This window comes from Elephas maximus, chromosome 22 (assembly GCF_024166365.1).
Source record: "Elephas maximus indicus isolate mEleMax1 chromosome 22, mEleMax1 primary haplotype, whole genome shotgun sequence".
Taxonomy (NCBI): domain Eukaryota; kingdom Metazoa; phylum Chordata; class Mammalia; order Proboscidea; family Elephantidae; genus Elephas; species Elephas maximus.
In genome coordinates, this window is record NC_064840.1 from 25,704,322 (window position 1) to 25,755,644 (window position 51,323).

At 42.5% G+C, this 51,323-nt stretch overlaps 2 protein-coding genes across 3 annotated transcripts; one reads left to right on the forward strand and one right to left on the reverse strand.

Moving 5' to 3' along the window:
• Nucleotides 1–18,368: 18,368 nt before the first annotated feature.
• C22H5orf52 (chromosome 22 C5orf52 homolog) lies at nucleotides 18,369–23,250 on the reverse strand. Its single transcript, XM_049866983.1, has 3 exons — nucleotides 22,877–23,250; nucleotides 20,479–20,592; nucleotides 18,369–18,562 (listed from the first exon to the last, which is right to left on the reverse strand). The coding sequence occupies exons 1-3, from the start codon at nucleotides 23,155–23,157 to the stop codon at nucleotides 18,409–18,411; spliced, it is 549 nt and encodes a 182-aa protein (XP_049722940.1). The 5' UTR covers nucleotides 23,158–23,250; the 3' UTR covers nucleotides 18,369–18,408.
• A 67-nt stretch (nucleotides 23,251–23,317) lies between these two features.
• Nucleotides 23,318–33,192, forward strand: DUSP18 (dual specificity phosphatase 18). Of its 2 annotated transcripts, XR_007514957.1 has the most exons (3): nucleotides 23,318–23,655; nucleotides 30,456–31,218; nucleotides 33,004–33,192. XR_007514957.1 is itself a non-coding variant. In XM_049866558.1 (2 exons), exon 2 carries the CDS (start codon nucleotides 30,526–30,528, stop codon nucleotides 31,090–31,092), a length of 567 nt encoding a protein of 188 aa, XP_049722515.1. In that variant the 5' UTR covers nucleotides 23,318–23,823; nucleotides 30,456–30,525; the 3' UTR covers nucleotides 31,093–33,192. The 2 variants fall into 2 exon arrangements, 1 of the variants encoding a protein (XP_049722515.1); XM_049866558.1 differs by having other exon boundaries at nucleotides 23,318–23,823; nucleotides 30,456–33,192.
• The last annotated feature ends 18,131 nt before the right edge of the window (nucleotides 33,193–51,323 follow it).

The window sequence follows — 51,323 nt, forward strand, 5'->3', positions numbered from 1 at the left end:
GGGAACCTTGGCGCCAGGCTTTTGACTGGGCGCCGTCACAGCGCAAGCACGGGGCTCAGCCCTACTCCCCTGAACTAACACCGGGAGGGGGCCCAGCCAGTCCGTGGGAGCGGCGCGGCGGCGCGGCTGGCAGGACAAGAAGTCCCCGGGAGGCAGCGACTGATTTTGGAGCCGGGAGTGCAGCGTCCCAGCAAGGGAACCTTGACGCTGGGCTTTGGATTGGCAGCGGAGGATCTGATCGCGGCTTCAGCGGGCCAGACCCTCGGGGGCAATCTCCACACGGCCAGCACACATAGGCGACACGCCCCTCGGGAATCTCAGATAAAATAGTCATTCCAAGCAAGAAAAGCAACTTTAGCTATATTCCGCAGTGCTACTCTCCTATTTCTCTGAACCCTCCCCCACCCCTCCCAGGCCGCTTCATTAACATTGGAATTTCCTGAGCCAGAGGGAGAACGGCTCCGGCTCCGCGGCGGCTTTGCTTTTCCCGCCTTTTTTTTTCTTTTTTTGGTCTTTTCCTAACCCATTCTTCCGGCCTGAGAGAAGGAAACACAAAAAACCCAGGGACCAAAAATCCATGCCTAATTGGACTAAAAACACAGAACCATCTACAGCCAAGCATATATGATCCAAATCTCGGACTTTCATCCTTACAGGGAACAAGGTGGCAGTTATAATCCAAAGGCAGTTCTGATAGGGATCTGACTGCATTTTTTTTTTAGCGGATTTTCTGGAAAAACAAGTTTCCCAGGTCTGATATCTCTGCTTATTCAACAGAGCCCTAACTGACCCACAACAGGGAACTGAGGGCTGAAGCTCCCCCCAGGCCACCTAGCCTCTTGCCTTAGGGGTCTAAGGAGGGTGACATCTACCAATCAGTAGAGGTACTTGCATTGGGGGCCTAATATACACCTGCACTGCCCTCCCACCAAGGTGCTATAGGAATAGAGACACACCTACCTCACTGACACTTGGGGGAAGCCTGTCATCATCCTGCCCGCCCTGGAGGGTGAACCCCAGCTGCTAATAGAATCTGGTGCACACAACTATCACCACTACTTCTCAAGGTGGATAGGTGTTAGGGTGCAGCACACACTTGATGACCCAAAATCAGATTCTACTCAAGAATAGTGAATAGACTCAGGCATATATATCTGGCAACAGCCCAAACCAGCTGGTAATAGCTCATAAGTAAGTCAAGGGCTACAACAAATAAGACAGCACAAACTAGTAGCCCATCCACGTATACTGAAAGAAAACAAAACAAGATAAGACTCAGTGAGCAATTACAGAATAAACCATCTTAGTGGTGGCTCGGAGACAGCAGTCGATATCAAACCACATAAAGAAGCAGACCATGACAGCTTCTACAACCCCCCAAACAAAAGAATCAAAATCTTTCCCAAATGAAGATACGATCCTGGAATTATCAGATACAGAATATAAAAAACTAATTTACAGAATGCTTCAAGACATCAGAAATGAAATAAGGCAAACTGCAGAAAAAGCCAAGGAACACACTGATAAAACAGTTGAAGAACTCAAAAGATTATTCAAGAACATAGTGGAAAAATTAATAAGTTGCAAGAATCCATAGAGAGACAGCATGCAGAAATCCAAAAGATTAACAATAAAATTACAGAATTAGACAACGCAATAGGAAGTCAGAGGAGCAGACTCGAGCAATTAGAATGCAGACTGGGACATCTGGAGGACCAGGGAATTAACACCAACATAGCTGGAAAAAAAGCAGATAAAAGAATTTAAAAAAATGAAGAAACCCTAAGAATCATGTGGGACTCTATCAAGAAGGATAACTTGCGAGTGATTGGAGTCCCAGAACAGAGAGGGAGGACAGAAAACACAGAGAAAATAGTTGAAGATCTGCTGACAGAAAACTTCCCTGACATCATGAAAGACGAAAGGATATCTATCCAAGATGCTCATCGAACCCCATTTAAGATTGATCCAAAAAGAAAAACACCAAGACATATTATCATCAAACTTGCCAAAACCAAAGATAAAGAGAAAATTTTAAAAGCAGCCAGGGAGAAAAGAAAGGTCTCCTTCAAGGGAGAATCAATAAGAATAAATTCAGACTACTCAGCAGAAACCATGCAGGCAAGAAGGCAATGAGATGACATATACAGAGCACTGAAGCAGAAAAACTGCCAGCCAAGGATCATATATCCAGCAAAACTCTCTCTGAAATATGAAGGCGAAATTAAGATATTTACAGATAAACACAAGCTTAGAGAATTTGCAAAACCCAAACCAAAGCTACAAGAAATACTAAAGGATATTGTTTGGTCAGAAAACCAATAATATCAGATACCAGCACAACACAAGGTCACAGAACAGAACATCCTGATATCAACTCAAATAGGGAAATCACAAAAACAAATTAAGATTAATTAAAACAAAATGCTCATAACAGGGAATCATTGAAGTCAACAAAAGATCACAATAATCAAAAAGAGGGACTAAATACAGGTGGCATAGAACTGCCATATGGAGAGAGATACAAGGCGATATAGAACAATACAAGTTAGGTTTTTACTTAGAAAAATAGGGGTAAATATTAAGGTAACCACAAAGAGGTATAACAACTCCATAACTCAAGATAAAACCAAGAAAAACGTAACGACTCAACAAACATAAAGTCAAACACTACGAAAATGAGGATCTCACAATTTACTAAGAAAAACGTCTCAGCACAAAAAAGTAAGTGGAAAAATGAAATTGTCAACAACACACATAAAAAGGCATCAAAATGGCAACACTAAACACTTATTTATCTATAATTATGCTGAATGTAAATGGACTAAATGCACCAATAAAGAGACAGAGAGTCTCACACTGGATAAAGAAACACGATCCGTCTATATGCTGCCTACAAGAGACACACCTTAGACTTAGAGACACAAACAAACTAAAACTCAAAGGATGGGAAAAAATATATCAAGCAAACAATAAACAAAAAAGGAGTAGCAATATGAATTTCTGACAAAATAGACTTTAGACTTAAATCCACCACAAAGGATAAAGAAGGACACTACATAATGATAAAAGGGACAATTGATCAGGAAGACATAACCATATTAAATATTTATGCACCCAATGACAGGGCTGCAAGATACATAAATCAAATTTTAACAGAACTGAAAAGTGAGATAGACACCTCCACAATTATAGTAGGAGACTTCAACACACCACTTTCGGAGAAGGACAGGACATCCAGTAAGAAGCTCAATAGAGACACGGAAGACCTAATTACAACAATCAACCAACTCGACCTCATTGACTTATACAGAACTCTCCACCCAAATGCTGCAAAGTACACTTTTTTTTCTAGCGCACATGGAACATTCTCTAGAATAGACCACATATTAGGTCATAAAACAAACCTTTGCAGAATCCAAAACATCGAAATATTACAAAGCATCTTCTCAGACCACAAGGCAATAAAACTAGAAATCAATAACAGAAAAACTAGGGAAAAGAAATCAAATACTTGGAAAATGAACAATACCCTCCTGAAAAAAGACTGGGTTATAGAAGACATCAAGGAGGGAATAAGGCAATTCATAGAATGCAACGAGAATGAAAATACTTCCTATCAAAACCTCTGGGACACAGCAAAAGCAGTGCTCAGAGGCCAATTTATATCGATAAATGCACACATACAAAAAGAAGAAAGAGCCAAAATCAGAGAACTGTCCCTACAACTTGAACAAATAGAAAGTGAGCAACAAAAGAATCCATCAGGCACCAGAAGAAAACAAATAATAAAAATTAGAGCTGAACTAAATGAGTTAGAGAACAGAAAAACAATTGAAAGAATTAACAAAGCCAAAAGCTGGTTCTTTGAAAAAATTAACAAACTTGATAAACCATTGGCTAGACTGACTAAAGAAATACAGGAAAGGAAACAAATAACCCAAATAAGAAATGAGAAGGGCCACATCACAACAGACCCAACTGAAATTAAAAGAATCATATCAGATTATTATGAAAAATTGTACTCTAACAAATTTGCAAACCTAGAAGAAATGGATGAATTCCTGGAAAAACACTACCTACCTAAACTAACACATTCAGAAGTAGAACAACTAAATAGACCCATAACAAAAAAAGAGATTGAAACGGTAATCAAAAAACTCCCCAAAAAAAAAAGCCCTGGCCCGGACGGCTTCACTTCAGAGTTCTACCAAACTTTCAGAGAAGAGTTAACACCACTACTACTGAAGGTATTTCAAAGCATAGAAAATGACGGAATACTACCTATCTCATTCTAGGAAGCCACCATCTCCCTGATACCAAAACCAGGTAAAGACATTACAAAAAAAGAAAATTACAGACCTATATTCCTCATGAACATAGATGCAAAAATCCTCAACAAAATTCTAGCCAATAGAATTCAACAACATATCAAAAAAGTAATGCACCACGACCAAGTGGGATTTATACCAGGTATGCAAGGCTGATTTAATACTAGAAAAACCATTAATGTAATCCACCACATAAATAAAACAAAAGACAAAAACCACATGATCTTATCAATTGATGCAGAAAAGGCATTTGACAAAGTCCAGCACCCATTTATGATAAAAACTCTCACCAAAATAGGAATTGAAGGAAAATTCCTCAACATAATAAAGGGCATCTATGCAAAGCCAACAGCCAACATCACTCTAAATGGAGAGAACCTGAAAGCATTTCCTTTGAGAACGGGAACCAGACAAGGATGCCCTTTATCACCACTCTTATTCAACATCGTGCTTGAAGTCCTAGCCAGAGCAATTAGGCTAGACAAAGAAATAAAAGGCATCCAGATTGGCACGGAGGAAGTAAAATTATCTCTATTTGCAGATGACATGATCTTATACACAGAAAACCCTAAGGAATCCTCCAGAAAACTACTGAAACTAGTAGAAGAGTTTGGCAGAGTCTCAGGTTATAAGATAAACATACAAAAATCACTTGGATTCCTCTACATCAACAAAAAGAACACCGAAGAGGAAATAACCAAATCAATACCATACACAGTAGCCCCCAAGAAGATAAAATACTTAGGAATAAATCTTACCAAGGATGTAAAAGACCTATACAAAGAAAACTACAAAGCTCTACTACAAGAAATTAAAAAGGACATACTCAAGTGGAAAAACATACCTTGCTCATGGATAGGAAGACTTAACATAGTAAAAATGTCTGTTCTACCAAAAGCCATCTATACATACAATGCACTTCCGATCCAAATTCCAATGTCATTTTTTAAGGTGATAGAGAAACAAATCACCAACTTCATATGGAAGGGTAAGAAGCCTCGGATAAGAAAAGCATTACTGAAAAAGAAGAAGAAAGTGGGAGGCCTCACTCTACCTGATTTCAGAACCTATTATACAGCCACAGTAGTCAAAACAGCCTGGTATTGGTACAATAACAGGCACATAGACCAATGGAACAGAATTGAGAACCCAGATATAAATCCATCCACATATGAGCAGCTGATATATGACAAAGGCCCAGTGTCAGTTAATTGGGGAAAAGATAGTCTTTTTAACAAATGGTGCTGGCATAACTGGATATCCATTTGCAAAAAAATGAAACAGGACCCATACCTCACACCAAGCACAAAAACTAACTCCAAGTGGATCAAAGACCTGAACATAAAGACTAAAACGATAAAGATCATGGAAGAAAAAATAGGGACAACCTTAGGAGCCCTAATACAAGGCATAAACAGAATACAAAACATTACCAAAAATGACGAAGAGAAACCAGATAACTGCAAGCTCCTAAAAATCAAACACCTATGCTCATCTAAAGACTTTACCAAAAAGTAAAAAGACCACCTACAGACTGGGAAAGAATTTTCAGCTATGACATCTCCGACCAGCGCCTGATCTCTAAAATCTATAGGATTCTGTCAAAACTCAACCACAAAAAGACAAACAACCCAATCAAGAAGTGGGCAAAGGATATGAACACACACTTCACTAAAGAAGATATTCAGGCAGCTAACAGATACATGAGAAAATGCTCTCGATCACTAGCCATTAGAGAAATGCAAATTAAAACCACAATGAGATTCCATCTCACTCCAACAAGGCTGGCATTAATCCAAAAAACACAAAATAATAAATGTTGGAGAGGCTGCGGAGAGATTGGAACTCTTATACACTGCTGGTGGGAATGTAAAATGGTACAACCACTTTGGAAATCTATCTGGCGTTATCTTAAACAGTTAGAAATAGAACTACCATACAACCCAGAAATCCCACTCCTCGGAATATACCCTAGAGAAACAAGAGCCTTCACACAAACAGGTATATGCACACCCATGTTTATTGCAGCTCTATTTACAATAGCAAAAAAGCTGGAAGCAACCAAGGTGTCCATCAACGGATGAATGGGTAAATAAATTGTGGTATATTCACACAATGGAATACTACGCATCGATAAAGAACAGTGACGAGTCTGTGAAACATTTCATAACATGGAGGAACCTGGAAGGCATTATGCTGAGCGAAATTAGTCAGAGGCAAAAGGACAAATATTGTATAAGACCACTATTATAAGATCTTGAGAAATAGTATAAACTGAGAAGAACAGATACTTTTGTGGTTACGAAGGGGGGAGGGAGGGAGGGATGGAGAGGGTTTTTTACTGATTAATTAGTAGAAAAGAACTGCTTTAGGTGAAGGGAAGGACAACACTCAATACATGGAAGGTCAGCTCAATTGGACTGGACCAAAAGCAAAGAAGTTTCCAGGATAAAATGAATGCTTCAAAGGTCAGCGGAGCAAGGGCGGGGGTTTGGGGACCATGGTTTAAGGGGACTTCTAAGCCAATTGGCAAAATAATTCTATTATGAAAACATTCTGCATCCCACTTTGAAATGTGGCATCTGGGGTCTTAAAGGCTAACAAGCGGCCATCTAAGATGCATCAGTTGGTCTCAACCCACCTGGAGCAAAGGAGAATGAAGAACACCAAGGTCACATGAAACTAAGAGCCCAAGAGACAGAAAGGGCCACATGAACCAGAGACCTACATCATCCTGAGACCAGAAGAACTAGTTGGTGCCCGGCCACAATCAATGACTGCCCTGACAGGGAGCACAACAGAGAACCCCTGAGGGAGCAGGAGATCAGTGGGATGCAGACCCCAAATTCTCACAAAAAGACCATACTTAATGGTCTGACTGAGACTAGAGGAATCCTGGCGGTCATGGTCCCCAAACCTTCTGTTGGCCCAGGACAGGAACCATCCCCGAAGACAACTCATCAGACATGAAAGGGACTGGACAGTGGGTAGGAGAGAGATGCTGATGAAGAGTGAGCTAATTATATCAGGTGGACACTTGAGACTGTGTTGGCATCTCCTGTCTGGAGCGGGGATGGGAGGATAGAGAGAGTTGGAAGCTGGTAAAATTGTCACGAAAGGAGAGACTGGAAGGGCTGACTCATTAGGGGGAGAGCAAGTGGGAGTATGGAGTAAGATGTATATAAACTTATATGTGACAGTCTGACTTGATTTGTAAACGTTCACTTGAAGCTCAATAAAAGTTAATAAAAAAAAATAATAATAATAAACTAGCAGATTTGAGTCACTTGATAAAATAGGCTGCAGTAATACACCCAAATGAGGGATATATTGCCTCCAAGATCCAAAGAAGCCCACCAGGTGTTGTATTTCCTTTTTAGTTGTAGGAGGGGCCACATGCAGCAACTTATCCTTCACTTTGGAATGAATATATAGATGTGCCCAACACCAGTGAACCCCTAGAAATTTCACTGAGGTGGAAGGCGCTTGAATTTTTGTCAGATTAGTTTCCCACTCTGTAGCATGAAAATCTGTGGAAAGAGACAATGGAAAAGCTCAATATCACCCACTGGAACTAGGCTAGGGGCTGACTGCAGAAAGAGCACCAATTGCTCAGATGCAAGTTTAAACTGATTCTAAAGAAAACTAAAACAAGTCCACTAGAATGAGAATATGACCTTGAGTATACCCATTAAAAAAAAACATTGCTGTTGAGTCGATTCTGATTCACAGTGACCCTATAAGACAGAGTAGAACTACCCCATAGGGTTTCCAAGGAGCAGCTGGTGGATTCAAACTGCTGACCTCTTTGGTGACCAGCCAAACTCTTAACCACTGCACCACCAGGGATCCAACCTTAGGTACATCCCACCTGAGTTTGGAGACATCTCAACAATAGATTTGATGCATTTAATACTAATGACTGAAGACCAGATAAGTTGTGTGATAACAGCAAGGACATCATACATGACAAAAGCAAGAGGTCATTAAAAAGACAGGAAAGAAATAAAGCACCAAAATGGATGTCAGAAGAGACTATGAAGCTTGCTGTTTAACATAGAACAACTAAAGCAAAAGGAAGAACTGATGAAGTAAAAGAGCTGAAGAGAAGATTTCAAAGGGTGGCTCCAGAAGACGAAGTATTATAATGAAATGTGCAAAGACCTGAAGTTAGAAAACCAAAAGGGAAAAACATGTTTGGGATTTCTCAAGCTGAAAGAACTGAAGAAAAAATTCAAACCTCGGGTTGCAATATTGAAGGATTCTACAGGGAAAATATTAAACAACACAGGAAGCATCAAAAGAAGATGGAAGGAATACAGAGTCACTGTACCAAAAAGAATTTCAGGAGGTACCACATGATTGAGAACTGGGGACTAAAGGAAGAAGTCCAAGTTGCATTGACGGCATTGGAGAAAAACAAGGCTTCAGGAATTGGAGGAATATCAACTAAGATGTTTCAACAAATTGATGCACCACCGGAAGTGCTCACTCGTCTACACCAAGAAATTTAGGAGGCAGCTACGTGGCCAATCAGCTGTAAGGGATCCATATTTATGCCCATTCCAAAGAAAGGTGATGCAACAGAATGCGGAAATTATCGAACAGTATCATTAATATCACGTGCATGTAAAATTTTGCTGAAGATCATTCAAAATGCAGCAGTACATCAACAGGGAGCTGCCAGAAATTCAAGCTAAATTCAGAAGAGAACATGGATCGAGGGATACCATTGCTAATGTTAGATGGATTTTGGCTTAAAGCAGAGAATAACACAAAGATGTTTACCTATGTTTTATTAACTGTGCAGAGGCATTGGACTGTGTGGATCATAACAAATTATTGATAACATTGCTAAGAATGGGAATTCCAGAACAGTTAATTGTGCTCATGACGATACACAGACCAAGAGGTTCTAACAGAACAAGGGAATACGACATGGTTTAAAATGAGGAAAGGTGTGTGTCAGGGTTCTATCGTTTCACCATACTCAATCTGCATGCTGACCAAATAATCTGAAAAGCTGGACTATATTAAAAAGAACGTGACTTCAGGACTGGTGGAAGACTCTTTAGGAACCTGCACTAGGCAGATGACACAGCTTTGCTTGCTGAAAATGAAGAGGACTTGAAGCACTTACTGATGAAAATCAAACACTACAGCCTTCAATATGGATTACACCTTAACATAAAGAAAACAAAAGTTCTCACAACTGGACCAATAAGCAAGATCATGATAAACAGAGGAGGGATTGAAAGTTGTCAAGTGTTTCATTTTACTTGGATCCACAATCAACAGCCATGGAAACAGCAGTCAAGAAATCAAGCAACGTATTGCATTGGGCATATCTGCTGCAAAAGAACTCTTTAAAGTGTTAAAGAGGACTAAGGTGGGCCTGACCCAATCTGTGGTATTTTCAATTGCCTCATGTGCATGCAAAAGCTGGACAATGAATAAGGAAGACCAAAGAAGAATTAATGCCTTTGGATTATGGTGTTGGCAAAGAATACTGAATATACCATGGACTTCCAGAAGAATGAACAAGTCTGTTTTGGAAGAAGTATAGCCAGAATGCTCCTTGGAAGCAAGAATGGCACGTACTTTGGACATGCTGTCAGGCAGACCAATCCCTGGAGAAGGACATTATGCTTGGTAGAGTAGAGGGTCAGACAAAAAAGAGGAAGACCTTCAATGAGATGGTTTGACACCGTGGCTGCAACAAAAGGCTCAAACACAGCAGCAACTGTGAGGATGATGCAGCACCAGGCAGCATTTAGTTCTGTCGTACATAGGGTCGTTATGAGTCGAAACTGACTCAAGGGTACCTAACAACAACATGCAAATGTCTTACCAATAAGTCCAGAGTCACTGATACTTCTTCCTTAATAGATCCAGTCAGCATAATGCCACCGATGTAATGGACCAGTGTGACGTTCTGTGGAGGGGAAAGGAGATCAACGTCTTTGCTTATTAAATTATGACACAGGGCTGGAGAATTGATATACCCCTGAGGTAGGACAGTGCAATTGTATTGCTGGCCTTGCCAACTGAAGGTGAAATGCTTCTGGTGGTCTTATGAAACCAGAATCGAGAAAAAGGCATTGGCCAGACCAATAGCTGCATACCAGGTACCAGGAGAAGTATTAATTTGCTCAAGAAATGAAACCACGTCTAGAACACCAGCTGTAATTGAAGTGACCACCTGGTTAAATTTATAATAATCCACTGTCATTCTCCAAGATCCATCTGTTCTTTGCACAGGCCAGATAGATGAGTTGAATGGGGATGTAGTGGAAATCACCATCCTGCATCCTTCAAGTCCTTGATTATGGCACTAATGTATTTTTATGCAAACAAATGTAGAAGGTGCACATTATTTGCATAAAAAGTACAGGAATCTGTAATCCTTCCAGGAATATAGTATTATTTTGGTTTACTATTTTCCTAGGTAAGTCCAGTTCTAATGGCTTGCACTTGGCTTTTCCTACCGTAATAGCCCTAACTACATGTGTCAGGAATCCACTGTGGGGGTTCTTCTAGTTGCTGAGTATGTCTATTCCAATTATGCATTCTGGAACTGGGTAAATCACTACAGGATCAGTTTGGGGACACGCTGGATACGCTGTGAGACAGGCTTGAGCTAAGACTCCAATAATAACCTGACCTCCATATGCCCCTACTCTGACTGGTGGGCCACAGTAACATTTTAGGTCTCCTCAAATTAGTGTTGAACCCTGGCTGCACAGTGGTTAAAGTACTTAGCTGCTAACCAAATGGTCAGGTGGCTCAAACCCACCAGCTGTTCCGCAGGAGAATGATGTGGCAGTCTGCCTTCCATAAAGATTTACACCCTTGGAGATCCTATAGGACAGTTCTATTCTGTCCTATAGCATCACCATAAGTTGGAATGAACTCAATGGAAATAGGTTTGGCTTTGGAATTAGTGTCAGTTCAGAGCCAGTGTCCAGTAATCCCCCCAAAATCTGAATATTTCATTTTCCCCAATGAACGGTCACTCTTATAAAAGGCCATAGAACACTTAGGGGAAGGCTGGGAGAAAGATTAATAGTACAAATTTTTGGTAGTGCAGTGGGGTCCCTGCACTCAAGAAGACCTGGCCTCCCCTTCATTCAAAGGGTTGTGGGTCTGTAAACTAGATCAAGTCTGGGAATTGATTAAGGAGTCATGACTCTCTATCAAAGCAATTTAAGTAAGACTGTGATTCACTTGACCTAGAATTCCACTTATACAGATCAAGTAAATATTTAGTAGATTTCCTATCTATTTCACTCCTAGAGACACCATGACTAAGTAGCCAATGCCACAAGTCCATACGAGTCAGACTATTCTGATTACTGCTTCGACTCTGCTGTCCATTACGGTAACCACATGATCTTGCCTTTGTTGATTAAGTGCCACCACTTGGCCACTAACACCATGGGGTCCAATCAGTCCCACTGTAGTTAGGTGTCTTAATTCATAGGGCAGTTCCCCTTGTCAAATCTGACTTATATAAAATAACAATCACTGAAGTTTTCAAGGATGCGGGGGCTCCCTTCACACCATCATGGTAAAAGAGGACTCCATGGGTGGGTCCGTGGGTCCAACCTGATAAACTCACTCTAACATGCCAATTTCCCTGAGCCTTTGGCTGCCTTCTTCTACCATATACCAAGGCAGGTCTGCCATTTCAACTTCATTTAGTACAGGCCACCACTTAATTCATGCTTCAGTGAACCAACCAAATAACCCATTAGATCCTTTTCTATCCTCTCATGCTGAAACACTGAATTAAGAATCTGCGCTTTGTGGGCCCATATCAATATACTCAGATTGATCCAACTTTATGTTCCTTGCACTATTATCCCACACCTTTAACAGCCATTACCACACATATTTCCCAGGTTTCTGTTTGAATATATTAGAAAAATCAAGCAGATCTATTGGAGTGTAGCATACTTCTCCTGTGTCACATTTTGTACTTCATCTCTTAGGGCTCGCTGGGAGTTGTCTAGTTAAATATCTAGAAGCAAAAATGGGTGGTAGGAGTGGATCCTGGTGACATTTAGCAATGTCTTGTGAGACATCTGCCTCAGAAGATGCCCCAGGCAACACCCAGGTGATATCTCAAACAAAGACTCTTCAGGCACAGCTGGGTTAATCTCATCAGATGGCGGTGGAATGGATAACGGTTTTACTGGGAAGGGTGACTTAGCAGACAAAGATGGAGTATTCTCTCCAGATGGGAGTAAGAAGGCTGGTTCTGTTGGCAGGAGTGATTCAACAGGATTTAGGGGCTCAGTGTCTCCAGTTTCCTGGTTATTTGCTCGTATGTCCCCATCCCAAGTTTCAGGATCCCATTTCTTCCCAATGAATGCTCTCATTTTAACTTCAGATACTATTCAAGGTTGAGAATTTAGTTGGCATTGTAATTCAGCCAATCATATGATAAGACACCTGGGTTTGGTTTTCAGCAATATCAGCTCTGTTACTACAAGAAATAAGGCTTTCTTTCAGGGCACACATGGCAACTTTCAGGTTGTTTATGAGGCACTTGAGCTGTGACTCTAAAGCCCTGAGTTCACGTCTTTCTTTCACCTCTTGGTCTAGCGAAAGCAGGACCAACCAACCAGCATCCCTATACTTCTCATTCTGACAAAATTATGGAAAAGTATCAAATATGCAGTCACCCAGAGCCTTGTTTCTCTCAAATATCTGATCCATTGGTGGTAATATTTTGCATATTTCTATTGCCACCTCACAGCATAAAGTAGCAGTGCCCTCTTTACTACTGGAGGCAGAGTCATCAGTGCTTTTAACACTAACCAGACTTGAGAACTAATTCAGAAAACTCATCCCTAAGATTTTGTTCCTCTAGAACCACTAATCTAGAATCACTAGTATCAAATGTCTTATGCTGGGTTCTCTAGAGAAGTATATATGTGAAGCAAATATGTATATATAGAGAGAGAGAGATTTATTTTAAAGAAATGATTCATGCAGTTGTGGATGCTGGCAAGTCTCAGATCCTTGGGTCAGAGGTCAGACTGGAGGCTTCTGACTTATGTGGTCTCAGGGGCTGACGAACCCTAAATCAGCAGGTCAGATGGCAGGCTGCTGGCTCATGGGGCTGTGGGAACTGGCAAATCCAAAATCTGCAGGTCAGACTGCAGGCTGCTGGCTCACATCCCAAGAGCAAGAGGTCAGAGGACGACAAGTTGGAGGCAGGATCCAAAGAATGCAAGCCTTGCCAGAACATCTATATATATGGGATGCATGCCACACCCCCAAGTAAATTCCCCTTTCAACTGATTGGCTGCTCACATCAGATCACAAAATGGAGGATGATTACATAATATCTGCCTAATTACTGAAAATCCTGGCCTAGCCATGTTGACACATAACCTTAACCATTACAGGGACCAAGGGCCATGGAGGGAAAGCTTAAAACATGACATCCTTCACAGAGCAATTCCTTGGCCAACACTCCAGTCCCATGGCTAAAAATTAGCTTGGTGCCTACAAGGGAGCTGTGGATTCAATGGAAAGAGCATGCCCTATGCGTCTCACACCCTGGTTCAGATCTAGTTACTGAGCAAGTTCCTTAACCTCTCTGTGCCTTGGTTTTCTCACCTGTAACACGGGTGTTGTGAGGACTGAATGAGGTAAAATATAAAACGCCTTGCATGTAATAGGTGCTCAGTAAATGGAAATTCCCTTCCTTTTGTTCCAGATCATAAAAGAATTCTGGAGAGGGAAAGAAAAAGGTCCACTGTGCTCCAGTCAGTTTAAGCTGGGAAGGTTTTCTAAGTTCTGTAAAGGAATGAAATGCATTTTGTGGTAGGGAAGGAGAGTGTGAAATGCATTTTTAAACACACTTGTTGTTGCTGGGTGCCATCGACTCAGTTTTGACTCATAGCCACCCTATGTGATAGAGTAGTAGTGCCCCGTAGGGTTTCCTAGGCTGTAATCTTTATGGAAGCAGATCACCAGGTCTTTCTCTTGTAGAGCTGCTGGGTGAGTTGTGCCACCAGGGCTCCTTAAAAACACAGACACCTGATCTCTTAAAAAAAGAGCATCATTCAGCTGTCTCCCACCAGCTACACAGAACTTCAGGCACAAGCGATATTCCCTAGAGATTTCCCAAGGGAGAAGCTGAGAATCATCTTTTGACAGCTAATGAATGGGCAGTGGTCTAGACTCTTATGTCCTGTCCCTCTACTTCCTGTGTAAGGCTCTCCCTTGTCCACACCTCCTGTTATGGATTAAATTGTGTCCCCCAAAAATATGTGTCAACTTGGCTAGGCCATGACTCCCTGTATTGTGTAATTGTCCACCATTTTGTCATCTGATGTGACTCTTCTAAGTGTTGTAAATCCTACCTCTATGATGTTAAGGAGACAGGATTAGAGGTAGGACTCAATCTTCAAGATTAGGTTGTATCTTGAGTCAATCTCTTTCGAGATATAAAAGTGAGAAGTGAGCAGAGAGACGGGACAGGGTGGGGGGGGCTTCCTATCACCAAGAATGAAGAACCAGGAAGGGAGCACGTTCTTTGGATCTGGGGTCCCAGCACTGGGAAACTCCTAGATGAGAGGAAAATTGATGATAAGGACCTTCCCCTAGAGCCAACAGAGAGAAGAAGCCTTCCCCTGGAGCTGGCATGCTGAATTCAGACTTTCAGCCTCCTAGACTGCGAGAGAATAAACTTCTCTTTGTTAAAGCCATTCACTTGTGGTATTTCTGTTATAGCAGCACTACATAACTAAGACACCTCCCTAACACTGCCTAACTCTCCCTAATAGCCCATCCATCCCAAAATGGGTGACAAGTCCCTAGCTACCCGGTAGGGGGGAGACTTGGGTTGTAGCCCATCTCTGCTGTTAAATAGCTGGCCTCAAGTACCTGATGTTACATCTGAGGCTCCTGCAACACTAGCTGTAAAATCATAGAGCTGGGACCAGCGCGGGGTTTTGATTCATGCTCCAGATGGCGGCAGGTCCCAGGCTTTCCACTACCGACTAGAGTGATAAAGATAGGGAGCTTAGGAGATAGGCTTGGTTATGAGACAGGCTTCGGTTTAGCTTTGTCACTTACTAGCTGCTCAAACTTGGGCAGGATTTTTGCTTTCTCTGAGCCCCAATTTCTCATATATAAAATGGAGCTAATAAAATGACCTATTTTTTGGTTGGAAGGATTCAATGAGGTAATGTTTTAAAAGAGCTAAGCCTTATGCTTGGCACATGAGGGCTCAATAAATGTTAACGGTTTTGATTACGGGAATGGGCTTCCAAATAAGATTTCATTTGAACTAAGATATATATAGTTATGGATTGCATTGTGTCCCCCCCCCCAAAATTATGTTAAAGTCCTAATTCCTGGTACCTGTGAATGTGACTTTGTTCGGAAATAGGATCTTTGGAGATGCTATCAGTTTAAGTTAACATTAAGTCGTACTGGAGTAGGGTGTGTCTTAATCCAATCTGAACAGTGTCCTATAAAAGAGAAAAGCCACATAGAAGGAAGACAGACAACAATGGAGTTACACTACAGCTTCAAGCTAAGGAACATCTGGGGCTACCAGAAGTTGAGAAAGACAAGAACGCATCTTCCCCTTGAGCCTCTGGAGAGAGCATGGCCCTGCTGACACCCTGAATTCAGACTCCCAGCTTCCAGAACTGAGAGGCAGTAAATTTTTGTTCTATAAGCCACTCAATGATGCCTTATAAAATCCCCCACTGACTTCCCTTCCTGTATTACTTCTCCTCTCCCAAAATTAAGTAGCCTTTCCTGAATCTCATCGCTTCTTGTTTCCTACCTAAATACAACATCCTCTGGTTTTAATGCAAAAATGGGAAAACTAAGTATACCCAATCAGAATTGAGTTAATGGCTTATAAAGTGACTCACTAGGTTGACACCCCACCCCCCACCACCAGCAATTCCAAGGCGCCCCCAGTCCCTTGAGTCACTGTATGGGGGAAGCAAAGACCTTCAATGAAGGCCAGTCATCCTGAGGAGAAGGGCCCATCATGGCTGGAGGCTAGACAGGGGTAGGGCTCAGGGAGGCTTCATTAGGTCAGATCTGGAGGTGGAAAGTTCCTGGGGACCATTTGGAGAAAAGGGGGGCTGGGGATGCTCTGTGTACCCCTTGAAAATGCAGGATCCCCAAAGCCTTTTCCCTTTCTAGGTATTTAAAAACAAAGCAAAACACACTGCTTTTGAGTCGATTAGTACCAAGGAAAAAAAGATTGTTATTTAAATAAAACGAATACACCATATAAAAAAAAAAAAAAAAAACACCAAAATGCTAGCAGTGGTTGTGTATTGGGTGATCTAACAGAAGAGCCTTTTGTAAATGTGGTCATATTGCTTGCACGAAATTTAAATATTTGTATATATGTTTAAAATCAATTACTCTAACTGTGCTTAGCCAAAAAACAGACAAGAACCCAAAAAAGTAGCAAGTTCTCAAAGCAAGATCATAAAAGGGGAAAATAAGAATGTCATGAACTTCTGTCTCCCCATGGCCATCCCAGGCCCCTCACTGGACTTGGCGCTCACTGAGATCCAGTTTAGAGGACAGCTCACCACAAAGCACCAGGCAGCAGTGCTGGGCAGGAGGAATGAGGATGAGGATTGGAGGTGGACTTCCTGAGGAGCCCTTCCTGAGGGAGGACTTCCAAAAGCCACCAAGAGGACTAAGGTCCTTACCTAGCAGCTGTGGTGATGCAGAATGACCACTCCATGGAAGTCAGGACATGGTTCAATTTCTCTGCTGCTAACTTGTTGTGTGACCTTGGACAACTCAGGTCACCTCTCTGGGCCTCAGTTTCCTCATGTGTAAAATGAGGGGACTTGGTTAACTTAAACCGCATGCACCAGGCACCATGCTGATGCTGTAACACAAAAATGAATAAGATAGTCATTTGATCATAAAACATCAAGAGACTACTCCATTTACTGGGCATTGTAGTCACAGGGATAAAAAAGTCTGTGTCTTTGCCAACAAGACATCCACAACCTGGTCAGGGAGACAGTGTGTAAGCAAATAACGGCATCAGTGCAGAAACACAGTATGAGCACACAGGGGCACAAAGAAGGGGTGACCTGTTCTGTCTGTAAGGGCCAATTTAGGGGAAGCATCACAGAAGAGGCCTGAGTTCAGGGGTTAGGATAAGTCCCCAAACAGCCACCAAACAAGGCAGAATCCAGCCACCATAGGTAATGCAAGTTCAGAGGGGAGAGGAGATCTATGCTGCTTTGGCCTGTGAAGGAGTGCATGCAGGATGAAGGAGGAGGTCAGAAAAGTTTTGGAGAAATGGACTGAGATAGGCCTTGAAGGATAAAGAGAGTTGCATGAGAGCCCTGGAGGGCTGAAGAGGCACTCTAGGTGGAACGGCTGCAACCGTAAAGGCACAAGGCGGGGATTATCAGCTGTAGTTGGTCACAGCAGGCAGACCAGGGAGTGGATGGCAAGGCTGGAAGTCAATGCAGCCATCATGATGAGGGCCACTGAGGAAAGGACACATTACCTCATTGTGTCAGTTCTTGGAAGCAGGTTCTTTTACTACCTACCTCTTTATTTCAAATGAGGAAACAGAGGTTCAGAGAGGTTACAAGGTCACATAGCTGATGAGTGGCAGTAACAAGACTTGACCCAGGTCTGACTGATGCCCCCACTGACCTCCCGACCACTGGAACGGCAGGCAGTGGTTACCAACCCTTCCCATCTCAGTGCACCTGGCCTGGCATTTCACTTCATAGATGTGGGCACCAAAAGGCCACTCTTTGCCTTAACCACGGAAGCCAGCTTGACTGAGCTGCTTCCGATCCAGCAGTGACGGGACCATCAGGATCTCCTTCACTATTCAGAATAGCTGAGGTGGGGTGGGGCAAGAAATATTAGAATTGCTGCAGGTTTTTCTGTGCTCCGCTGTCCACTGCTCTCAGTTTATTGTTGCTGCTACCATGGTGTAGGCTGGCCAGTTTCTAGTTCTTCTAGTGTTGCTGTTGCCCTGAGGTAGATCATAACGGCTTGACTAGCGTATGTGGCATTTTTTAGGCCCAAGTCTGAACTAGACCTTGTAGAGTCGGATGCTATCCAGGTACCGTTGGAGGTTCAAGGACTCCCGTCTCCAGCGCCCCAGCTTTCTGAGCTGGTCTGTCATGAACTTTTTTTTCAGGTGGTCATACAAGTGGCTCATCTTTTTCTTGGTCTTATCTGAAGCTCTTGTCTTACAAAAAAAAAAAAAGAGATGAGGTTAGGATGAAGAACACAGTTCCACAAAGAAGGCATCTGTGCTGCCAGTTGGGGGAGGGGAGTGATATGCCAGCTGGACCCAACAGTCTATAAATAACTTGACTCATAGGAAGCCTCACCTTTCCCTATTTGTAATATGTGGGCATTGAGCTAGAGAACCTCTATGGTACCTCCTGACAGTCTGCAATCTAGGATCTGACTTCGACCTTACCAGCTCTATTTGAATACTGGTCAGAAACAGGCAGAGTGGGGAGGGGCTAAAAGGTACATCTTGTTCCTTTCCCACCTCCCAACTCCTATCATCCCATCCCTGTTGTTCACTTGGTGCTTCCCATATATTACCTGTGACATCCTCTATGTCACACAGAACTCTACTTGTTTCTTCTATTATATAAATTCTGTCCTGCTTCTATCCTGTCCACAGCAAGACTGTGAACTCTACCAAGGCACATCCTGTGTCTCCCTTGTTCATTTATTTATTCAAATGAGCTAGCTACAGCAGGGGATACTAAGGAAAGTCACCCTTAGGTCTTCACGCAACTACAATTTAGTGAGGAAGGTGAGACGTGTCCAAATATTCTAAGCAAGGCTGACAATGATACCTCTTAAAAGAAGCACAAAATCTAAGATTGGAAACATTAAGAAAAGCTTCGTGGCGGGTTGGCATATAAAGTGGGGCTGGGTTTTGAAAGATGGGGAGATTTTAGGCATGTAGCAATGGAATCTGGTGGGAGTTGAGCCAGGGAATTCTAATAAGCTCTAACACCGTCCCAAGACCTTGCATGTTGAGCAAAGTTCTGCATAAACGTCAGTCAATGTTGATGCGATTATTCTAAGCCTGGCAGAGCATCAGAAACATTTCAGTTACTTAATAAAAATATAGACCCAAGAGAGGGTCCCTAGCTTAATGGGGCTTGAGTGGGAGCCAGGAATCTATAGTTGCATCATGTACCTGAGATGATTCTAATACAGCCAATGAGAAGTAGGCAGATCCTATTTTACAAAAAAGAGAAGAGTCCCCGAGAAAGTGTGATTCACTCAAGGTCCCAGAAAGTGGGCCTACCCATCTCCAAGTCCACACTATTTCCACTATGCCATGTCTCTAAATTTAGCAGAGGGAGAAATACCCAGGCTCCTACTCTTCATTTAGTCTTTGTGGCTCTTAGGACCTGGCACCATCTTTTAAGCCTCCTTCTCACCCCTTTGCTTTCGCTATCAGAGTCCCATGGGCCCATGCAGATTTGGACCTGGAACATGGAGGAAAGCTCAACAGAGCCAAGAAGAGGGCAGTAGCTCAACTCTAGGCTCCTAATCTGCTTAAAGAAATGAATGAGGTCTTGGAGTCCACTTGTTCGAGACTCTCCCTAGTGCCAACACAGTGTCCATCCCAAGCAGGCCCTTAATCAATTAATTATTAAGCAGGGTCTGTGGGAAGCAGTGGGGTGACGGCACTGTGGTTCCCATCCCCTTCTTCTGAAGGTCAAACCTTACTTGTCCACAAGCAAGTTCTCATCTGGAAAATTGGGATAATCTCTGAAGGAAAAGGACTAATCACTGATCAACACGGATAGTGTTGATGCCGCTCCAATCTCTAGAAACCAAGGCTTCTTTAGATGGGAGACAGTAGGAATTCATTCATGGATTCCCTATGCCCAGAGAGGTAATGTGCTCTGGCTCCCTCAGCCCAGGAAAAGCTGTGGGACCATGGGCCAGTCAGTAACTCAGAATCTCAATAACCTCATCTGTAAATGAGGCCTGCATTAGAGTACCCTGATGGGTTCCTATAGCCTCTAAGATCTGTGATCTGCCCCCAGAGTCAGAGGTGAGAGTGAAATGAATATGGGTCAAGCCACTAACACCCTCTAATGGAAAAGCTTGTGACTACTTTACCTCCATCTCAAAGATTCGTTGTGCACCGAGGTTGTCACGAATAATTACCCGAGATAAGTGGCTCTTGGGTAAAAATTTCGTTGTCACTGCTTCACTGGAGTTCATTAAGCTGGAGGGAAGATGGGAAGGCGGTACAGGCTGGAGATGGCTGGGGCCAGGGAAGGGTCTGGTTTCATGGCACACAGCTCTGTCCTAATTTTCAGGGGAGCAAGGGAGCAAGCAGAGATTTCTTCTTGTGGAAAGTGAGTTAAAGCGGTGTTTCTTGGGTGTTGAGTGGAAAAGCTATCTTGAGAGGGATGTAGAATGGCCTAGAACTGGGCGAGAAGGGTTAACAGGGACTCAGAACTGGCTTCAGGGGCAGTCATCTTAAGGAGAAAATGTAGGGTGAGGTAGGGGTGGTGGTGGGGGGGGATGTTAGAGGAGGGATGCCAAAGTTTTAGTGTAGGGTTCGGGGCATGAATTTGAGGAGGGCTGGGGGGGGCACTTGAGCCCTGGTGGTACAGTGGTTAAAGCACTAGGCTGCTAACTGAAAGGGTACCAGTTCAAACCTACCAGCTATTCCGGAGGAGAAAGATGTGGAAGTCTGCTTCTGTAAAGATTCACAGCCTTGGAAACCCTATGGGGTAGTTCTACTATGTCCTATAAAGCCCTTGTGAGTAGGAATCAACTAGATAGCCGTGAGTTTGGGGGGCACTTGCTCCAAAGTTGAGGTCTAAGGGGTATCTGAGTATGGAAGAATCAGGAATGAAGAATTTGGACAAAAGTCGGGTTGGGTTTTTTCCAAATCCTCCCCCATTAGGGAAATTCTAAGGGAGAAGGAAGGTGGGGGAAGAGAGAATGGAGTTAGGTGCTCCAAGTGAAAATAGAGATAACATGAGAAATTGGTCAAAAATATATATTGTCAGGCAGAGTTGTCATTTTTTGATAATTTGGTTATACCATGGAGTGGTTTTGCAAAAAAAAAAAACAAAAAACCAAACCTATTGCCATCAAGTCGATTCCAACTCATGTACTTTTAAATGCTTTTGCTCATTTTTAAATAATTGTTCAGTCTTTCTAAAACTTTGGAAACTAAGTGCACAACAACAGGGAAGGAACTGAACAATTGTAGTTAGGTTGTACAATAAAATACTACACACCTATTAAAACTATTATAACAGACATGTACCTCCATGGCATATTAAGGGGGTGGGGAAGCAGGTTACAAAAGAGTGATCACTTTTTGTATTTTTCCAAAAAAAAAAGTATCAGCATATTGTAACACATACATATGAATGGACCTGGAAGGATATACACCAAAATGTTAACAGCGATGGTCTCTGGCTAAGTAGGGTGATGTGTGTTTTTTAAGGCTTTAAGCTTGCTTGTTTGTCTTGTCTGATTTTCCTATAATGAATGTATATTACTTTTACAGTGAGGACCCAAAATGACAATTTTAAAGGATTTATAAAATTGTTTCCTAATTCATTTTCAGTCAATTTGGAACTACAGGTTCATGAATGTTTTATAGTTACAAACTGCTAAAAACGTCCCAATCTCTCATTTACAGGTTTTCTGACTTCCATGCATGGCAACATGGCATAGGCATAAGGTGATGAAAAAAGCTGAAGTTTAGCAACCAAAATGCTCACACACAAGTCCCAAAAATCTGTTTAAAAAAAGACCTAAAATATTTAAATACATTAAACACTTCATCCACTCAGTGGTGCACCAAATTTACCAATTTCATAAAGAAAAGAAAAAAATTGGAAGAAAGTTACCAATTTGGAAGGAAGGAAAAAAAAAAAAAAAAAGGCAATGCCTGGGAATATTCTCTTTCAGATAACTTTGAGCCAAAGCGCTTCTCCCTGAAAGGCCTCTGTGGGAGCTTGGAGGATGCCGCCAGGGGGTCCTGCAATGGAAGGTGTGGGGGGCAGTTGAGGTTTGTGGGGATTGGGGCCAAGCTGAGGGAAAAGCGGACTTGCCAGCATCACTGAAGGAAGTGGACGCTGAGGAGGAGGTGGGTGTCGGGCAGGTTCAGGCCTGAGGGGACCTAGGCCTCGTCAGACTTTGAGAGGATTCAGGGCTCGCCTCAAAGGGCGCTGGGGACCTCCTGGCCGAAACCCTCTCAGAGGAAACGTAGGCTTGCTGTGTGATTTCGGCTTCTCCCGGGAGTCCGGGCTAAGGGAATTGGGGCTCCTGGGGGTCTCAAGAATTGGACTAGGACGGAGCTGGGACCCATGTCTGCGAGAAATACGGTCTCCCAAGAAAAGGCCTGGCTCTGAGAGTAACCGCTGTCGGAGAGCCTTGGCCAGGAGCCTGAGGGTCCCGTTGATGGACCCCAGGGTCTGAGGGAGTTCGGGCTCCCCCATGGACCCCGAGGTCTGACGAACGCTCTGGCACTTGGGCCACACCTGTACAGCACCGGCGTCTGTGCGGTCCGCGGCCGCAGGAAGCAGATCTGCGGCCGGGCGCCCACGCAGACTCCTTTGCGACTGCTCTGCGAATCGAGCCCGAAGACGGCCGAGGGTCGGGCGCTCCAGGAACCGGTGGCCGCCTGGGCGGCAGTCGCATAAGCCACAGGCGAGTTCAGGTTCCATGTGACCGAGGGCCTGGACGACTGTCCATGAGAGTTTTCCGCGGTCGAATATTCCTGGATGGGAGCTAGGTGGTTTTGGGGAACAGCGAGAGACATGGTCTCTGACGGCGCGCGGACGGGGAGTGAGCTCACAGGCTGAATGCATGATCTGAGAGCAGCGCGTTACCCGGGAAACGCGCGAGGGGTCAGGATGTGAGCACTGAGTTCCGGAAGAAGCGGGCGCGGCAGGATTGTCCCTTGGCGGCCGCCGTGGCGCGGCTCGGGCGGTTGCCGTGGAGACGGTCTGGTCAGGCTGGATAGCGCTGGGGCTGCGGAGCCCACTTGATCGGGATTGTCGTAGCACAGCGTTTTCGTGGGGCAAATAACAGGATGAGCCAGGGCTGGGCTTTCTTCGAAGACCTAGCACGACTGATTCGTCGACGATGATCCATTCCCATGAAAACGAAAGAGCTTGGCTGTTCGGAATTGTGGCTCCGAGATCGTGACCCGTCTCCTCTCCCCTAAACTCTCGCCCGAGACTTAGCGGTGCGGCTGCTTCCTGAGCGAGCCCGCCCACCCGTCCGTGGGAGTGTTACCCCGAACCGGCCCAGAGAGGTAAGGTCGTCAGGGTCCCGGACTGGCAGCGGGTGCTTATAGCCTGGAGCCGAGCTCACACAACTTGACGAAGAAGGCCACTCTGGTGTCACCTCTAGGAAGCCTAGCAGACTCGCCCCGTGAAATGGCGCCTCGCGCTCGTCAACCAGTGGATTTTGTTACACGTTTGTAAGCCAGTATTTTATAAACGCCCGCGGTGTTTGTCGAGTTTTCTTACACGTAATGAGACCAGAAAGACCCGCTTTGGGGCCCTGTTTTGTCGCTTTGCGCAAGGCCCTTTCTCCTCCCTGCCTCACTTTCACTCTATGTAAAATAGAGCTATTAACGCTAGGCTCAGGCCCGGGTAGGTTACTTTGAAGATGGAAACAGAGGAGGGAAGTCAAGACTATAAGTGGTGAAACTGCTGTTTCTCTACTTTCTTGTCCTGCTGCTAAATGTTCAAGTCTCTGTGTCACTTCTTCAGACCATCTTTTCAATACCTTAACCCCAACCTGGAATAACCATTTATTTTCCACTCCTGCAATGCCCTGCGTTTTAACTACCCTAACAATAGCAAGAATACTGCTGTTGTGTGTCGCCCAGGCCATGCCAACTCATAGCGACCTATAGGACAGAATAGAACTGCCCCTGTAAAATTTTCTAGGTTGTAATCTGTACTGGAGCAGATCACCAGGTCTTTTCTCTCACAGAGTGGCTGGTGGGTTCAAACCACTGACTTTTCCATTAGCAGCCCAGCACTTAGCCAATGGACTGCCAGGGCTCCTAACAAGAATAGTTATCATTTATAGAGGGCACACTCTGTGCCAGACCATGTGTTATCACATCACTGGATTATCTTATTTAATCATCACAGCATCCTTGTGAGGTAGGCACTATTATTCCTATTTTCCAGCTCTGTCACAACTGTAGTTGCTTGTTTAATGCCTGTCTCCCCGGACTAGACTTTGAGCTATGTGAAAAGAATGATCATAACTTTCTTGTGCATTTCAGCATCCCCACAACCTCATACAGCACCTGATAGATATTTCTTTACTAGCATGGAAATAACCACCACTCATATGTCAGATTTTGTACTGTGGTGGCTTGTGTGCTGCTGTGATACTGGAAGCTATACCACTGGTATTTCAAATACCAGCAGGGCCCCCAATGGCAGTCAGGTTTCAGCTGAGCTTCCTGACTAAGACAAGACTAGAAAAATGATCTGGTGGTCTCCTTCTGAAAAGAATTAGCCAGTGAAAACCTTATGAATAGCAGTGGAACATTATCTGATATAATGTCAGAAAATGAGCTTTTCCTCAGGTTGGAAGGCATTCAGAAGATGACTGGGGAAGAGCTGCTTCCTCAAAGTAGAGTCAGTCTTAATGATATGGATGAATTGAGGCTTTCAGGACCTTCATTTGCTGATGTGACATGACTCCAAATGAGAAAAAACAGCTGCAAACATCCATTAATAATAGGAACATAGAATGTATGAGATATGAATCTAGGAAAATCGTAAATTGTCAAAAATGAAATGCATAAGCATCGATATCCCAGGTATTAAGTGAGCTGAAATGTACTGGTATTGGCCATTTTGAATCAGACAATCATATGGTCTACTATGTAGGGAATGACAAATTGAAGAGGAATTGATGTTGCATTCATCATCAAAAAGAACATTTCTAGATCTTTCCTGAAGTTCAGCTCTGTCACCGATAGGATAATATCCATACATCTACAAGAAAGACCAGCTAATATGACTATTATTCAAATTTGTGCAACAACCACTAAGGCCAAAGATGAAGAAATGGAAGATTTTTACCAACTCCTGCAGTGTGAAATTGATCAAACATGAAATCAAGATGCATTAATAATTACTAGTGTTTGGAATAGGAAAGTTGGAAACAAAGAAGGCTAAGTTGTGGGAAAATATGGCCTTGGTGTTAGAAATGATGCCAGAGATCCCATGATAGAATTTTTTGACACCAACGACTTCTTCAGTGCAGATACCTTTCTTCGTAACATAAACAACAACTGTACATGTGGACCTGGCCACATGGAATACACGGAGATCAAATCAACTACACCTGTGGAAAGAGACAATGGAAAAGCTGAATATCATCGGTCAGGACAAGGCCAGGAGACGACTGCAGAACACACCATCAATTGCTTATATGCAAGTTCAAATTGAAGCTGAAGAAAATTAAAGCAAGTCCACAAGAGCCAAAATATGACCTTGAGTATATCCTACCTAAATTTAGAGACCATCTCAAGAATAGGTTTGATGCATTGAACACTAATGGCCAAAGACCAGGCAAGTTGTGGAATGGCATCAAAGACATCATACATGAAGAAAGCAAAAGGTCATTAAAAAGACAGGAAAGAAAGAAAAGACCAAAATGGATGTCAGAAGAGACTCTGAAACTTGCTCTTGAACATCAAGTAGCTAAAGCAAAACGAAGAAATGATGAAGTAAAAGAGCGAAACAGAAGTTTTCAAAGAATGACTCAAGAAGACAAAGTATTATAATGAAATCTGCAAAGACCTGAAGTTAGAAAACCAAAAGAGAAAGGCACACTTAAGATTTCTCAAGCTGAAAGAACTGAAGAAAAAAAAAAAATCAAGCCTGAGGTTGCAATATTGAAGTATTCTATGGGGAAAATATTAAACAACGCAGGAAGCATCTAAAGAAGATAGAAGGAATACACAGAGTCACTGTACCAAGAAGAAGTGATCCATGTTCAGCCATTTCAGAAGGTAGCATATGATCAACTACCAATGGTACTGAAGGAAGAAGTTCGAGCCACACTGAAGGCATTGGCTAAAAACAAGGCTCCAGGAATTGACAGAATGTCGGCTGAGATGTTTCAGCAAATGGATACAGCGCTGGAAGTGCTCACTTGTCTATGCCAAGAAATTTGGAAGACAGCTTCCTGGCCAACTGACTGGAAGAGATCCATATTTGTGCCCATTCCAAAGAAAGGTGATCTCACAGAATGTGGAAATTATCGAGCAATGTCATTAATACCACATGAAAGTAAAATTTTGCTGAAGATCATTCAAAACTGGTTGCAGCAGTACACCCACAGGGAACTGCCAGAAGTTCAAGCCAGATTCAGAAGAGGACATGGAACGAGGGATGTCTTTGCTGACGTGAGATGGCTGAAAGCAGAGAATACCAGAAAGATGTTTACCTGTGTTTTACTGACTATGCAAAGGCATTCGACTGTGTGTATTGTAACAAATTATGGATAACATTGCAAAGAATGGGAATTTCAGAATACTTAATTGTGCTTTTGAGGAACCTGTACATAGACCAAGAGTAGGACAAGGGGATACTACATGGTTTAAAGTCAGAAAAATTGTGTGCCAGGGTTGTATCCTTTCACATGTTTTTTTAATCTGTATGTTAAGCAGATAATCCTTGAAGATGGACTATATGAAGAAGTACACAGCATGAGAATTTGAGAAAGATCATTAACAACCTGTGGTATGCAGATGACACAACGTTGCTTGCTGAAAGTGAAGAGAACCTTTACATAGATCAAGAGGCGGTTGTTCAGACAGAACAAGGGGATACTGATTGGTTTAAAGTCAGGAAAGGTGTGTGTCAGGGTTGTATTCTTTCACCATACCTATTTAATCTGTATGCTGAGCAAATACGAGAAGCTAGACTACATGAAGAAGAACGGGGCATCAGGATTGGAGGAAGACTCATTAACAACCTGTATTATGCAGATGATACAACCTTGCTTGCTGAAAGTGAAGAGAACTTGAAGCACTTGCTGATGAAGATCAAAGACCACAGCCTTCAGTATGGATTGCACCTCAACATGAAACAAAAATCTTCACAGCTGGACCAACAAGCAACATCATGATAAACAGAGAAAAGATCGAAGTTGTCGAGGATTTCATTTTTCTTAGATCCACAATCAGTGCCCATAGAAACAGCAGTCAAGAAATCAAATGATGTGTTGCATCAGGCAAATCTGCTGCAAAAGACCTTTTTAAGGCATTAAAAAATAAAGATGTCACTTTAAGGACTAAGATGTGCCTGACCCAAGGTATGGTGTTTCAGTCACCTCACACACATGTTAAAGCTGGACAGTGAATAAGGAAGACTGAAGAAGAATTGATGCCTTTGAATTATGGTGTTGGCGAAGAATATTGAATATACCATGGACGGCCAGAAGAACAAACAAATTTGTCTTGGAAGAAGTACAGTCAAAATACTCCTTAGAAGCAAGGATGGCGAGACTTCATCTCATGTACTTTGGACGTGTTATTGGGAGACACCAGTCCCTGGAGAAGGACATAATGTTTGACAGAGACCAAAAACCAAACCCAGTGCCATCAAGTCGATTCTGACTCATAGCAACCCTATAGGACAGAGTAGAACTGCCCCATAGAGTTTCCAAGGAGCACCTGGTGGATTTGAACTGCCGACCCTTTGGTTAGCAGCCGTAGGACTTAACTACTACACCACTAGGGTTTCCGTTTGGCAGAGGATCAGTGAAAAGAGGAAGACCATCAACGAGATGGATCGATACAGTGGCTGCAACAGTGGACTCAACCATAACAATGATTGTGAGGATGGCACAAGACCAGGCAGTATTTTGTTCTGTTGTACGTAGGGTCACTATGAATTGGAACCAACTGGATGGCTCCGGACAGCAACATGAAAATAAGGGCACCCTTGGTGGCACAAATGGTTAACTACTCAATTACTATCTGAAAGGTTGGCAGTTCAGATCCACCCAGAGATGCCTTGGAAGACAGGCCTGGCAATCTGCTTCTGAAAGGTCACAGCCTTGAAAACCCTATGGAGCAGTTCTATTCTGCATACATACATGGGGTCACACCATGAGTCGGAATCGACTCAACTGCAGCTTACGACAGCAGAACGTGAAAATGGGTGTCCACCCATCGTTACTCTCTCCCTCAAGAGCAGCTTCTCCTCAGGAAGCTTTTTGTTACCGTAGTGAACAACAATCTCCTCTATTCCTGTTTCTTACCAGGACCCTCAGTTCACTTCTCTCTGGGTTCTCTGATGGTAAGGATCCAGAGCTTCCCTTAGCATTTAGTCTTCCAACTGAGTGTTTTGGAGCTTTTTTCCCTGTCTCTTATGTGACCTTTGCGACACCAGCCCCATCTGCCCATCCTGGGATGAGCTTGATGCATTTGACCCTGGACATTGGCAGGTAGGATTTGCCTATGCAAATCAGCCTCTCTCTTCCAGCAGCCCAGGTACTACCTCCACCCTCACCTAACCCCTCCCTGAAATTGTAGTGAAATGCAGCAAGAGAACTCATCCATTCCAGAAGACCTTTCAATTGGAAGGTAGTGTTGTGATTATCAGAGTCATTTCTTCATTCAACAAGTATTTATCAAGCACCTACTTGTGGTGACACAGAGCTTGGCGCTGGTGATCCAGTAGAAATGAAGGCAGATGTGGTCATATCCCAATAGAGCTCATGGTCTCCTGGTGAGACAGACATTAATCAAATAATCAGACAAATAAAGGCAAAACCACAGCCTCAGAAAGTGTAAGGAAGGAAAGTACATAGGGCTAAGAAAGCCTGGGGCAAGGAATCCTATCAAATATAGGGGCGGGGAGGGATGCTGTCCCAAACCTTTGGGCTAAGATTCCAAGGCTCGTTAACCTTTTCCATTCCTCTGCTGATCCGGAACAGATAGGCTTATAAGGAAAGGGGGTTCTGGATGGAGAGGGTAGCAGAGGCAAAGGCTTTGGGCCAGGCAGGACAGGATGTCTCTAAGGCACTGCAAGTGGCGCAGCCTAGCTGGGGCTCTTCAGGAAGTGGGAATGGCTAATAGGCGGGAGAGATGGGCAGGAGCCAGGCCACAAATGGCCTTGACAGCTGATCTGAGGAACTCAATCTTACCCTGACAATGGGCAGCCACTGGAGTATTTTATTAAGCAGGGGAACAAAACTTTGTCTCATTTGTCTGTACCTGGTGAGGACTGCTGTTTGGCCTTGAGAGGTGTGATCTAAAGCCGAATGCTCCTATTTCAGAGAAACTTACAAGGATATGTGATTTTTGCAGCTTTGTTTAAGTGTGGGAGAGTAAAAGACCTGGAACTCTTAGAAGGCAGGGGTCTGCCCCTCCCTAGGTATATGCCACAGCCCTGCCCTTCTGTACTTGCCCCTGGGGGTTCTGTGGGGCCCTGACGCTTACCTCTGCCGGGAAGCTTTTAGCTACTCCCATCTCTAGACCCTTGGCAGCAAGGTGCAGAAGCGTGTTTAACATGTAGACTTTATAATTTGATGTCTGTTTCACTTGGGCAGTCTGTCTCTTCAAAGAGATGGCCCTTGGAATGGGGGCTGGGGGGCTGGTATCCTTCCTTCTGATTTGGGCATAAATTCAGGAGGCTGAGGAGGGAGACTGTGCAGGTGGTTCCCACTTAGAGGGGCTTGAAGGAGGGAGAGAGTTTGAAGAGAGGTGGGGAGGGGGCTATTTGAGCTAGATAGAGAGTCAGGCCGGGGCACAGCTGAGGGACACAAGCCAGCCTGCCCAGTTAGAAATGTGGCGCTCCCAGGGAGGGCCTGGGATGCCAGGCTGGGGCTTGACCTTGGTCATGTAGGGCACTGCACATGACACCCCCTAAGAAGTGTGCTGAAAACGCAGAGTCCTCCTCACCCTAAGAGTTTGACTGAGTGGGTCTGTGGAGGACTGCTTTTTTAATAAGCTCCCTACAGAATTCTGATGCAGGTGGTCAGAGGACCACCCTCTGGGGAATCCTGCTGTAGGTCCAGAAATCCCTGGGGTCGTCCTGCTAAGCCTTCCCTCACTCTCTGCAGTTTTCCGTGGACTCAGCCCAGCAGAAAGATGCAGCCTTTGCTCCCCACTGACCACTGACCCACCGCCTGAATGACAGCACCTTCATGTGCCTTCCCAGTTCAGCCCCGGCAGTCTTCAGTCAGTGGCCTCTCACAGGTCACCAGCAGCCTGTATATCAGCAGTGGCGTGGCTGCCAACAACAAGCTCATGCTCTCCAGCCACCAGATCACCACAGTCATCAACATCTCGGTGGAGGTGGTGAACACCCACTACGAGGACATCCAGTACATGCAGGTGCCTGTGGCTGACAGCCCCGCCTCACGCCTCTGCGACTTCTTTGACCCCATCGCTGACCACATCCACAGTGTGGAGATGAAGCAGGGCCGCACACTGCTGCACTGTGCCGCTGGCGTGAGCCGATCGGCCACCCTCTGCCTTGCCTACCTCATGAAGTACCATGCCATGTCCCTGCGGGATGCCCATACGTGGACCAAATTGTGCCGGCCCATCATCCGGCCCAACAGTGGCTTCTGGGAACAGCTCATCCACTATGAGTTCCAGCTGTTTGGCAAGAACACCGTCCACATGGTCAGCTCCCCAATAGGCATGATCCCTGACGTCTATGAAAAGGAGGCATGCTTGATGATTCCACTATGACCCATCCCAGCCACCCCCGGCCCCGGGATCAGAGACATAGACCTGCCGTTGATCCTGCATCAAGATCTGAACTTGAACATTCTACTTTGGCTGATACAGAAAAAGCAGATGGTGCCTTTTCTAAGGGTGAGGAAAAAAGGAGGGTTGCTAGAGTTTTTAACCTTGGAATCCATATCGTTCAAGATTAAACTCATTAAATGTAAGGTGGTTAAAATAAGTTTTCAGTCCTGTGAGTGGCAGGTCATGGCTGCTGGGCCCTGACCAAAGAAAAGAGGGAGGCAAGTGGTGCCCCGCTCAGATGAACCTGCAAGTAGCACCCAACACATGTGGCAGGTCTGGAATCCTAAAGCCCTCCTCCAGGCCAACTAACCCAGGAACAGGTCCACCAAAAGACCACCTCATTCTTTTGAACCTAAAGCCAGAGCCTTAAGGATCATGGCACCACCTGTGCTGCTTACAGGGAGTGCCAGCCTATTGGATAAGTGGCCTTTGGGAGGTGCCTCTGGATCCCTGGGGGCCTCAGGCCACTCTGCTTCCACCTTCAACCACAGTGGTCCAACTCTGGTTTTCTAGATTGGACTTACACATACGGTAGTTCTTAAAAAAGCATTTACTATAAGAAGACATTCAAATTTTTGAGTGCTGTTCTGGATGGCAAGGTCTGAAGATGCCCTCAGCAACCCCACCAGCCTTTAGTCCCCTTCTCTGGGGCACATGCTGAGAGAGCAGACCTGATGTCAGGCTTCAGGGTTCCTGTCATGGATTTTGACTCAATGCTGGAGCTGCAGGGCAGGCCCATCTCTGTCACCTCCTCTCCATGTGACCTGGGGCTTTTCAGAGGCGCACTTTCCTCACCTGTCAAAGCAACAACAGCCCTTCTCTGCAGGGTAGTTGTGAGGATGACATGGTTCCTTAGCATGGTGCCTGGCATCTGGTACATGCTTTGGGTAAACAGCAGCTCTTGTTACTCAGGATACTCATTGGCCCTGCTGGTTGGGGATCAGCACATTGATCCTCATAACAGCATTTCCCCACCTGTGCACAACATTTAATGTTTACAACATGCTTCCGAAAGATCTTCTTGTGTGTAAAAAAAAAAAAAGGCTTAAGGTCCTTTCTGGTCCAACATTAGGGGAGCCCTAAATTTCGAAGCCTTTGCAGAGTTCCCATTGTGTTCAATCCATGCGCGCCAAGGGGTTGTGAGTGGAGGAGCACAGTTCCAGCTCTCCCCTGAACACCTGTTTAAATCACTGACTGCTAGAGCCAGCTAACCACTGGTATTCATGAGGGCACCTGCCAAAGGTGCAACTGAGAGACCCACTGGTAGGCCCAGAATCTGGGATAGTTCAGACTCCACTGGTTTCTGGGAATCTGACTTGAGACCAGCTATTCTAATCCAGAGGTTTACAGACAAATACACAAATGCTCCAGTTGGTCCAGAGCCCAGTGGAGGCTGAATACCCTTTCTCTCCAAACCCACCCCCCGCCCCCATCCACATGGACGTGTCCAGGGACACAGTTGGGAAGGAAAAAAAGAATGAAAATCACTGGTCTAGACAGATCCACTCTTATTAGAGATGGAAAAACAGGCCCACAGAACATCAGGGTCAGTGTGGCAGAGCCCCACAGAGCAGCCGTTCTGGGGGAAATCCACATGAGAAATTTATTTTAAAGCATTTTTTAAAAGAAATTTGAGTATATAGATTTTCATTTTTTTAACTTTCAAATTAACATACTGTAAGATTAACTTTTTTGGGTGTGCAGTTCTGTGAGTTTAACACGTGTATAGATTGATGTAACCACCACAACAATCAGGACACAGAGTAGTTCCATAACCCCCCCCAAAATTCCCTCAGATCATTGCCCCATCCCAGCCTGTGACAAACGCTGGTCTGTTCTCTGTCCTTATAGATTTGCATTTTCCGGAATGTCAATAAGTATCCTCATGTGCGATGTGACCTCTGAAGAATGACTTCTTTCAGCATAATGTGGGAGGTTCATCCGTGTTGTTCCATTGTACAGATGTACGTGCCATGGATTCTTTTACATTCACCTGTTGAAGCATATTTAGGTTGTTTCCAGTTTTTGGTGAATATGAATAAAGTTGTTATAAACATTCGTGTATAGGTTTTTTGTGTGAACATAAGTTTTCATTTTTTTAGAGTATGTAGGTAAGAGTGTGATTGCTTTGTCAATATGGTAAAGGTATGTTTAATTTTCTAACTGCCACACATTCTCAGTGTGGCCATACCATTTTGCATTCCCACCAGCAATGTATGAGAGATCCATATTGGAGGATTTCCCTACTCCCTTGCCAAATTTTTTTTGCCAGTATTTGTTACTGCCAACACTTTTTATTGTAGCCATTCTGATAGATGTGTACTGATATCTCATTGTAGTTTTAATTTGCATTTGAATAATGGCTAAAGATTGAGCACTTTTTGTGTAGTTAATTGCTTTCCATATATTCTCTTTGGTGAAGTATCTGTTTTAAGTCATTTGCCCATTTTTTAATTGGTTGCGTGATAGTTACAGTTGTGTGTCAACTTGGCTGGGCCGTGATTCTCAGTGGTTTGGCAGTTACGATGTAATTTGGCAGCTATATAATGATGTAATCACCTCCAAAGTGAGATCTGATATAATGAAATCACTTCCATGATGAGATCTGCTATGAGTAGCCAATCAATTGAGAGAGAGCTTCCTTAGGGATATGGCCTGCATCCAATATATGTGAACTTTCTGGCAAAGTTTACGGACTTTTGCTTATTCTGGATCTTGCAACTGGTTCCTGTTCATCTGACCTCAGTTTCCTGGGACTCAAGCTAGCAGCTTACCTGCCAGTCCTGGGATTCACCAGCCTCCTCAGCCTGTGAGCCAGTGGCTGGCTGTGTTGCCTGCAGATCTTGGGATTAACCTCCACAGCATGTGAACCAGAGGACTGCTGTCTGACCCACCAATCTTGAGTTCACCAGCCCCTGCAGCTATGTGAATCATGAGAAGCCTCCAGCCTGACCCATGGGCTTTGAGCTTTCCAGCCTCTACAACCATGTGAGCCATTTATGTAAATCTCTCTCTCTATATATATATATAAGCCAAACCCGTTGCCATCGAGTCATTCTGACTCCTAGCGACCCTATAGGACAGAGTAGAACTGCCCCATAGAGCTTCCAAGGAGCGCCTGGTGGATTTGAACTGCTGACCTTTTGGTTAGCAGCCGTCGCTGTTAACTGCTACGCCACCAGGGTTTCATATATGTGTGTGTGTCTGTGTCTGTGTCTGTGTATATATGTATATACACACTTCACTGGCTTTGCTTCTCTAAAGAACCCAGCCTAAGACATTTGGTACTGAGAGTGGTTCTAGAGAAACAAAATTGTAAGAATGAGTTTTCTAAAATTGGTTCTCAAGTCTGGTTAGTCTTAAAAAGATGTTGATGACTCTGCTTCCAGTAGTAAAGAGGGCACTGCTAATCCATGATGTGAGGTGGTAGTACAAATATGCAAAATATCACCACCAATACATCAGGTGTTGATAAGAGTCTGGTCCGTGTATGATACCTTTCTACAATTTTGTCAGAATGTGAAGTATAAGGAAACTGCTGGGTTGGTCCAACTTTCACTAGACAAAGTGATGAAAGAAAGAGATGAACTCAGGGCATCAGAGTCACAGCTCAAGAGCCGCATAAACAACCTCAAAAGTTACCACTTGTGCCTTGGAAGAAAGTCTTATTTCTTTTAGTAATAGAGCTGATACTGCCGAAAACCAGACCCAGACTCTTATGAGAGTGGCTAAATTACAATGCCAGTGGAATTCCAACCTTGGGTGGTATCTGAAATTAAAGTGAGGGCATTGATTGGGAAGAAATGGGAGCCTGAAACTTGGGATGGGGACATATGGGCAGATAGGAAGGTGGGGCACTAAGCCCCTAAATTCTGTTGAATGACTCCTTCACACAGAACCAGTCCTCTCACTCACATCTGAAGAGATTACTCTATCATTGTCTGCTAAGCCACCCTCCCCAGTAGACCATTAGGCTGTCAGCCCCCGTCTGATGAGATTAACCCAACTGCGTCCAAGGAGCCTTTGTCTAACTCATCTGCTGGGGAGTGGTCTGAGTCACTGCCTGGGAAATTGCCTTACAAGATGTTGCTAAATGTTCTCAGAACACATCCCCACCACCCATAAATAGACTTAAGTCCCAGCAGGGCCCAGTAGATGAAGCACAAAGTGTGACCCAGGAGGTGATATGCTACACTCCAGCAGAACTGCTTGAGTTTCCTACTATGTATAAACAGAAACCTGGGGAATATGTGTAGGAATGGCTATTAAGGGTGTGGGATAATGATGCAAGGGACGTTAAGTTGGATCACTCTGAGTTTATCGATATGAGCCACTAAGCGCAGATCCATCATTCAGTGTTTCAGCTCCAAAGGTTAGGAAAGGATCTAATAGTTTATATGGTTGGTTCGCTGAAACATGCATTAAGTGGTGGCCCACACTAAAAATCAAGTTGAAGTGCCAGACCTGCCTTGGTATACTGTAGAAGAAAGTATCCAAAGTCTTAGGGAAATTGGTGTGTTAGAGTGGATTTTTTAGATTAGACCCACAGACCCGCACATGGAGTGCCCAGAGGACACATCTTTTACCGCAATGGTTAGGAACAAATTTGTGAAGGGAGCCCAAGCATCCTTGAAGACTGCTGTCATTGCTATTTTGTGTAAGATTAGACAGTAGGAACTGCCTAACTGAATTAAGACACCTAACTACAATAGGGCTGCTTGACCTCCTGGTGGTAGAAACCAAGTGGCAGCACTCAGTTGACAAAGACAAGGTGGGCATATTAACCATAATGGACAGTGGAGTCAAAGCAGTAATCAGAATTGTCTGACTCGTTTGGACTTACGGCATTAGACTACTTAATCATGGTGTCCCTAGGAGTGAAATAGGTAGGAAATCTACTAAATATTTACTTGATCTGTACAAGTGAAAGAATACTAAGTCAAGCGAATGGCAGACTAATTTGAGCTGCCAGAATAGAGTCATGGCCAACCAATCAATTCCCAGACTCAGCCAATTTACAGACCCACAACCCCTTGAAAGAAGGAGAGGTGGGGTCCCCTTGAGGAAGGACCTGATTGCACTGCCAAGAATTTATACTGTTAATGTTTCTTCCAGCCTTCTCCAATGGGACCTACAACCTTTTAGGAGAGTGACTGTTCATTGGGGAAAAGGAAATAATTAGACTTTTCAGGGATTACTGGATACTGGCTCTGAACTGACACTAATTCCAGGAGGTCCAAAATGTCACTGTGGCCCACCAGTTGGGGGGAGGTTCATGGCGATCAGGTTATTGATGCAGTATGAGCTTAGGTTCACCTCACAGTGAGTCTAGTGGGTCCTCAAACTTATCCTGTAATTTCCCCAGTTTCAGAATGCATAATTGGAATAGGTATATTCAGCAACTGGCAGAACCCCCACATTGGATCCCTGACAAGTGGAAAGAACCAAGTGGAAGCCATTAGAACTGACTGTACCCAGGAAAATACTAAGCCAAAGACTACCGCATTCCTGGAGGGATTGCAGAGGTTAGTGCCACCGTCAAGGACTTGAAGATGCAGGGGTGGTGATTCCCACCACATCCCCAATCAACTTGCCTGTTTGTCCTATGTAAAAAAAAAAAAAGTGAATCTTGGAGAATAACAGTGGATTATTGAAAACTTAACCAGGTGGTGACTCCAATTGCAGCTGCTATTCCAGATATGGTGTTATTGCTTGCACAGATTAATACACCCCTGGTACCTGGTATGCAGCTATTGATCTGGCTAATGCCTTGTTTGCTATACCTCTTTTGAAGGAAGACCAGAAGCAATTTGCCTTCAGCTGACAAGGTCAGCAATACACCTTCAGTTGCCTACCTGAGGGATATATCAGCTCTCCAATTCTGTGTCATAATTTAGTCCACAGGGACTGACTGCTTTTCCCTTCCACAAGACATCACACTGGTCCATAACGTTGATGACATTATGCAGATTGGACGTAGTAAGGAACCAGTCTCAATGACTCTAAACTCATTGGTAAAACATTTGAGTGCTAGAGCGTAGGAAGTTACTCTGACAAAAATTCAGACATCTTCCACCTCAGTGAAATTTTAGGGGTTCAGTGCTTTGGGGCGTGTCGAGAGATTCTTTCCGAGGTAAATGAGTTGTTTCGTCTTGCCCCTCCCACAACTAAAAAAAAAGGCACAACACCTGGTTCGCCTCTTTAGATTTCGGGGACAACATCCCCCATTGGGGTGTGTTACTCTGGCCTGTTTATCAAGTGACTTGGAAAGTTGCTGGTTTTGAATGGGGCACAGACCAAGAGAAGGCTCTGCAACAAGTTCAGTTTGCCATGCGAACTGTTGTGCCACTTGGGCCATATGATCCAGCTGATCCGGTGGCGCTTAAAGTGTCAGTGGCAGATAGAGATGCTGTTTAGAGTCTTTGGCAGGCCCCTATTGGTGAATTACAGTGCAAACCCTTAAGATTTTGTAGTATAGCCCTGCCATCTTCTGCAGATAACTACTCTCCTTTTGAGAAATAGCTTTTTGCTTGTTACTAGGCCTTAGCAGAGACTGTGTGCTTAGCCTCAGACCACCAAGTCACCATGCAGCCTGAGCTGCCCATCATGAACTGGGTTCTTCTGACTCACAGGGTCATAAAGTCAGACATGCACAGTAGCACGCCATCATTAAATGAAAGTGCTATATACAAAATCAGGCCCAATCAGGACCCAAAGGCAAAAGTAAGTTCATGAAGAAGTGGCCCAAATGCCCATGATCTCCACTCCTGTCACATTATCTGTCCTCTCCCCAGCCTGCACCTGTGGCATCACGGGGAGTTCCTTATGACCAGTTGACTGAGGAAGAGAAAACTCGTGCCTGGGTTACAGATGGTTCTGTATACTTTGCAGGCGCCACTCAAAAGTGAACAGCAGCAGCACAACAGTCCCTTGCTGGGACCTCCTCGAAGTACAGTGGTGAAGGGAAATCCATCCAATGGTCAGAACTTTGAGCAGTGCACCTGGTTGTTCACTTTGCTTGGGAGGAGAAATGGCCAGATGTGCAATAGTATACTGATGCATGGGCTGTGGCCAGTGGTTTGGCTGGATGGTCAGGGACTTGGAAGGAACATGATAGGAAAATTGGTGAGAAGGAGGTATGGGGAAGAGGTGTGTGGATGGACCTCTCTGAATGGGCCAAAGAAGTGAAGGCATTTGTGTCTCATGTAAATGCTCACCAATGGGTGCCCTCAGCAGAGGAAAATTTTAACAGGTGACTAGGATGACGCATTCTGCGGAAACCAGTCATTGCCCAATGGGCTCATAAAGTGGCCACGGTGGCAGATATGAAGGTTATGCATGTGCTCAGCAACGCGGACTTCCACTCACCAAGGCTGACTTGGCTACAGCCACTGCTGAGTGTCCAATCTGCCAGTAGCAGAGACCAATGCTAAGCCCCCTATGTGGCACCATCGAGGTGGCAGATTGACTACATTGGACCACTTCAATCATGGAAAGGACAGTGTTCTTACTGGAATAGAGACTCTGGATATGGATTTGCCTTCCCTACACACAATGCTTCTGCGAAACTACCATCCATGGATTTACAGAATGACTTTCCCACCATCATGGTATCCTACACATTATCACCTCTGATCAAGGGACTCAGTTCACAGCAAATGAAGTGCAGCAGTGGACCCATGCTTATGGAATTCACTGGTCCTACCATGTTGCCTATCATCCTGAATCAGCTGGCTTGATAAAATGATGGAATGGCCTTCTAAAGACATAATTATGGCACCAGCTAGGTGGCAGTACCTTGCAGGGGAGGGGCAGTGTTCTCCAAGAGGCTGTACAGGCTCCAAACCAGCACCCAATATATGATGCTGTTTCTCCCATAGCCAGGATTCATGGGTCCAGTAATCAAGGGGTGGAAATGGGAGTCACACCACTCACTATTACCTCTAGTGACCCCCTCACAAAATTTTTGCTTCCTGTCCCTGCAAACCTATGCTCTGTGGGTCTAGAGGTCTTTGTTCCAAAGGGAGGAATGCTCCCACCAGGAAACACAACACTGATTCTATTGAACTAGAAGTTAAGAATGCCGTCTGACCACTTTGGGCTCTTTATGCCTCTGAATCAACAAAGAAAAAAGTTATTGTGTTGACTAGTGTAATGGACACTGATTACCAAAAGGAAATGGGATTGATGTTACATAATGGAGGTAAAGAAGAATATGTCTGGAATACAGGAGACCTCTTAGGACATCTCTTCATGGTACCATGCCCTGTGATTAAAGTCAATGGAAAACTACAGCAACTCAATTCTGACATGACTACTAATGGCCCAGACCCTTTAGGAATTAAGGTTTGGGTCACCCCACCAGGCAAAGAACCACAACCAGCTGAGGTGCTTGCTGAGGGCAAAGAGAATAGAGAGTGGGTGGTGGAGGAAGGTAGTTCTAAGTATCTGCTACATTCATGTGACCAGTTGTAGAAACGAGAACTGTAATTATGAGTATTTCTTCCTTGTATGTGTGCATCAAATATTTTTGTTTCTTTCACTTATAAAATGTAAGATGTAAACAGGGCTAATGCATTTTCAGTTGTACGCATGTTAGTTGTATCACGTTATACACAAGTATGGCTTTATAATAGTCTTTATTTAGATATTTTGTATGGTGTAGGGAGATGTTTATGAGTGTCAAGTTGACAAGGGGTGAACTGTGATGGTTAGGGTTGTGTCAGCTTGGCTGGGCCATGATTCTCAGTGGTTTGGCAGTTATGATGTAGTTTGGCAGCTATGTAATCATGTAATCATCTCCATAATGAGATCTAATGTAATTACCTCCATGAGATCTGCTATGAGCAGCCAGTCAGTTTAAAGGGAGTGTCCTTGGGGGTGCCACCTGCATCTAATATATGTGAACTTTCTGACAAAGCTCACAGGCTTTTACTCACTCTGAATCCTTCAGCTGATACCTGTTCATCTGACCTGTGGTACTTGGAGCTTGAGCTAGCAGGTTACCTACCAATCTTGGGATCTGTCAGCCTTCACAGCCTGTGCAGCAGAGGCCTGCTGTCTGACCTGCCACTTTTGGGTTTGGCAGTCCCTGCAGCTATGTGAATCAGAACCCTCCAACCTGACTCAGGGACTTGGGGCTTTCCAGCCTCTACAACCACATGACCCATTTCCTTAATATAAATCTGTGTCTACGTATGTATACACACACACACACACACACACACACTTCATTGGTTTTGCTTCTCTAGAGAACCCAGCCTAAGAAAGGTTGTTTGTTTTCTCACTATTGAGTTTTGAGAGTTCTATGTATTCTGGATACAAGTCCTTTGCTGGATATATGATTTGTATTTTTCTGTCTGTAGTTTGTCTTTTTATTTTCTAAAAAGTGTCTTTTGCAGGGAAAGTTTTTTGATTTTGATGAACAATTTATCAATTTTAATGGATTATGCTTTTATGAATTTGTGCATCATATCTAAGAACTTGTTGCCTAACCTCAGAGCATAAAGATTGTAAAGTTTTATTCTTTTATTTTGTTTGTATATAATCTTTTTATATAAGGTGTTAAGTTCCAGTTAAGGTTCATTTTCTTTTCATATGGATGTCCATTGGTTCCAACTGCATTTGTTGAAGATTATCCTTTCTCCATTGAGTTGAATCAGTTGGCTGTATTTGTGTGAGGCTATTTTTGGACTCTCTTTATGTTCGATATATATGTCTCTCTCTTCCCCAATAACACACTATCTTGATTACAGTAGTTTTATAGTAAGTCTTAATATTGAAGTGTGATTCCTCCAGTTTTTTTCTTTTGGAAAATTCTATTGTTAATTCTTTTGCCTTTCCATACACATTTTAGAATCAGCTTGTCTATATTGACCAAAAAAAAAAAAAATCTTGCTGAGATTTTTATTGGAATTGCATTAAACATTTTGGGGAGAATTGACAGCTTTACTCTGTTGAATCTTCTGACGCATGGACGCAGTAGGTCTATGCATTTATTTAGGTCTTTGACTTCTTTCATCAACATTTTTGTAGCTTTCAGCACACAGATCCTATGTATATTATAATTATACCTATTTATTTCATTTGGGGCAGCATATTGTAAATGTTTGTTTTTTGAAATTTTGATTTCCAGTTGTTCATTGCTAGTATGTAAAAATACAGGTGAATTTCGTGTGGTGGCTTTATATCCTGTGACTTCGCTGAACTCATTTATTCTAGAAGCATTTTTGTAGGTTTCTTGGGATTTTCTGTGGAGGCAATCGTGTCTGCAAATAGGGTTGGTTTTATTTCATCCTTTTCAATCTGAATGACTTTGATTCCTTTTTCTTGCTATATTATACTGGCTAGTATTTCCAGTATGATAATGAATATGAGTTGTGAGAACAGACATCCTTGCCTTGTTCCTGTTGTAGAGATAAGCATGCGCTCTTTCACCATTAAGTGTGATGTAGCTGCAGGTTTTTTGTAGGTGCTCTCTATCAGGTTAAGGAAGTAACCTATCCCTAGTGAGTGTTATTATCATGAATGGATGTTGAATTTTGTCAAATACTTTTTCTGCATCAAATAATAGCATTGTGTAGTTTTTTTTTTCCTTTAGACTGTAAACATGATGGTTTACATTGACAGCTTTTCAAATGTTGAACTAGTCTTGTATTCCCAAGATACACCTCATTTAGTCATGGTATATTATTCTTTTTATATATTGTTGGATTCAGTTTGCTAATATTTTATTGAGTATTTTTGCATCTGTGTTCATGTGCAATATTGGTCTAAAATTTTCTTGTACTGTCTTTGTTTGGTTTTGATAGCAGAATAATGCTAGCCTCATAAAAATAAGCTGGGAAGTATTCCCTCCTCTTCTATTTTCTGAAAGAGATTGTGTGAAATTGGTATTATTTATTCTTTAGATGTTCAGTAGAATTGACCAGTGAAATAAATGATCTGGGCCTGGAGATTTCTTTTTCAGAAGGTTTTAACAATGAAAATTTAATTCCTATAATAGTTGTAGGGTCGATATGAGTTGGAATCAACTCGACAGCAATGGGTTTGGGTTTTTTTGCTTTAGTAGTTATAAGACTATTCAAGTTATCTATCTCATCTTGGGTGAGTTTTGGTAGTTTGTGGTCTTTGAAGAATCCATTCATTTCATCTAAGTTGTCAGATTTATGTGTGTAAGGTTGTTAGTAGTACTCCCTTATTATCTTTATTACCTATAAGGTCTGTAGTGATATCACCTTTTCATTCCACACATTGGCAATTCATATCTTCTTTCTTTTATTTCTTATCAGTCTCGCTAGATGTTTATCAACTTTATCTTGTCAAAGAACTACCTACCTTTTGTTTCATTTTCTCTATTCTCTTTTCTGTTTCATCGATTTCTGCTCCTTATTATTTCCTTAGTTCTTTTTGCTTTGAGTTTATTATGGTTTTTTTTTTTCTAATTTTGTAATGTGGAAGCTTAAATTACTGAGCTGAGGCCTTCTTTTTAAGTATAAGCATATAATGCTATAATTTTCTACCAAAACACTGTGTTAGCTATATCCCATAAATTTTGATATATTGCATTTTCGTTTTTGTTCATTTTGAAATGAACGAAGTTTCCCTTGAGAGTTCCTCCTTTACCATGGACTGTTTAGAAATGTGTTGTTTAACTTCCAACCATTTGGGGATTTTACAGCTTTTAAGTTTTCATGTGATTAGATTGAGTCCACCCAATAGTCCAGGATAAGCTCTGCTATTTTCATAAGGTCCATAATCTGCAAAGTCTTTTTTGCCATGTAAAGTAACATATTCACACTTTCCAGGGAATAGAGGATGGACATATTTGGCAGGTGTGGACATTTCTATTAATGTATCTTCAAAATCACTGACTCTGTCCTCTGTCATCTCCATTCTACTATTAAGTTCATCCAGTGAATTTTTAATTTTTAAATTTTTTATGAAAATATACAGAGCAAATCCACTCCCATTCCACAGCTTCTAGACATAAGGGCCAGTGACATTGCTTACATTCTTCAAATTGTGTCACCGTTCCCATTATTTCTGTTCTAGTTATTTCATTTCCATTTCCTTTATCTCCCCCTGCCTCCCCCCACCCCCCCACCCCCATCCTTCTCATCTGTGCTTTAAAATAACTGTTGACCCTTTGGTCTTATGTAGTTTTTTTTTTTTTTAAGTAACGGAATACTCAAGGATGACAGTCTTTACTCTTTGGGCTAAACTGTTACATAAATATTTAACTTTTATGAGGTCCCAGTTATCTATTTTGTTTTCTGTCCCTCATGCATTCATTGTTGTGTTCAATAATTTATCATTGAAAAAAAATTAGGTCCCAAAGCTTTACTCCTATATTTCCTTGCAAGAAATTTATGGCTTTAGATTTAAAATTTAGGTCCTTAATCCCTTTTGAATTAGGTTTTGTGTATGGCGTGAGGTATAGATCTTGTTTCATTTTCTTCATGTGGATATCCAATTTTTCCAGCACTATTTGTTGAAGAGACTGTTCCTTCCCCCATTGTATGGAATTGGTTCCCTTGTTCAATATTAATTGACCATAGATGTTTGGATTTATTTCTGAGTTTTCAGTTCTATTCCTTTGGTCTATGTGTCTGTCATTAAACCAGTACCAGGCTATTTTGACTACTGTAGCTGTATAATATGTTTTAAAGTCAGGAATTGTGAGGTCTCCTACTTTGTTCTTCTTCAAAATTGCTTTGGCTATTTGAGGTCTCTTGTCTTTCCATATAGAATTGAGGATTGGTTTTACTACTTCTGTAAAGAATATTGTTGGCAGTTTTTATCAGGATTGCATTGTATCTGTAGATTGCTTTGGATAGTATTGACATCTTGACTGTATTAAGTATTCCACTCCATGACTACAGAACATCTTTCCATCTATTTAGGTCTTCTTTAGTCTCTTTCAGCAGTGTTTCATAATTTTCATTGTATAAGTCTTTCACATCCCTGGGTAAATTCATTCCTAGATATTTTATTCTCTTAGATGCTCTTGTGAATGGAGTTGTTTTCTTAATATCCTTTTCAGATTTCTCATCGCTGATTAGAAACCCAAATGGTTTTTGTGTGTTGACCTTGTATCCTGCAACTTTGCTAAATTCCTCTATTTGTTCTAGAAGCTTTTTAGTAGATTCTTTGGAATTTTCTGTATATAGGATTATGTCATCTGCGAATGGAGATAGTTTTACCTCTTCCTTTCCAATTTGGATACCTTTTATTTCTTTTTCTTGCCTTATTGCTCTGGCTAGGACTTTCAGTACAATATTGAATAAGGGTGGTAAGAGTGAACATCCTTGTCCTGTTCCCATTTTCAAGGGAAAAGCTCTCAATCTTTCTCCATTGAGTATATAATGTTGGCTATTGGTTTTTCATCAACACCCTTAATCATGTTGAGAAACTTACCTTTTATTCCTATCTTGTTTAGAGTTTTTATCAAGAAAGGGTGCCGAATTTTATTAAATGCCTTTTCTGCATCAATTGAGATGATCATGTGGTTCTTCTCCTTTGTTCTGTTGATGGGGTGTATTACATTGACAGATTTTCTGATGTTGAACTAATCTTGCATTCCTGGAATAAATCCCATTTGATCATGATGTATAATTCTTTTTTTTTGATAATTTTTATTGTGCTTTAAGTGAAAGTTTACAAATCAAGTCAGTCTCTCACATATAAACTTATATACACCTTAATACATACTCCCATTTACTCTCCTCCTAATGAGTCAGCCCGCTCCCTCCTTCCAGTCTTTCCTTTCATGGCAGTTTTGCCAGTTTCTAACCCTCTCTACCCTCCCATCCCCCTCCAGACAGGAGACGCCAACACAGTCTCAAGTGTCCACCTGATACAAGTAGCTCACTCCTCATCAGCGTCACTCTCCAACCCATTGTCCAGTCCAATCCATGTCTGATGAGTTGTCTTCAGGAATGGTTCCTGTCCTGGGCCAACAGAAAGTTTGGGGACCATGACCGCCGGGATTCTTCTAGTCTCAGTCAGACCATTAAGTCTGGTCTTTTTATGAGAATTTGGGGTCTACATTCCACTGTTCTCCTGCTCCCTCAGGGGTTCTCTGTTGTGCTCCCTGTCAGGGCAGTCATCGGTTGTGGCCGGGCACCATCTAGTTTTCTGGTCTCAGGATGATGTAAGTCTCTAGTTCATGTGGCCCTTTCTGTCTCTTGGGCTCATAATTATCTTGTGACCTTGGTGTTCTTCATTCTCCTTTGATCCAGGTGGGTTGAGACCAATTGATGCATCTTAAATGGCCACTTCTTACCATTTAAGACCCCAGATGCCACACTTCAAAGTGGGATGCAGAATGTTTTCTTAATAGAATTTATTTTGCCAATTTACTTAGATGTCCCCTGAAGCCATAGTCCCCAAACCCCCGCCCTTGCTCTGCTGACCTTTGAAGCATTCAGTTTATTCAGGAAACTTCTTTGGTTTTGGTCCAGTCCATTGAGCTGACCTTCCCTGTATTGAGTGCTGTCCTTCCCTTCACCTAAAGTAGTTCTTATCTACTATCTAATCAGTAAATAACCCTCTCCCACCCTCCCTCCCTCTCTAACCACAAAAGAATGTATTCTTCTCAGTTTAAACTATTTCTCAAGATCTTATCATAGTGGTCTTATACAATATTTGTCCTTTTGCATCTGACTAATTTCACTCAGCATAATGCCTTCCAGGTTCCTCCATGTTATGGAATGTTTCACAGATTCATCACTGTTCTGTATTGATGCATAATATTCCATTGTGTGAATATACCATAATTTATTTATCCATTCATCCGTCGATGGACACCTTGATTGCTTCCATCTTTTTGCTATTGTAAACAGTGCTGCAGTAAACATGGGTGTGCATATATCTGTTCATGTAAAAGCTCTTATTTCTCTAGGATATATTCGGAGGAGTGGGATTTCTGGGTTGTATGGTAGTTCTATTTCTAACTTTTTCAGGAAACGCCCGATAGTTTTCCAAATTGGTTGTACCATTTTACATTCCCACTAGTAGTGTATAAGAGTTCCAATCTCTCCGCAGCCTCTCCAACATTTATTATTTTGTGTTTTTTGGATTAATGCCAGCCTTTTTGGAGTGAGATGGGATCTCATCATAGTTTTAATTTGCATTATGATGTATAATTCTTTTAATGAGCTGTTGAATTCTGTTTGCTAGTATTTTGTTGAGAATTTTGGCATCTATATTCATAAGGGATATTGATATGTAGTTTTCTTGTGGTGTCTTTGTCTGGCCTTGGTACCAGGGTAATGCTGGCTTCATAGAAAGAGGGTGTCCTACTTTTTGGGAGAGTTTGAACAGGTTAGTGTCAGTTCTGCTCTGAATGTTCAATAGAATTCCCCAATGAAGCCATCTGGTTCCAGAATTTTCTTTGTTTGGAAGGCTTTTTATTACTGGCTCAATCTCTGCTTGTTATGGGTCTGTTGAAGTTTTCTGCTTCCTTTCGAGTCAGTTTAGGTAGGTTATATGCTTCTAGGAATTTGTCCATTTCATCAAAATTACGATTTTGTTGGAGTATAGCTGTTCATAGTATTCTGTTATCTTTTTTACTTCAGTTGGGTCAGTCGTAAGGTCTCTGCTTTCATTTCTTATTTTGCATCTTCTCTCTGTGTTTATTTGTCAGCCTAGCAAGCAGTTTGTCAATTTTATTAATTTTTTTGAAGAACTAATTTCTGGATTTGTTGATTCTCTCTACTTTTTCTCTTCTTTATTTCATTCATTTCTGCTCCAATCTTTATTGTTTTGTTTTTTCTTCTAGCAGCTTTAGGTTCAGTTGCTCTTCTTTTTCTAGTTCTTCAAGTTGTAGAGTTAGATTATTTATTTAAGAACTTTCCTCTTTTTCAATGGAGGCAGTTATTGCTGTAAATTTTTCTCTTAGAGCTGCCTTTGCTCCATCCAATAAGTTTTGGTATGGTGCGTTTTCATTTTCATTTATTTCTAGCTATTTTTTTATTTCACTCTTGCTTTCTTCTTTGACCAAATAGTTATTTAATAATGCATTGTTTAATTTCCATGAATTTGTGTGTTTTTCTAGTTTTGCTTCTGTCATTAATTTCTAATATTATTCCTTTGTGGTGAGAGAAGATACTTTGCATGATTTCTGTTTTTTAATTTTGTCGAGACTTGTTTTGTGGCCTAGCATGTGATCTATTCTGGAAAATGATCTATGTGTACAGGAGAAAAATGTGCACTGTTCAGATAATAGGTGGAGTGTTCTATATATGTCCATTAAGCCTAATTGGCTTATGGTGTTACTTAAGTCCTCTATGTTTCTTACTGATCTTCTTTTTAGATGTCTTGTCCAGAACTGAAAGTGGTATGTTGAAGTCTTCAACTATTACTGTGGAGTTTAGTATTACTCCTTTGCTATCAGTCAGTATTTATTTCATATATTTTGGAGCACTGATGTTAGGTGCATAAATATTTATAATTGTTATGTCTTCTTGATGAATTGACACTTTTATTATTACATAACATCCTTCTTTATCTTTTATAATAGATTCTGATTTAATGTCTATTTTATTTAATATCAGTATGGCCACCACTGTTCTTTTTTGGTTACTAGTTGCATGGAATATTCTTTTCCATCCTTTTACTTTCAGTGTGTTTATATCCTTGTGTCTAAGATATGTCTCTTGTAGGCAGCATAAGGAAAGATCATGTTTTTTTATGCATTTTGTCACTCTCTGTCTTTTGAATGGGGAGTTTAGACCATTTACATTTAAGGTAATTACTGAAAATGAAGCAACTACTTCATTCATTTTGCTGATTGCTTTTTGTGTATCTTATATCTTGTTTGTCCCGTTATTCCCATTGTGATGGTTAAGGTTGTGTGTCAGCTTGCATGGGCTGTGATTCTCAGGGTTTAGCAGTTATGTAATGATGTAGTTAGGCAGTCATGTAATGATGTTGTCATCCTCCATGATGTGATCTGATGTGATCAATTGTAAGAGGTGTTTTCATTGGGTGTGTGGCCTGTATCCAATATATATATGGATGTTCTGGCAAAGCTTGCTTACTTGCTCTAGATCCTGCATCCAGCTCATCATCATCTGACCTCTGGTTCTTGGGGCTTGAGCCAGTGGCCTGGCGTTTTGCCTGCCAGTCTTGGAATTCATCAGTCTCCACAGCCTGTGAGCCAGCAGCCTGCTGTCTGACCCACTAATCTTGGGTTCGTCAGCTCTTGAAGCTACGTGAGTCAGGGGAAGGCTGCAGCCTGACACCTGACCCATGGACTTGAGACTTGCCATTTCCTTGAGATTAGTGTCAGTCTGTCTCTCTCTGAACACACACACATACATTTACACGCTTCACTGGTTTTCCTTCTCTGGAGAACCAGCTATTTGTGTGTGTGTGTGTGTGCGCGCATGTGTGTGTGTGTTGATCCTTTTCGATTTCTTGCTTCTTCCCTCCTGTGTATTTCTTCTAAATATTTTCTTAGTGGTTACCACAGATATTACATTCAACAACTTACAATTGCAGAAACTTGTTTCAGCTTGTAGCCAACATTTAGCATACAAACAAGAAGTAACATACAGCATTGTCATTGTTGTTAGGTGACATTGAGTCAGTTCCAACTTATAGTGACCCTATGTACAACAGAATAAGACACTGCCTGGTCGTGCACCATCGTCACCATTGTTGTTATGCTTGAGCCCATTGTTGCAGCCACTGTGTCAGTCGATCTTATTGAGGGTCTTCCTCTTTTTCTCTGACCCTCTACTTTACCAAGCATGGTGTCCTTCTCCAGGAACTGGTCCCTCATGATAACATGTCCAAAGTACATGAGATGAAGTCTAACCAACCTTGCTTCTAAGGAGCATTCTGGCTGTATTTCTTCTAAGACAGATTTGTTCATTCTTCCAGCAGTCCATGGTATAGTCAGTATTCTTCGCCAACACCATAATTCAAATGCATCAGTTCTTCTTTACATTCAGCACTGATATACTAAAACTATATTCCTGTCTTGCTCCTCCCTCCCCCCTTTCTGTTGCTGAGTCTCCATTTGTATCATTTTACAACCTGTATCTGATAGGTTCAATTTATACTTATTTCTTACGTACTTGATGTTGTGGAGTGGTGCAGTGGTTAAGAGTTTGGCTGCTAATCAAAGGGTCATCACTTTGAATCCACCAGCCACTCTTTAGAAACCCTATGAGGCAGTTCTACTCTGTCCTGTAGGTTGCTATGAGTTGGAAACTATTCAATGGCAATGGTGTTTTTTGTTGTTGTTGTTGTTTTTTGTTTGATGTTGTATTGCTTGTAGAACTTAACTATTGAGTTTACTCCTTAAAATACCATATACTTGATCCTTATATGTGAATTTTTTTTTATTATGCTTTAAGTGAAAGTTTACAAATCGAGTCAGACTGTGATACAAAATGTACTCCTAGTCGCTCTCCCACTAATGAGACAGCACATTCCTTCTCTCCACTGTGCATTTCCATGTCCATTCAGCTAGCTTCTGTCCCTCTCTGCCTTCTCATCTCCCTTCAAGACAGGAGCTGCCCACATAGTCTCATGTGTCTACTAGATCCAAGAAACTCACTCCTTACCAGTATCATTTTCTATCTTATAGTCCAGTTCAGTCCCTGTCTGAAGAGTTGGCTTTGGGAATGGTTCCTGTCTTGGGATAACAGGAGGTCTGGGGACCATGACCTCCAGGGTCCTTCTAGTCTCAGTCAGACCATTAAATCTGGTCTTTTTACCAGAATTTGAGGTCTGCATCCCACTGCTTTCCTGCTCCTTCGGGGATTATCTGTTGTGTTCCCTGTCAGGGCAATCAGCGGTTGTAGCCAGGCACCATCTAGTTCGTCTGGTCTTAGGCTGATGAAGTCTCTGATTTATGTGGCCTTTTCTGTCTCTTGGGCTCATAATTACCTTGTGTCTTTGATGTTCTTCGTTCTCCTTTGCTCCAGGTGGGTTGAGACCAATTGATGCATCTTAGATGGAAGCTTACTAGCATTTAAGACCCCAGACGCCACTCTCCAAAGCGGGAGGCAGAATGTTTTCTTAGTAGATTTTATTATGCCAATTGACCTACATGTCCCCTGAAACCATGGTCCCCAAACCCCCACCCCTGCAACGCTGGCCTCTGAAGCATTCAGTTTATTCAGGAAACTTCTTTGTTTTTGGTTTAGTCCAGTTGTGCTGGCCTCTCCTGTATCATGTGTTGTCTTTCCCTTCACCAAAAATAGTTCTTGTCTACTATCTGATTAGTGAATACCCCTCTCCCTCCCACTCTCATAACCATCAAAGAATATTTTCTTCTCTGTTTAAACTATTTCTAAAGTTCTTATAAGAGTGGTCTCCTACAATATTTGTCCTTTTGCAACCAATTTCACTGAGAATAATGCCTTCCAGATTCCTCCATGTTATGAAATGTTTCACAGATTCATCATTGTTCTCTATCAATGCATAGTATTCCATTGTGTGGGTATACCATAATTTATCCATTCATCCATTGACGGACACCTTGGTTGCTTCCATCTTTTTGCTATTGTAAACAATGCTACAGTGAACATGGGTGTGCATATATCTGTTCTTTTAAAGGCTCTTATTTCTCTAGGATATATTCCAAGGAGTGGGATTGCTGGATCGTATGGTAGTTCTATTTCTGACTTTTTAAGGAAGCGCCAATTGATTTCCAAAGTGATGGTACCATTTTACATTCCCACCAGCCTGACAACAACCTCTCCATCATTTATCATTTTGTATTTTTTGGATTAATGCCAGCCTTGTTAGAGTGAGATGGAATCTCATTGTAGTTTTGATTTGTATTTCTCTAATGGCTAATGATTGTGAGCATTTCCTCATGTATCTGTTAGCTACCCAAATGTCTTCTTTAGTGAAGTGCCTGTTCATATCCTTTTCCCATTTTTTAATTGGGTTATTTGTCTTTTTGTTGTTGAGTTTTTGCAGTGTCATGTAGGTTTTAGAGATGAGGCACTGATCAGAAATGTCATAGCTAAAAACATTTTCCCAGTCTGTAGGTAATCTTTTTACTCCTTTGGTGAAGTCCTTGGATGAGCATAGGTGTTTGATTTTTAGGAGCTCCCAGTTATCTAGTTTCTCTTCTGGTGTTTGTGCATCGTTAATAATGTTTTCTATACTGTTTATGCCATGTATTAGGGCTCCTATCATTG

Bases quoted from the DNA above. Each gene is read 5' to 3' on its own strand.
- DUSP18 (XM_049866558.1), top strand. From the start codon at position 30,526: ATGACAGCACCTTCATGTGCCTTCCCAGTTCAGCCCCGGCAGTCTTCA.
- C22H5orf52 (XM_049866983.1), bottom strand. From the start codon at position 23,157: ATGTCTCTCGCTGTTCCCCAAAACCACCTAGCTCCCATCCAGGAATAT. The intron at 20,593-22,876 runs GTGTGGCCCAAG...TCTTCCCTCCAG, and splicing joins CAGACGCCGGTGCTGTACAG to CTTAATGAACTCCAGTGAAG. The intron at 18,563-20,478 runs GTAGTCACAAGC...TTGTAAGACAAG, and splicing joins ATCTTTGAGATGGAGGTAAA to AGCTTCAGATAAGACCAAGA.